This window comes from Blennius ocellaris (genome assembly GCF_963422515.1).
Source record: "Blennius ocellaris genome assembly, chromosome: 3".
NCBI classification, from domain to species: domain Eukaryota; kingdom Metazoa; phylum Chordata; class Actinopteri; order Blenniiformes; family Blenniidae; genus Blennius; species Blennius ocellaris.
In genome coordinates, this window is record NC_137652.1 from 29,891,310 (window position 1) to 29,963,398 (window position 72,089).

The window sequence follows — 72,089 nt, forward strand, 5'->3', positions numbered from 1 at the left end:
GTGAAGTGTAGTGGAAGTGGAGGTTTGGACCCAAAGTTTTCTTTGGTTTGTTTTGTTTTGTTGTTGTTTTGTTTTGTTTTGTTTTGACCAAAGAGTGACAGTTAGTATAAGAGTAAGTGGAAAGGTAAGAAAACAGTCAAGTTGAGGATTAAATATCATTGTGGGATTAATCTAATGAGACGAGGCTGCTTCTGATCCTTCAGTTCTTGTCTCGATATAACCGGCGTATGTGTGAGCTGTTAGCAGACCTTCATGGGAAACTGTTGCTGGGGGGCCGCAGGTCGACGAGTCCCCTACTACACAATGGTCACAATGGTACCAATCTTTCAGCTTCTCATCCGAGATCTCCATCCGTGTGCGTCGATTCAGCTTCAGGACTTGAATTTGTGTGTGTTTGGCCGTCTTTCTTCTCTCCCCTTCCTTTACATTGGCAACAGCAAACAGCAGTGATCGCTTATCAAGACTAATGACTTTTTAACGCTGAGTTTTCTCTTCTCTTGACTCTCCCTCCTCTGTGAACAGATAAAATACCCCCCCCCCCATAGACAGAGGTGTGGACAGAGATATCAAAGCCCCGGCAGACATGTCCTGCCATGCTGACACTGACACACTTAACACTCACATACCATACATATATGCATGTTTCCACGTGCCCCCCCCCCCCCCGCATGTACACACACACACACACACACACACACACACACACACACACACACACACACACACATGAATCACTGTGTAATTGGCCTGGGAAGCCGCAGTGGACAAAACATGTATGACAGCTACGTTGTGCAGTTTCCGAGGCTAGCGGTTTGATTCCCGACGACCATCTGTGGTCGGACTGGAGAAACAAAACACCATCAGTTCACTTCAAGCATGAAATGTGGTTTTAGCTGAATATAGATGTTTTGTAATCCTTAGAGGACTTTAATGTAAAAAAAACAACAAAAAAAACCAGAGTGATTGAATTCCAATTGCTGCAAGTCCCATAATGAAGCAAAATCAGCTAAAATGTGTTTCTCTGAAGGGGTTTCAGTGTCAAAACAGCCACTTCCTCTTCAGTCTACAGGGTTAATCCCACCTCAGACTGTAATCTAAAGATATCCCAGTGCTTTAAAATCTGTGTAAAACATAAAACATCAACATAAAATATGTTGTAAAACATCACAGTGACCAGAACCTCACTTCTTTCACCATTTTAATGCCAAATATTATCAAAACTTTCAAGGTTTCATCCTGGATTTCAATAAAAGATTGGCTATGTGCGAATGAGTAGATTGCAGGTTCGATTTCCATCTCTGACAGACACTGAACCTCAAACTGCTCCCACTTGGCTTCCATGGCTGCAGCCTGCAATAGTGTGTGAATGGATGAATGTGATGAACCATGTAAAGCGCTTTGGGGCTGCTCTCAGCGGAAAGTGAAGTGAAGTGAAGCCAACTGAACCTACTGTGTGTCCATCCATCTAGTCTAAAGCTATAATGTTCTTCAAAAATATAGTTTCATTAGATTCCTGATTATTAGAGTCCTGAGTCCTGGGCCCCTGGCCCCTGGACTCTGTGAAGGAGGTGAGCGACAGGAGGGTGGTAGCTAAGGCCACCTCCATCATGGACAACACCACCCACCCACTGCACGGGACTGTAGAGGAGCTGAGGAGCTCTCAGTGGCAGACTGAGACACCCTCAGTGCAGGACGGAGCAAGTCCTTCATCCCCACTGCTGTCAGACTGGACAACAGGACTGTGTAGAAACAGCGACAGCAGGTGAAACAATCCCTGCACCTAGGACACTTTATCTAAGTCACTTAATTTTGTAAAATTGTATATAAGATACCTCTATTCTATTAACTGTGTGCACTGTCCTTGCCTATTCTACTAGCAGTTAGCACATTCCTCTCCTTTCCTCATGTGTCCTCAAGAGCTGTATGCAACAAGTTCATTTCTCCACTGTGAGATTAATAAAGGCGATCTTATCTTATCTTATTCATCTGATTTGTTCCCTTTATAATACCAACTACCTGCTGACCTACAAATCACACTTCCTTGGACTCCATGTCCAAGCCACGACCTCCTCCTACATGGCTCACGACAGCTCAAAACGATACAGCACAACAAAGGTATGCATGATATCATTTTACTTTATGATTCTTATAAAAGAGAACAATTTATGACCACAGTGAAGTGAGCAGAGAATACCACAGCAAAAAAACAGAACTTCTGTTTCGATTCAAGTCAGAAAATTGCATTTGATGCATCTGTTAATATTATAACACAGATTTTCTTCAGCACTGTTTTCATTAATGGCAGCAGGGTCCCTTAATTCTCATTTCTCATTTAGGTTCACATCACCATTCATTTCAGCCCAATATAGTTATTCCACACATTCATCCAAATGGTTTGTGTATTTCTGCTCCTGCCTGGCTTGTGATTGGAGTGATGATCTACCAGCTGTGTAGAAGTAACTATTAGGCCATGTACTGAAGCACCGGGTGGTTTGGGAAATCACCAGCACTCTTTATTTTGGTTTAGTGGCCTCCTGAAATCCCCTTTAGACCAATCGTTCCACGCTTGTACTACCCCCCCCGCCCCGCCCCCCCCCGCCCCACCCACGTCTATTCAATACCTGATTTCTGATAATTGTTCTGTTTATGTCCTGTGTTCTATATAAAGACTTTGTTGTGAGCCTGTATTGTTAAAAGCAATTTATATTTATTTCTCAGTTTGTGTTACACACACACACACACACACACACACACACACACACACACACAGATATTTGGTTGGCCATATATATATATATATATATATATATATATATATATATATATATATATATATATATATATATATATCCACCATCCAATTTCAATGCAGATCTCCACTTTCACTCCTTGTTTATATGCATTACTCAGTCAACAGAGATCCAGGTGATGTATGTTTAAAAACGGATGTTTCAATAATATCATTTTACCATATCAAAATCATATTAGCTTTTTTCCAACAAAGTTATCTATTTGAACAAAATAGTCATATTTAGACTGTTCTTGCAGAACATAGAAGTTAGTACTTTCAATTCTAAACATCATGACACATTGAGATTATTGTGTCAAAACAACTGCTTTCTTTTCACAGGCATCACAAGGGTTCCCCACACAGTGAACACATTTATTAATAACAAAATAGAACCAAATAGTGTCAAACTTATTCAGTGTATTTTTGTGGGTTACTAACAGAATGAGGATCTCTAAAGGCAGCAGCATCCCACTCCTTCATAGTTTGACGTATTTAAAGTCACAGTCACATCAAATGCAATGTAATCTGTGTAAAGCATCACTTTTTTTTCCCATCCAGCTTTCTTTTATGGAGTTTTGTGGAGATCCAAGGTCCTGGAGCCACGATATCAACCTGGACACGTTTCATCATAGGACAAACACACAGAGACTCACAACCACACACACACACACTCACACTGACAATGAACCGTGGGAAGAAAGTGTAGGAAACCTACACTCAGAGGGAGAAAGTGCCAACCTCACAGGTTTCCACCCATGACCTCCTCAGCTCAGCGCTACACCACATGGGGCCTTTTGTCTTCAGATCTGCTCAATATAATTCATCTCAGAGTTTTAATAAGCGTCATCGCTCTGCATCAGTTCCTCAGTGTTTGTTCTGGTCATTCATATTTTATTGTTTTCTATAAACTGAAGACAAGGTTCGACGTTCCTTTTATTTAAACTTAAAACATTCTTACTTTTAATTGCTATTTAATTATTTATTTTTTATTTTTATGAAGGGACATCCAATGGGCCACATGTTGCCACACAATACCAATACATCTTTAAAAATATCTGCAGACGTCTTGGCATCTCATACTACTACATCTAATCCAGGCACATTTTCAGAGGACACCTCATAAATTGTGGTACCTATAAATGGGAACTATATAATTAATACATTAGAGAGTTGTAACTTGGAAAAACACGAATCATCAGAATACAGAGGTGTCTTTCAATTCAAAAGTCAAATAGTTGATTTCCACAGATGGCCTGAAACAATATTAGTTGATGTAAAACTGTCATTTTGATTCCCCTCCAGAGAATCGTCCTTTAAAACTTCTGAAAAATCCAAACTATAGGCAGACGTGGCAGCCAGGTTTGAAAAGGGATGAATGTAATGTTGAATTATTGAAATTAAATACAAACTGTCATCAACACCTGAATTCCCCCAGTTAGAATTGCAGATAATTAACAGCTCCAATACATAATTTAAGAGAAAGCTATGATTTAAAATGTTACTAAAGCAGCAAGTTTAAGTTGATGATATAAATCTATATGGATCAGTTAATAGTGAATTGATTCCTGAACACCTGAAAACCTGCTGATGAAACATTTTTCTTCTGTTTATCAGCACCAACATATTAAAAGCTGTAGAGTTAATAGCAGACCACAATAATGACAAATTCCAAGCATCTGTCCACTTTACTCCAACTTGCAGTGGTTTTATTCTTTAGAGCCGCAATCAGATCTGAAGCAGAGAGGTCCGATGTGGAGGACAAGCTCCATGGAGTTTTTAACTGGAGTCAAACCGGCACCAACATGAAGTCTCCCAGGACAACGAATGTGGGAGAAAACCTATCGTCTGTCGTTCGCCCCACTTCCATGCACTCGCTCTAATCTCCCAACAGTTCTTTCCCAGCGATGGCCAACGGGGGAGCGGTGCAGAGATTAGGACCAGTGTGTGTTTGTCCATGTTCACATCTATTCTAAGGCTCTGAATGGCTTCCCGAGGGAGGATTAAGCCAGGAAAGGCCAAACTATGCCACCCAAAGCAGTTCCACAACCTCTGACCTCTGTGACATCCCTCTGCCGCTCGTCAAATGGTGTGACCTGGCCACCGCAGGAGGGAGTCACAGCTCAGTTCATTTCCAGTAGGGCCGACTCCCTCTCTGTGGCCACTTCGGCTGTATTTGTCTGCTTGCTGCAAATTGATCAACTCTACCCACCGCAGTGCCTCTTTTCTGTTAGCATGTACTCTGTACACTGGTGTCTGTACTGCTGTGAGTACACTTCCAAACTGCCGTATCGTCAATTGAGCTGCATCAGCAGTATTTCACTTGTTGTCGTCGTCCGTAAAGCCGTCAAGACATCAGTCTTGGGAAATGTTCTCATGACTGATGGCTGGAGGGGGGAAAAGCTCCTTTCTTATTTATAGCTAACATTTCTTGGATGCCTTGTAAGGACGTGGCTCCATATTGTTGCTGCAGAGTCAACATTGTTGGTATTTAGACAAAGTTAGAAATGTGAAGAGCTGAAAGGCCACTGGCCTGCTCGGCATCAACACTCACTGACTCCATCCTCGGAGAGGAAATGTAGTTCTATATGAAATACTCTCACATGAAAGCACATCTTTGTTGAATTGTCAGCTGTGGAGAAACTGCATATTTAACAAGCATAAGTTCATATTGTTTGGCCTAATATGGACGCTAATCTCTAAACTCTGTCAACATGCAGCTAGACTCCACATCGACCAGTTTGGCCAAAATACCGAGATTCACGGATAAAATTTATATTCCTTTCCGAGAGAATAAAGCCGTTTCACCATCAGCAGAATCACTGCACGTACAGTCTCACTATGAATGATCTCAGATCTTGTATAAGGTGCACTGCAATGCATACAAACAGATTGTTCGTTCAGTTTGAGTGTGTTTGCTGTTGATGGACTGAAAAGGACACCGTGAGTGACGTCACGTACAAACAGAGTGTGAAATGAGGATTTTGTGGAAATTTGGCCTGTTTACATGAGATCCAATAGAGTGAAGTGTGTTGGTGAATTATATTGATGGAGTCACAGCAAATTAAACAGAATTAGGCCGAATAAATGAGAAAAATGTGTCAAAGGTTTCAGCTACAACAACAAAGAGCAAGTGAAAACATTTAGAAAGTATTAAAGGAATCAGAGGGCCAAACACACTGGAAAAGTGGATTTGTTCCTCCTTCATAAATCCCTTCAAATCTGAGACAACCATAAACAATGCAAACATTTGAACTACATTGTGAGTTGCACATTAACTTAACAGTGTCAGCTAATTTTGTGCGAAGTGGAACACACTCTCTGGTTTAGAAACAGTTTTGTTTGATCATTTTCATTAATTCAGCTATGTCCCTTCCTCCCTCACATTTCTCTAAACCTTTCTCTATTCTTTTATCATTTAGATTTGTGAGAAATTTTTCTTGTGACAAGACAGGACGTCTAGGTCCTGTCATCACTTGTTGATTTGATTTGTGATAGTTGGTGTTTTCAACCAGGGAACGTAACAGAATCCACCATATATATCTATAAAACATGCTTGTTAATTTAATAACTGTGGAGTCGACTAAACCTCCTGTGATCTCTGATGCCCTTATCTATACCTTTACCAAGCAGATGAGGGGGAAACACAGCATCGTTGATGAGGACAGAAGTAAGTTCAGTGAGTTGCTTGTTGACATTTTCCAGCCAATTCTTGGGATTTCCCCCCGCCCTCGTCCTGTTCAGCAGCATGGGCAGACAATATGATGTGATTGAAAGCCTTCTGATGTCAGAACAGTTTTTGCTCTTGCAGCACGAAGAGATGCAGGAAGTTGGCATGGCGGCCGTACACGACCGGGTGGAAAGCTCAAAGAGAGAGAAGATTGAGAGGAGAGAGAGAGAGAGAGAGAGAGAGAGAGAGAGAGAGAGGGTGGGGTGGGGGACAACATACAATACCCTTGCTAGTGCTACATATATTATTTACAGTTATCACACTGATCCAAATATTTTCCAACTGTTATGAGATCAAACCAGCCTGAGCAGCTCTATCTAGACATTCTTGGGATTTGCTCCGGTGATCATAAGCCTGCCTCTCTGAACTCGATGCCTAACGGATGAGCAGCAACATCAGAAGAAGCGACTGACTAAGTGCAAAAAGGAAAAAAAAACCTGTAAAGATAACATGGAATTGTTGGTGAAGGCAGCGCCTGGCCTCACCCCTCGTTTGAAATGTCAGGAAGTGTCAGGAGTCACACACCTCGCTCCAGCACCGGATCCTCTCTGGCACTCCTGCAGGCAATCAGCTAATTGATTGTCAAGCAGTCTTAAGCCCTGCAGGGAGGGGGGTCCGGGGCCAGAGGATTGCTAGTCTTCACTCCGTGTGGAGGTGAGTCAGTGTTGTCCTCCCCGGGGAGTGAGTGTGGTTCCCGTTCCTGTTCCAAGAAGCCCCCCAGAGATTCCCCGGGTCCCGTCCCGGCTCCAAGAAGTCCCCCCAGGTCCCGTCCCGGTTCCAAGAGGCCCCCCCTGAGATTCCCCCGGGTCCCGTCCCGGTTCCAAGAGGCCCCCCCTGAGATTCCCCCGGGTCCCGTCCCGGTTCCAAGAGGCCCCCCTGAGATTCCCCCGGGTCCCGTCCCGGTTCCAAGAGGCCCCCCCTGAGATTCCCCCGGGTCCCGTCCCGGTTCCAAGAGGCCCCCCCTGAGATTCCCCCGGGTCCCGTCCCGGTTCCAAGAGGCCCCCCCTGAGATTCCCCCGGGTCCCGTCCCGGTTCCAAGAGGCCCCCCCTGAGATTCCCCCGGGTCCCGTCCCGGTTCCAAGAGGCACCCCCTGAGATTCCCCCGGGTCCCGTCCCGGTTCCAAGAGGCACCCCCTGAGATTCCCCCGGGTCCCGTCCCGGTTCCAAGAGGCTCCCCGGAGTTCCCCGGGTCCCGTCACCGTTCCAGCTCCCCTTTCCCTGTTTCCTCAATAAACCTTACTGTTTGCAAACAACTTCCTGCTTGAGGTCTGCTTTTGGGTTCTAGCTCCACGCGCCGGCTCCCAGCCGTGACAGGAAGTTCTGTAACTAAAACGTATTCAACTGGAAAATTGGTGCTGAACTCTGATTAAACGATTGCTACATGTGAGTTCCCTGTTGTTGATCTCCACTGGGACTTTTAGTTCACCATGTTTACATCTGGTCACGTCCTCTGGTGTCCGTGACCTGCCCAGCAGTCCGCGGACAGTATATACATCACACCTACAAAATGAAGCCATATGAGACAGAAACTTATGAAACACGTGTGAGGATTTGACGTTGCCCTTTTCCCAACAGTTCACAGTGTCGGGCTCCCAAACTGGGTATGAGAAAAAGCTAACCTCTGGAGGGTCAGCCATGGAAGTCCAGTCCAATATAATCTGATGTCTCACTCGAATTATCACACAGAAAAGTAAATATCGGGGACTTATTTGTGTTCCGCTTCGCAAACTCTGCAGGAGAAATCAAGCCTGTCGTCACGTTTCTCAGAGAGCCACTTCCATTTCACTGGAATTGACGTGTTTAGCATTCAGTCAGATGCAGAAAGGACACAGAAAGGAAAGGTAAACAAGAAGCAAGTGAAGAAAGCAGCTTCCTCTCGACTGGTTTTGTTTCAGACCTGGGAAGCAAATCTCTCTGTGCTTCAGAGAAAAGTTGGCTGAACTCTGCATGCAGCGGTTGGTCAGACTTCAGAGACCAGTTGCCTTCAGAAGAACGGCTCCAAAATGCCTTTGAGAAGAAAAAACAGAGGCGGGTTTGATAGATTAAATCTGTTTCTGCAGTGAAATATTTAGCGGATAAAAATCTGAAAAGTGCTGAAAATACAAACCAAGTGATGGAAAATAATGTGATGCGCTGCTGCTCTGATTAACAAATTGTTAAGAAATAACATTTCTGTGTTTTCAACGTGAAATCCTCCCACATGGAAAGAACCTATATGAGGATATATGCACATATATGAAACCTATATGCAGCATATATGCACATATATGACAATATATGCTGCATATATGCACATATATGACAATATACATGCTGCATATATGCACATAAATGCTGCATATATGCACATATATGACAATATATGGGCTGCATATATGCACATATATGACCATATATATGCTGCATATGTGCACATATATGCTGCATATATGCACATATATGACAATATATATGACAATATATATGCTGCATATATGGAAGGTCCCACATGGACAGAACCTATATAAACATATATGTTTTAATATAGGTTTTGCTATAGGTTTTGAATATATGTGACATATATAAAATTGGCCATTTTCCTATATTTTATGCACATATATGGACCTATATGCACAGATAGGTACATATTTTTTCTATATGTATATATATATATATATATATATATATATATATATATATATACATATAGAAAAAAAATATATATATATATACATATAGAAAAAAAAATATATATATATATACATAGTGGCTCGATAGCTCAGGTGGCAAGGCAACGGACTGGTCCACAGGAAACCCTGGTTCGATTCCCGCTAGGGGCACTGAGCAAATAACAGTATCCAGTGTGGGCCCACATGGAAAGAACCTATATAAAGGTTAAGATATATGTGGCATATATAAAATTGGCCATTTCCCTATATTTTATGCGCATATAGGTGTGCATATATGGGAACATATAGGTGTGCGTATATGCGCATATAGGTTTGGAATATATGTGCCATATATAAAATTGGCCGTTTTCCTATATGTTATGTACATATATGTGTGCATACATGCGCATATAGGTTTGGCATATATGTGACATATATAAAATTGGCCGTTTTCCTATATGTTATGTACATATTTGTACATATATGTGTGCATACATGCGCGCACATGTCACACATATACATGTCACATATATGCCAAACCTATATCAAAACCTATATTAAAACATATATGTTTATATAGGTTCTTTCATGTGGGCTGAACCTGTAGCTGATGGACATCAGTACATTTGACTGCTCAAATTCAGAGCTGTCTTTCTCTTGTTTCATTTCTTCTTCTATTCACATACTGTCACTGTTTCCTAGAACCACACAGCAGGAAGGCAGAAGTGGATTCCAGCAGAGAAATTTACGAGTCTGTTCATGTAAACAGCTCTGACCTCAATAAAACACCAGACAATCAATATTGTTCATATCTTGTTGAGTGATTCTCTGAAGATTCTGTTTGTGTGTGCGGACTTCACTGTGTATGTTTATTAGACTGATCTTTATGTCAAATTGAGACAGGTGTTTTCTTTATTTTTACATTTCTTTTTGTTCTCGTGGCCTTCGGTTCCATGTTTATTCTACTAAACGACATCAATACTAACTGGATTTCACTTTGAGTCTTTCCACACGGATATTCAAAAGTTTTCCATATACACAAAACCGCATTCACAAACTTCTGAAGTAGTTAGAGCCGGCATGCAGTGGTGCAATAAACCAGTATCATAATCCCTAATCGTAGTCCATTTTCCCAACGACAACATGAACGACTTCACATTCAAGCAACATTTCCAGCGTCTTTCTTTCTTTCTTTCCTTCTTTATTTAAAAGGGGACAGTTCCATTTCATGAAACTCATGGTTACACATGGTAAAAAAAAAACAAGAATTAGCCAGAAGGCTAGTTTTCTTCTATAGTCCCTTGGCCATGATGTAAAAAGACACATCTACAATTTAAATAGGCAAACAGTAAAATACCTATGCAAACACTTTCTATACAATTAAGAAAATACAATATCACAATATAACATTTGATCACATCATCAAAACATCACAGCAGGCTTATCTTTTAGTGTTGGCAACTGTATGTGTTGATAAGCCACATTTTCATTTTTTTTTGTGAAGGCCTTGTATGTCGTAACCAGTTTAACCTCCTCAGGTACTGAGTTCCATGCACTGGCGCTCCTTACTGACCAGGCTTCGTTACTGAAAGTGCTCCTGCGCAGAGGAAGGTAACAGTCACCTATGACAGAGCCTCCAGTGACACGTTCAAGGTTGTTTCTTTGGCTGATGCCAGAAGATCAGAAGCCAATTTATGCAGTACTTTATAAATCAATTTGAAGTCTGCAAATGTGTGACAACTGTCCCAATTTAAAATAATGTATTTTTTTTTTTTATTGCACAGTGACTATAGTGCCTAAGTTTTTTTTAATCCATATCTTTAATTGCTTGTTTGTACAGGACTTCCAATGGTTTTCATGCACTCTGACTAGCCTGGGACCAACTGGTTAGGCAATAGTTGAAGTGACTGAGAATCAGTGAATGCAAGTACATTTTTGCGGCTTCAGATGACATTTAATTTTAAATTGCACGAACGTTTGCGAGATTTAACTTGATGTTTTTTACACAGTTTTTTACACAGCCCATATTGATGGGCTTTAAAGGAAAGCCGTGAATCTATTATCAACCCAAGATATTTACCCACATGGAAAGAACCTATATGAGGATATATGCACATATATGAAACCTATATGCAGCATATATGCACATATATGACAATATATGGGCTGCATATATGCACATATATGACAATATATGCTGCATATATGCTGCATATATCCACATATATGACAATATATATGCTGCATATATGCACATATATGACAATATACATGCTGCATATATGCACATAAATGCTGCATATATGCACATATATGACAATATATGCTGCATATATCCACATATATGACAATATATATGCTGCATATATGCACATAAATGCTGCATATATGCACATATATGACAATATATATGCTGCATATATGCACATAAATGCTGCATATATGCACATATATGCTGCATATATCCACATATATGACTATATATGCACATAAATGCTGCATATATGCACATATATGACAATATATATGCTGCATATATGCACATAATGCTGCATATAAGTTTAGCATATATGTGACATTACATATATGCGCGCATGTATGCACACATATATGTACATATATGTACATAACATATAGGAAAACGGCCAATTTTATATATGTCACATATATGCCAAACCTATATCAAAACCTATATTAAAACATATATGTTTATATAGGTTCTTTCCATGTGGGTATATTGGCTGACAATTTATATTTTTTCTCCATTAACATGTATGTCGGGGTCAGGTGATAGGTTTTAGTGAAATACATGCCTACAGTTTTAGCTGCAGACAGCACTCCTGCAACCAAGTGGTGACACAGGACATTGTTTTAGTGAGTTTAACGGCAGCAGTGTCTTTGGTACGAACACAAACAAAGAAAACCGTGTCATCTGCATACATTAAGCATTCAGCTTCAGGACAAAAAGTGGGCAAATCATTTGATTTTCTCAATAAAGAGGCATGTAGTCATTTCAGTGGAATGCCTGGCTCTGAAACCAAACTGCATAGCATGGACAGAGGGGGAGTTGCTGTTTAAGTGATGGACAATCTGCTGTGCCACCCATTTTTCTGCGATTTTGGAAATGGCCGGAAGAATGCTTACTGGGTGGTAGTTCTGCAGAGAAGTTGAGTCAGAGGATTTATAGACAGGGGTGCCAATAGCAGATTTCCAGGCCTTTGGAAAGTGACCTGATGAAATTGAAAGATTAATGATTGAGGCAATGGGAGTGATGAGAGCTGAACCTAAATCTTTGAGCATGTCCGTATCCTCTTCCTGCATGCCTGGGGGCCCTGCTCCGGCCGGTCCTGGCTTGGCGGCTTGGGTCAGGGCCTGGGGCTTTGCGCACACACACATGCACACACACACTTCCACTCCTCATCGATGAGATTTGCTGCTAATTTTTCTTGTTTTTTGCTATTGTTCTTTCAATGATCAAAATCATGTTTTTGTTTTTTGTTTTGTGTTGTTTTGTTTTTGCTTTTGTTATCATTGTAGTTGTTGTTTTTGCTTCTTTTTTTTTTTTGCCTATCTGCTAATTTATACTTTTACTCAGGCCCGCCCCTCCCTACACGCAGAACACGCGCTGTGCGTAGGGCCCCGCGATCCATGGGGGGCCCCATTTTGCGCAAGTGAATTGAATTTCCCTCGGGATCAATAAAGTATCATCATTCTCTGCAAATGCGCAAAGGATGCGCGTGCATTTTGCCGAGAGGCGCGTAGAACACCGCCACCAAGTCAGCCTGAGGCCGGAGAGAGAGAGAGAGAGAGAGAGAGAGAGAGAGAGAGAGAGAGAGAGAGAGAGAGAGAAAAGAGACGAAAGCGCGAAGCGTCACCATCTGACCAATCAGCGGTCAGATGGGCCGGCAGGCAGTTGTTTACAGGTGGAGAGTGGAGAGAGAGAGAGAGATGGCTTCCAAACGTCAATACAATAATAATAGTAATAATAATAATAATTATTATTATTATTATGGTATTGGAAGGGGGCCCCCAAAATAAAATCCTGCTTAGGGCCCCCACTTGGCCAGGGGCGGCCCTGCTTTTACTAGAAAATCATGTAAACTGTCTAGATAGAGCTGCTCAGGCTGGTTTAATCTAGAAAATCATGTTGCTGTCTAGATAGAACTGCTCAGGCTGGTTTAATCTATAAAATCATGTTGCTGTCTAGATAGAACTGCTCAGGCTGGTTTAATCTCATAACAGTTGGACTATAAATAATATATGTAGCACTAACAAGGGTATTGTATGTTGCCCCCCCTCTCTCTCTCTTTTCTTAATCTTCTCTCTCTTTGAGCGTTCCCCCCGGTCATGTACGGCAGCCAGGAAAGAAAAAAAAAATGTGCTTACATTTTTTGTTTTGTTTTTTTTGGGAATCACCCAATAATTTTAAATAAATAATAAAATATAATTCCAGGTTATTTTAGAATTCCTCCTTGCACTATTCAAAGCAGTAATGAAAGAAATAGCTTAAAATGTTCTTATTTCTTTCACTACCCTATTTCTCAACGAAGTAAACTGGTGTATCTGTTGTGTCCTAATTTGATTGACAACGTCAAAGAGTGATCTCGTTCTTTCATGAGTTTCACAATAAATTCGTTTAACCAGGGAAGACCATTCTTTCTAGCTTTTAGTTTAATTATCCGGGTAACTTGTATAATAATTTGTTGTATTTTGTTGGGCATCTTAGAACAATCCATGTCAAAATCTTTGCCAGCGAGCAATTCATCCCAGTTTATTTCTTTGATTGAATCTTGGAAGTTTTGCTGTTCATATTTTGGTATCCTATAGAATTCAGTGGCGGCCAAGGGTTTGAAGAGCTTTTTATTAAATTTTCTTGTAACCGTTATAACATTGTGATCAGACATTCTTGTGAGCATATTGTATGACTTCAAGATCGTTTCTGGCCTATTACTAAAAGCTAGATCAATCTGGGTGCTGGTGGAGTTTGTAATTCTCGTAGGGCCATTAATTACCCGAGTCATACTCATATCATGCATAACCTTTTTCATTTTTTCCCTAACTTTGTTAACTTCCAAATTTACATTCAAGTCACCCATTATTATCACCTCTTTTGCAAGATTGAGTTGTTTGAATAAAATTTCCAGCTTTTCAAAAAAAAAAAAAATCCACATTAGATGAAGGAGGCCTAGAAGAATAAAAGACATTTGCTGTGACAAAGAAACAGTTAGTCCAAGAAATTTGAATCCATTCACATCTGTAACATGTATCTCATTACAATTAAAAGTGTCTTTGGCATAAATCACAACACCTCCTCCCTTGGAACCCTGTCTGTCTTTTATGAACGTTTAATAAGCAGGTCCAGAGAGTCCTGCTGAAGGCGAAGATTCACGGAGCCATGTCTCAGAGAGGCAAAGGAAGTCAATATTTGAGTCAGTGAGAAGGTGATGGACCTGATCACTGTTTGTTAGAATACTTCATACATTTAAGTGTGCACAAAGAATGCCTTTTAGTTGATGTGTTTAATCCCATATTAGTTTAGAGTTATTAACGGTTTGAAACACCCTGAATTTCCGCTGTTTTAATATTGCAGGATTTGGCAGCCTCCTGTTTCTTTTATTGGCAATGTTTGCATGTGGATTTACACTGCCGGCATTGTAGCTGGGGTGCATTACACTGCTCCATGGTGCCTAAAATAAACATTATTTACCTTTATAAGGGCTGCCAGTTGCTGTCTGCAGGCTGTTAGTTTAATTCAGAAGATTTGTTGCTTCTCTCTCTTTTTTGGTGATCTGTTCATAAATCTGTTCGACATGAAGCAAATAAAGCATCTTTCTATAATAAACTTCAGATGTATTGAAGATGGAGTAATAAACACTAATAAATAATAATGAATAATGTGTGTTGAATAAATGATAATTAATCTTCACAACTGGTTTAACGAAGGAACGAGTTACTGATTTTGTGTCACTTGTGCCACATTCAATAAGAAAGAAACGAAACATGTTTGTTTTGTCTTGTGCTCCAAAGACACTTTGTTCGGTTGAGGCCTGAAAAAAACTGCTTTGAGGTGCAACGTGTTCTTCTGTTTGTCTGCTGGATAATGCTGGAGGTGTTGTATGCTTTATTTTGAACGGTACACACTTTTCTTTATTTCTAGTAATATATAGCATATAGTATATTTACTTAAGTAATATAGTATTATTATTAGTATTTTTATTGTATTAATATATAATATATTTTTACTTTATATGATTATTTCCTGTGGAACAATGTTGCAAAGAATCAACTATTCTATTCTATTCTATTGTATTCTCTCATTCACCACCCTGAAACTTGAACTTGTCTTTTATTAAACATCCTCTCTATAATATTTCCATCTGTCCCATTTATCTCAACAACCCTCTGATCACACATCTCCTGCACTGTAATATTTACACATAGAGTTCAAAATATTAGTACACGTGGATTACATTTTCTTTTGTCATATTTCAACTATTTGGTCTTTTTCTTTTCCACACAACAGCAGCGTCATGTATGAGTTTATGTGTAGAAGTTGAGTGAGTTGTGGTTTTCAAAATGATGCAGCCAGAAAGAAAGTTTTGCTCCTTTGAATTCATCACCAACTGCCATAAAACTGAGCATACTCAAACGACAGTATCGCATCAAAATAGTACAAATCTTCATGAATGCTGTGCCTGTTTTCAGTGGAATGAGAGTGGCTGCTCAGTATTTTGCTGCCGGGCACAGCTGGCCTCACAAAGGGAAATAGTTTTGGAGTCGGCGCTGCGGCGAGTTAATGGCGAGTTAATGGCGAGAGTCTGCTGAACGCCGGCGGAGGATTCTGATAACCAGGCAACACAGACGCAGGTCGCCTGCTCACGCATCACATTGGGACAACTCATTCATCGGGGATCATTGCATGCGCCTCCAAAATGAGCCGTGAATGATGACGTTAACTCTCAGAAAATCCTAAACAAAGATGCTTCTTTTGTTCCTGCTCTGGACCGAATGTGAGTCACTGCTGACTAATCGTCACCACTCGCTCCTGCCCTGCTTTGCTTCGCCGCCTAATTCACAAGGGGACGCCACCACACGGACAAAGCCATCAACCTGTTTCCACTTGGCGGTGGCTGTGACCTTTCTCCTCGGCTGTAAGGTTAGAGAAACACCAAGACCCACGGCCATGATGGATTTGAGGACATTCCAAAAGCCCCTCGGAGCTGTTTACGCTCCCGCCTGCAGATTGGCTGGAGTAGACGTGTCCTGAGGGATGTGTGGTTTCTGGGTCGGCAAGATTGGTGAACTCTTTCATCCTTATTTCTCTCGCTCTACAATGACACTGTCAGTAGCTCAAACATTTGTCAGCCTTTCTGAGCCCGTGTTTGTTGTTTTTTGTGTGTCGAGGCCTGGAGTTCATTGTCTGCAGGGGGTAATCGAGGCCTGGAGGAGCCTGGAGGGGTCATGGCCCTCCAGGCTCATAGACCCTTCATCAAACACGTCACTTAACCTGTGAAGAAAATGTAGCTTCTCTATATTTATTCAATGTGAACTTGTTACTGAACTTCCATGAAGCAATTCCAAAACAACACTTTTGAGGTCCGGTTTAGATGATAATATCCAGTGAAACTGGGAAACCTTCAATCTTTTGGGAGCCCTCAAAGATATTTTGAGCCTCTGAAAATATATATTTTTTGAAAACAACTCAACTCAACTCAACTCAACTCAACTCAACTCAACTCAACTCAACTCAACTCAACTCAACTCAACTCAACTCTATTTATATGGAGCCAAATACAACAGTCCCTTCCAGGTGCTTTTTGCAGAGCGAAACCCAACAACACGACTTCCAATGTGGAATGCTCTCACTCCGTTTCCATAGAAACTTGGGGCAAATGCCAGTTTTTGAAAATGCTCTTAGTCCACGTGACAAAATATAACTTTGCCAAAATGCAGCTGCAGCCCATCTGCACCACAGCCATGGTAAATAGTTCTTCTATACATGCAAGAGCAGACAATAACAACAACGTTTTCTCCATGGTGTCATGACTCCCAATCCAGATTCTCCTGGACTTGGCACTTTTATTTTGATAGTCACCGTAATAACAATCCAACTTTGTTGTTTGTCCACTAGAATGTTCATGTTCTCCTTTTCTTAATATTCATAGTGTATTGTTCTCCGGTTCTCTAGCTTTTATAATGACTTGCCATGCTAAACTACATTGTTTTCGGTGTTTTCGTTGTTTTCAAAACATTGCAGTGTGAATGCAAAATCTTTCTAAAATGAAAATGCAAAAATTATGTGTTTTACTTAAAATGCTTTTGTGTAAATTGGGCTTTAAGCTCACAGGAGTCTCTGGTGTTTTGCTGTTAACAAGAAGGTGATGGAGAGATGCCATGAAGTTACCAGATGGTGCATGACCTGATCCAGCTTATGAAGCTGTTAAAAATCTTTCTATCTTCTTTACTGTTTTACCCAACATGGAGCTTGATTTAGTATGTTTCTGGACATAAAATGTGAAATTATCCAATAAATAGATTGTGCAGAATCAGCAAAAATCAAGCTTTTTAGGAAAAAAATGCAGCAGAGAAATTAACACAGCAGAAACACAGTAAGACCTAAGAGGTTCAATCCTAAAAATATGTTATAATAACATCTGCAAAAGTCTCACAACAGTAAAAGCAAATTAGGAGACAGCATTCCATATTCATGAGGGCAAACACACAATATCAACTGTATGTTACTTTGTCTGTCAGACTCAGTTAGTAGATCAGCTTCTACGTGTTTCTATATGTAAACTTGTAGTAGTTCAGACCTTTAGGATCCCTGGATGCTGGAGCAGATCCCAGCTGGTAAAACCTGGACACACACAGGTAGTGGAGAGCCAGTGATCTCCCGGTGTGAGGTGAGAGTGTTCACCACTGCGCCTCTGACCCGCCTGATGAAGATCACAAGTTTATCATCAAACTGAATATGAGCCAATTCAGCCAGATATGAGCCATATAAGCCAGAACCCTACTGGGGGGCTTTATGCTTTATGGACTACTACTACTATGCCAGTACCATAGTTTTCATGTCAGTCATTTCGATTGCTACCTCATTATACACCATAAAGAAGCAATATGTCATGCTCCATGGCATGGTGGCAGCTCACAGCGTGGTCCGTGCCACAGTGTGCAGAGGGAGCACAGATGTTCAAGAGGCCATGTCGACAGAGCTTGTGCCCGGTGATGTCATCACCATCCCGGCCAATGGGATGATAATGCCCTGCGACGCCATACTTGTCCAGGGGACCTGCATTGTAAACTAGAGCTTGGACTCTTTATGCCCCCCAGTAGGGTCTCCCAAGGCAAACAGGTCCTAGGTGACGGGTCTGACCAAAAGCAGTTCAAAACACCCCTATGAACATACACTAGAGGAGAGAAGTGACGTCGCCCAGTTTGGCGCAGCCGGGGCCCCACCCTGGAGCCAGGCCTGGGGTTGAGGCTCGTCTGCGAGCGCCTGGTGGCCGGGCTCTTGCCCGCGGGACCCTGCTGGGCTTAGCCCAAACGATGCGGGCCCCTCCTCCTCCTCGTCCTCCTGTGTGCCCTCCACCCACAGAGGCTGCCGTAGGGGTCGGGTGCAGTGTGGATTGGGTGGCAGGGGCCTCGATGACCCGATCCCCGGACACAGAATCTGGTTTTCGGTGACCTTGCTGGGGGGGGGGGGGGGGGGGGGTGGCGAGCTTGTGCGGGAGGTTGAGAGATACCGTCTAGATATAGTCGGGCTCACCTCCACTCACAGCTTGGACTCTGGAACCCAGCTCCTCCACAGGGGCTGGATACTCCACTTCTCTGGAGTTGCCCGCGGTGTAAGGCGGCGGGCTGGAGTGGGCTTGCTTATTGCCCCACAGCTCAGCCGCCATGTGTTGGAGTTCACCCCGGTGAACGAGAGGGTTGCGTCCCTACGCCTTCGAGTAGGCAACAGGTCTCTGACTGTTGTCTCGGCCTATGCACCGAACAGCAGTTCAGAGAACCCAACCTTCTTGGAGTTACTGGGAGAGGTGGAAACCGGAAGTAAGGGATGCCGTCAAGCTGAAGAAGGAGTCCTACTGGGCACTGTTAGCTCATAGGACTCCCGAGGCAGTCGACAGGTACCGGCAGGCCAAGCGAGCTGCAGCCCGGGCTGTGGTGGAGGCAAAAACTCTGGTCTGGGAGGAATTAGAGACACCATGGAGGAGGACTTTCGGTCGGCCCTGAGGAAATTCTGGCAAACCATCCGGCGCCTCAGGCGGGAGAAGCAGTTCTCCACCAACACTGTTTACAGTGGAAGTGGGGAGCTGTTGACCTCAACTGGGGATGTCGTCGGGCGGTGGAAGGAATACTTCGTGGACCTCCTCAATCCCACCATGACGTCTTCCATTGAGGAAGCAGAGGCTGGGCTGGATTTGCCCAGAGTTCCTTAAGTCTCTGGATGAGCAGGGACTGTCGTGGCTGACTCGTCTCTGCAACAGACGCCCCAGCCGCCAAGTCCCAGACCAGTCCCCCCCCCCCCCCCAGACCAGGTATCTGGGGCCAGAGGACAGCCACCCTGCAACCTCTAGGAGCCCCAATACCACCACCTCCACCGCCCCATCCCCTAATCCTAACCCACACATACACCCACACCTAAGCATACGCATACACACACAGACACATACACACATATACACATACACACACACACATACATTTATTTGGTGGGGAGGGCGATGCCCCCCACTCCCCAGGCCGCCAGCCAGGCCCCCACCAGGCCACTACGAGATCTCATCCTCCACCAATCCAACCGTGAATAGTGAGGGAGAACCACCACCCAGCCCCACCATGAGCGCCACGCCTGAGCGAGCGTGCCCCCCGTACGCCAGCTGCACTCACCCCGGAACACGGTGGGACCACAGCAGGAGGTGCTGGGGGGAGCCCCCACCCCACCCTTTCCACCCTGGGGGGTGTTGGATGCATGTAGAGATGTGTATTTGGGTTTTGAAGAGGTGAATGCAATGTGTGTGTCTAGGGTGCGGTTTAAAATTGATGGGTAGCGGGGGCCCAGGCGTTCTACCACTGCCCAGCAGCAGAACCCCGAAAGCCAGCTTATCCCCTCAAGACCCTGCGTGACTAAGTGTGGTTAAAATTGTGGGCGGTGCAAAGTCGGGGGAGGGGCCAGACCACAGTTAAGTAGCCTGGACCCCCCCAACCTAGGCCCCCGTCCACTGGGAGGGTGTGTTCCAACTACAGAGGGATCACACTCCTCTGCCTCCCCAGGAAAGTCTATTCCAGGGTACTGGAGAGGAGGGTCCGGCCGTTAGTCCAACCTTGGATCCAAGAGGAACAATGCGGTTTTCGTCCTGGTCGTGGAACACTGGACCAGCTCTATACCCTCCACCAGGTGCTCCTGATGGTGGAACACTGGACCAGCTCTATACCCTCCACCAGGTTCTCCTGATGGTGGAACACTGGACCAGCTCTATACCCTCCACCAGGTTCTCCTGATGGTGGAACACTGGACCAGCTCTATACCCTCCCAGACTCCCAGTCACAGATTCTGTTCATTACATACATGGACAGAATTTCTAGGCACAGCCAGGGGCCGGAGGGGGTCCGGTTTTGGGGTCCGGTTTTTTCCTCCGTAGGGTGGCTGGGCGTACCCTTAGAGATAGGGTGAGGAGCTCAGTCACCCTTAGAGATAGGGTGAGGAGCTCAGTCACCCTTAGAGATAGGGGGAGGAGCTCATTCACCCTTAGAGATAGGGTGAGGAGCTCAGTCACTCTTAGAGATAGGGTGAGGAGCTCAGTCACCCTTAGAGATAGGGTGAGGAGCTCAGTCACCCTTAGAGATAGGGTGAGGAGCTCAGTCACCCTTAGAGATAGGGGGAGGAGCTCAGTCACCCTTAGAGATAGGGTGAGGAGCTCAGTCACCCTTAGAGATAGGGTGAGGAGCTCAGTCACCCTGAGAGATAGGGGGAGGAGCTCAGTCACCCTTAGAGATAGGTTGAGGAGCTCAGTCACCCTTAGAGATAGGGTGAGGAGCTCAGTCACCAGGGAGGAGCTCGGAGTAGAGCCGCTGCTCCTCCACATCCAGAGGAGCCAGCTGAGGTGGCTCGGGCATCTATTTCGGATGCCCCCCAGACGCCTCCCTAGGGAGGTGTTCCGGGCATGTCCCTCCGGTAGGAGGCCTCGGGGCAGACCCAGGACACGCTGGAGGGACTATGTCTCTCGGCTGGCCTGGGAACGCCTTGGGGTGCCACCGGAGGAGCTGGAGGAAGAGTCTGGGGCGAGGGAAGTCTGGGCAACTCTACTGGGACTGCTGCCTCGGCCCCGGATATGCGGCAGAAAATGGATGGATGGATGGACATCAGTACCCCAACCATTGTTTTGATCAAGCCTTTGGTTTGAAAATTAATACAATTAAAAAGATATTTCTGTGTTTATTCAAATTGGACTGATTTTGTTCATTCCCAGATTTTCATCAGAAAGCTTTTCAAGATTTGAAGATAACGAAATTATTCACTGGATCTGGATGCAGTTCAGAGCCCTACTGAAAAATAAAGTCCACTTTCTTCTGATTGCTTAACTTTTAGAAAATCTCTTTTCAAGGCTGACCCTGTTGACGAGGCTTTGTAATTTGACACCAGCCTCACCAGTAACCTTGCAGATACTCCCACCGTTCTCATTCGCAACATCTCCAATATTTAATACTTTCACTGTGTTCATAATAAAAACCCAACAATTGTAACAATGTGTGAACAGTAACAAGAATCAGAGAGAAGCATGTTTACTGTAATGAATAAGTGTCACAACAAGGAACTTCATAAATTGTGTGTGTGTGTGTGTGTGTGTGTGTGTGTGTGTGTGTGTGTGTGTGTGTGTGTGTGTGTGTGTGTGTGTGTGTGTTCATGCATATCTGGGTTTATAATTTCCTCCTGAAAACACATTGGTACATGTTCACTTGATCTACACCAGCAGGTCTTGATCTCATCACACACACACACACACACACACACACACACACACACACACACACACACACACACACACACACACACACACACACACACACACACACACACACACACACACACACACACACAGCCGACCTGTTTCCTATTAGCGTCCATGGGGCGACTGTGTACTAGGTTGTTCAGAGACATTCAGCTGGAGCTTCGCGTTGCTCTGGATTACTCACAACCTCCAACTCCGAATCAGGAGGGCAATTTGTTGTCCAGTTTGGTTTATTTCGCCGTCTCAGGTAATTTGAGTTGAAGTGTGAGTGACAAACTGCATGAAGATGAAAGAAATTAGCGTTTTATCAACAACAAGGAAACAGGGAAACTCGACTATCACAAAAACAAAGAGTGAAGCTTGGGATGGATTGATTGTTGTCAAATAATTAAAAAATAAATACTCAGAATTTTAACTTTTTGTTGTCAGAATTCTAACTATTCTTTGAAGTCAAACTTCCTGACACTTCCTTAATGTGATCCCACTTAGGACAAAAAAGAAATCAGAAGGTTTTGTTTTTTTTTAGGTTGTCCTTCATTCTTCTTCTATATTTTGTTGATGGTATAATTTTAAGATGGCAAATTAACTTGAATGATTATTATGTTGTGAAAGATAAAAGATAAAAGCTATACCGACTAGATTAGCTGTACAAATCAATTCATACTAGGAAGATTTTGCCATGAGAACAGAGATCATATATTTACACAGATTTATGTATGTATAAGCAAATCAAAGTACCCGATTCTACAGATCTGACAAACAGAAAACTATGTATGAGAGAAATCCTTCACTGTAAACTCAAATATGTCAGGATGGTTTTCACTCTTGCCTTATGTGTAAAGGCACCAGATTAAAATCCAGATTATGACATTATATATTTGTTGCATGACGTAGGATAACTATTAAAAATACTGCTAAAATACTTCAGCCTCTTGTAATGCTTGTAATGCAGGGCTTCTTTTGAAAGTTGATTTTAAGGTGGTGTGGTGGTTAATGCTGTCACCTCACAACGAGAGGGTCCTGGAATTAAGTCCAGGTTGGTCTATTCTATTCTATTCTATTCTATTCTATTCTATTCTATTCTATTCTATATTCTATAAGGGTCACAGTGAATCAGATGAATTGCTAACAGATTGAGATTGAATCAGTAGAACTGTTGCAGTCCAAACTGAATATGAAAAACATAAAACAAGACTTTTTTCCCCCCTCCAGATGACAGACTTGGTTCAATAAAGGATTTTTTTTTTTAATTCATTTTCAAAATTCCCATCGTCATTTCAAAACATTTGGTTTTGATGAAGGAGGAAATCATGAAATGGACAACTTAACCAGCATATAGACTTAAAAAATATTGTTATTCTGACTGAATGCAAACACTGGCCTGTTAAGGTGTGTAATATTATAGTATAACACGTGTATTGTGTGTAAAAAATCCTTCTCTGTTTCTACAACTGTGTGAGGTCCTCGGTTTCCTGCAGTGTTCATGTCAACATTCATTCTGCTGTTTCAGTCGATGATGTGTCTTTTCATCAATCTGCTTTTATTGATCTCAGTAGGACTAAAAGAGGCACCAATGGACACCTTTTATTGGTCACAACTGGCTTGTATAGTTATTTTTTTATTATCTAGCTTTATTAATATTTTACGCCATGACCATGAGGCCTTTTTGTGTTTGTCTAGACTTGGTTTTCTCTTTTGTTAACAAAAAAAAAAAAGATAACTTCAAAATTCCTGGTTTGAATTGGAGCAATACATCAGTATAAATCCATGTTCATACATAGCCAGCCACCTCCATCCTGCCCAGGGCCTCAGCTGAGTAAGCACAGCGTGGAAATCCCATAATCATTTCTGAATGTGCCCAAAAGGCCCAAACAGGCAACTCTGACCCTCTAAACCGGCTGGTCCAGGTTCAAATGATGTCTCATGTTCCTCATGTGGATCTAACGAGAGGCCGCAGAACAGAGAGCTCTACCATGAAATTAATCTGCTCTACATGGTTCCACTTTATTCGAGCTGACAGCTTCACCAAGCTACTCAGGCTCATTCAACGGAGAATATATGAGAACTGCGGTGTTAAAATATCAGACAGTGATGTTAAGTGGCATTACACAACTTTTTCCTCCTTATCCTTTTGGTGGATCAAAGTTTTTCTGATGAGGTTTCAAGTGATCATCCTGCTGGATTATTCATGAAGCCTTAAAGTCTAAAAGTCCGGGCAATCTGACACTGTGAGTCTGAAGGTTCTGGCTCTGCTTTTTCTGTTTCAACACCTTCATTACAACCCAAAGTCTGATCTTTGCAGTTTTCAGTGGTTCGGCCGATTCAACCTGTCAGAGGTTTGGCTCTGCCGTGTTTCATTACTGTCAAGCTCAGTAGGTAACTCGTGGTGACGGGTCCTGAAAGGATCATGCTGAGAAGTTTCAGTTTTCCAATTTTAAACTACATTGTGATACAAGTGATATTAAAGAAATAGATGAAGCCTTAATGGCAAAAAAAAAAAAATGCAGAGCAAGAACAGAGAAATACAATGGAATGAAAATGCTGCAGACGCCAAAGCAACTTTATGTAAATTAAACCATCTCTGTTGCAATGAATCCACTAGTTGCTGGTGGTCGAGGCACAGTCGTGGTCTCTTGGTGTTGTTGACCCTCTACAGCCAGGTGGACTTAAGTAAAGAAGTTAAAATGGTACGTTCATCTTTTGTAACACAAATACATGTACTTTTACTGAAGTAAATAACATGACAACATGGATATTTTCTGAATACCTATGAAGCTGCAAGTCTGCTAAATGTTTCAGTTAATGTTTGCATGTTAACAGATCAGTTAGTTTCTATGTTTCTATAAATGATTTAGGGATTATTTAATCTCCAGACAACTTGAAGCGCTTGCAATGAGAAGCTCTAGACCAGCATGATGAACATTATTATTAGCAGAGAAAACACAGACATGTGACTGGTGTTTATTTCATATAACTTTATTGTAAAAGGGACACAGATATCAAAGCTAAAATAATGCCTCTTTGTTTACATATACAGTGAAAATACAGAGAGTAATACTCTTATACATATATGAAACAATTTGTGTCAGAAGCTGCCTCAAAAGAAATGAAGTTACTTCACATTGTCTTGGGGTCCAAAGTAAAACACACTTGAATCATTTATTAATATTCTATTAGCAGGTAAAATAGAATCTGAATGAGTATTTGGTCTAAATAATTCACCCTAAAACGTTTCCTGATACATTTCACCCATACAGTAAAATATTTTGTCCGCAGTTTAAAGGAAGTGGCTCTAAGTTCCCAACAGGCGCCACAGGACATAACGTAAGAGCACTTAAAGTCAATTTAATACATTTAATGACATTTTCTACTTCACTTATCTTGTTAACACAACTCATGTCGACTGTTAACAGTTTGGAAAACATCCTTTCTGGTTACTTTAATACAGTTTATGACAGGAAAAGTGATCTATTTTATAATTATTGAGATATTTATTACATTAACTATATGAATTATTTGATTTTACACATTCACAATATTTTCACAAATAAATGATGGAGTGGTTATCAGGTTTTAATGGACTTACACAACAGAAAAAGATCTTTGCATATCAGCTGTGTTTGAAAACAAAAGATGAAACAGTTTCTAACAACTATGATATAAAATTTCAGACTGTTCACTTCTATTAGGTTAATGGAAAAAAAGAAAAATAAGGCTTGCAGGATAATTGAACCATTTGCTGCAAGCTGATAACGGTCAGTCAGTGAATAGAGAAAGAAAACAAAGACCACAGCCACTTGGACTCTCGTCACTATTTCCGGGGGGAAATGGTCAGAAGTTGAGTGGGACTGAGGATCCTGTGGGGTTCTGGGAGTGTCCAGATTGAAAGCACATGGGTTTGTTCTGTTTCGGCTCAGTGGCTCCATCGACACGTCATACATCAACCTAAACCAAGCCGTAAAAAAAATGAAACCAAAGTGTTTGATGGGGACTACTGGGAGGCTGAGCTCAATGATTTCGTGGCAACGGATTTTGTTTTCAATCAGTGGTTGATGGATGGAGCAGATTGAATGTATTCCTTCTCTGTTACACGTGAGGCCAGTTTGTAGGGAAACATAATTGGATGGAGCAACAAACGACGATAAACGTCCTCCATCCTCCCCACATTGTTAAACATGTTTTACTCCTCTGGACACGGAATTTGTTGCATATCATGTCAACATATTTGCCAACAACAGAGAACATACGCCGATCAGCCAATACATAATGGCCACAGACCACAGATGTGAATAACACAGACTCACTGAGGCGTGGGGCTTATTAGCAGGTGTGATATGTCTGATGGAGCCTCAACGTTTTGGACCTGATCGAATATAAAAACAGGGTAAAATGCAATATCACATGAACACGTGCGAACGCTGATTTTCTAACAGGACACGGTGAGATGAACTATCTCGTGAGAAAAATGTATACTGATCGATTGATTTCACACAAATATTGACCTGGAGGCAAATCCATTTACTTTCTGGGCCAAATTCAGATTTATCAGCCGTGACGCTCCATGGTGTTTAAAGACTTCACTTCAGATTGTTTTCCATTCAATCACTCTATGCTGAAGACAGGCAAACAAACAAATGTGACTCAGTTTCCACACACAGACAAAAATCTCAGTTGAAGGGCCAAACTCTCAACTTCCAGGACTCCAAGCCATTTAAAGTGGTACAGAAACGACACGAGGCAGGTCGGTACACCTGGACATGTGTGTCTTATTAGTGTTTGTCTTGTCCACCATGTAGCCTGCCTTCCCTCAGAGTCAGCTGGGATCAGCTCAGTCCATGTTATGGCTGATATATGGTATATGACAAATACTGCATGGATCCATATAAAATACTGCACTCAGTGGGAACAGCAAATTGCATTAAAAGAGGCATTTAGTAAGACTACATAATATATCAAATTAAATCAAAAATCAAAATCAAAATAAAATAAAATCAATCACATAAAAAAGACATCTGATAATAAAGTGGCTCAAATATATATATATATAATATATATATATATATATATATAAGTAGTAATCAACCAAAACTTTCTTATTCACCACAATGAGCCGTCGCTCTGACAGATCATTAGCTTTTCCTTCCTACTGAGGACAGGTGTTGGTCTGAAAATACTGCAGTGAAACTCCTCTTCTGTCACCCAAAACAACCTTTTCCTTCTTTTCCAACTAGTGAAGGAATGTTGAGGCTTTTGTGTTTCATTTAACCGGATAAATATTTGGTCTCTGATTACAAACATGCAGAATCAATGTAAAAGCTGCCTTGACGGATATTTTATTTGTTACTGTGGGGTTTGTTTTTGTACAGTGTGAACTCCAAGTCGCCTAACTTTTGCTGTCATTTCTAACTTGTGACTCCATCTAGTTGCTTGATGAAAATAGAAACATATCCTCTGGATTTTTTCATAAAACAAACACTGAAAGATAATTATGCTCATGGCATTTAATATAAAGCACCGTAATGGCCAGTGCTTGTTCATATTTCATGTTTTCCCTGCTTTAATTCTACAGCAAGTTTAAAGTTTGATACCAGGTGTGTGGTTGTTGTTGTTGTTGTTGCCCTTTTTAGTTCAACAGTTTCTGTCAAAATCACCTCAGATATCAATGAAATATTTCCAAGTTATTTTTTTTATGTTATTCATTAGGAATCAGGCTATTGTTATTATCATAATATAAATGAAGGTGTCAAAACTTGAATTTTCAAGTTTCCTTTGGTGTTCAATGTGAGTTCAACACTTCAAGTGGATCTGATTTGACTTGATGGCAACAAGACTGAAGCGAAAGTTACACACACACACACACACACACACACACACACACACACACACACACACACACACACACACACACACACACACACACACACACATCCCTTTGAGGGTTTGGCGGTGAAGTGCTGCTCCTGCAGGCGGCTGAAAGGGGAAGAGGCGTGTTTTCATCCATCCACGGCAGCGACGGAGGTTCAGAGGTCGGACCTGGGAATCATCAGGCTGCGTCGGCTTTCCTCTGGGTTCAGTTCTTCTTATTACGCCTTCTGGATTTCTTCACCCTATAAAGAAGCGGCAGACAAACGCTGATGAGAAGGAGAACGTCTGTCACTTTGGAGGCGTTTCAGTTTTGCCTTTCAACTGGTTTATGAAATTGCAGGAATGCTTTAAATCAAAGGATTTGTTATTTTTATCTGAAGGGATTTCAGGAGATTTTCTCCGAGATGTTGGACATTTTCAGGAATTTGTCCGGCTGATCAAACGGCCAGCATGTGGTAATCACTCCAAGACGTCACGTTTGGATGGTATAAAGTTAAATATTGTCTAAGTTTCATACTTTGTAGGTTTGCGTGACACGGAACCACATAAATGAAAGAAAGTAATACATTAGACTAAGTGAAATAGGAAGGATGAAATCTCTCTGTGGATGTTGAGATTGTTACCAATTTCATGTGTAATTTTTGTTTATTTGACTTGTTGTTTAAAGGGACTGCACCCCAGCGATGAACTGGTTCTTGTCACCCCAGATGAAAAATGAAATAAAGGTGGAGAGATTTAAAGTGGGTATAAAAAGCTGGCAGTGGGTTTTCACAGATTGTGTTGTTTGGAAACGAGTTTAAAAAGCAGTTTCTGTGACCGGATATAAAAGTATTTATTATCATTCCTGCAAGAACACAAGTTTAACACTGAAGAAATGGTATTGAATGAATTTGTTTGAGCCTTTGTCAGGCGTCTTCCTGTTGCTTTCAAAATAACAGTGGTGAGTCTTTACCCTTTGGATGCCTTTAACTTGAAAGCATGAAAGTTGTGACACGTTGCTCCATTGTGTGTTTTCCACACAGAGTGCCTTCAAGAAATCCAATTGTTTTGGATTTCAGTTGACCTTTTTGCTGTCAGAATGTCTCTAATTGGACGAGACTCTTGGTTCTGACGCGACTGTTGTAATGAGAACTTGAGCAGGAGCAGAGGTTTTTTTTTTTTTTTTTTTTTTGAAGATTCAGAACATCTGTAAAACACTCTGAGCTCCGGCCAAAACACGCAGCCTCCTGCTGAGCTGCGTGCAAAATATCATCTGTCAATTAAACAAGCTGACCACTTCTCAGTTTATTCACTGGAGATGTAACGAGTTCAAATCCTTCTTTCATGTCTTTCATTGAGACTCAAGTGAAACTGAAGCTCCCTGAGGTCCAATACATGATGCATCACCCTGAATATGTACTAAACTATGCAAAAGATGTTGGGGGTAAAAAAAAAAGAGAGTTGTGTTAGTATTTGAATAACCTTCATCGTACTGGACTATTTGTTATTCCTCATGATCAAGACTGAGAGATTGACAGGAACTCACGGGAGACATTATATTTCTAAGTTGGTTTTCTTTCACTGGCTTCCTGGAACAACTGAATCTATTCCTCTTTGATATTCGTGTGTTCATATTTTTGAAGTTCTGAGGTCAACCTGCACTGCCTCAAAACAGCTTTCTCTCCGGATTTCTGTATTAATGGTGATGAGATGGCTGTGGTGTCATTGGCTTTATATAAATATAAATAAAGTGAACAAAAAAAAGGCAAGAAAAGAGAGAGAAGTATATCAGTTAGTCAAACAGCTTCAAATAAATGAATAAAGTCAGAACCCAAAGTCTCTATAATAAATAATAAAACAGTTTGATGATCCACTTACTGAACTTTGCTGGATTCCTCATATGTTTTGTTTTCTTTATTGCCTGATACTATTCTTGTTTTACTTTACTGTTGCTTTCTAATCTGTTGATAATCTTAACTCTGTATTCTCATGTAGCGCTTTCATCTCTTTCTTTGGTCTCGTTGCTTTTCCTGACGACTTACTTTGCTAAATACGTAACTAAATAAATGAAAACTCCTAAGAAGTTCTCTGCTGCACTAATTTCTCAGAGTTGTGTTTAGAGTTTTCAAACAAACTCAAAGTTTGATTAAAAAAAAAAAAAACTCCTGCTGTGTCGGACAGATTCTCATTATTTCTTTCAAATAAAGCAGTTAAATCAAGAATATAACTATCTTGGAGCTGGTCTGACTTGTTGCTGCATTCCTCAGTTTTCTAATGGAATTGTGTCGTTCTCCTCTGTTTGCTGCTGAGCTGCAATGATCTGTGACGTCTCCCCTTTCCAAACTACACTTTCTCCGAAATGTCCACATGCATGCATGTCTTCTGCTGACATAATAAACAATGCCTCATAAATCGCCTAAAAATCCTTTATTGTTTGTTTTCCCGTCGCACTCCTGAAGTGTTTATGGAGTTTTAAGTAGCAGACATGCAGCCGGGTGATAATCACCACCAGACATGCTTTATGAGGAAGGTATGCATTTTTACCACATACGTAGCTCATTAAAAACATTTTTTTTTTTTTTTTACATGTATAGTTTACTCACTCACACACTGCTTATTTAGCCAGGCCAGCCCCTCTGTTAATGTCCAATTAGTGACGATAATTAAAGTGTGGAAACAGGTTTTTTTTTTATGATTAATAAAAGCAGAGGTGAAACTATAACATGAAGTGGGCTGAGGCGGTAAAAATTCTTCATGTCTGTGAATTCTGCAGCCCTGCAGCTCTCATGAGAACCAGACAGATTTAATTCACAGATAGTAATTCAGCCGCTTACATTAACCATGTCACCGATTTCAGAGAGTCATTGTCAGCGGGAAAGTGAGCAATGGCCAATTTCTAGCTGTGATTTATTTCTTCCTCCACCGACTCTAAACTCAGAGGAGAGGGGCGCCATATTTCATCACTGCTTCTGTCACAGATGCTCCAACGCTTCCCAGAGGTTTTCCTTACTTGTTAATGGCGTTCTTTAAGTACTGCTGCAGCCATTTGGTCTCTGGGTTGATGCAGACCTCTCTGTTGTTCTTCAGTTTGGCGCTGTGGAAGGAAAAAAACAATATTGAGACGTCAGTGTTTCTGTAGAACAGTCCACGATTTGCTGATGAAGTGACTTTACCGCATAATTTACATTTAATTCATCATTCCTACTCCTGACTGGTGTCCATGAGAAGCAGCTTAAAAGCAAAGCTGTTGTTCTTCAAGACGTGTCATAAATCAGATTGAAGGGATATTTTCAGCACTGGGCCTCTTTTGTGGCTTCACATCCGGTGAGGATGTACAGGACACAGAGCGGATCACTTCACTGACTTCAACCAAAGTGTGACAGGACCTGTCTGGAACCCCAACAACACTGGCTTGGCATTTTAATTAACGAGGAGCTCATCAGAGTTCCTCTTCCTCTCAGGGAACATTGCTTAAATCAATCCATAAATCAGTCCACGTGTGTTTAAATAACCAGTTCTTTGAAGGTTTATTGAGTGTAGAAACACTAGGTTTTACATCAAATTCAAAGTGCAAAATGACAAGAAAGCAGACGGTGACGGCAACATGTAAATAAAGGAGAAACTCACAAACCCTTCAGAAGACAATCATCAAAGTACAATCAACACCTCTACATGTTATCTGTCTCTAACAGGAAGTGCTTCAAATGAACAAAACCACACACATGAAACCATTTCCAGCAAACAAATTTAACGAAATTTGACAGATTTCCTTTCTAAACTGTCCCTCTATATAATGTATTATTTGCAAAAGAAATGACTTCCTAGAAACATTTTCAGAAACAAATTAATTCCATGTGCACTTTCCCTGCATGAATCTGTTTTCAAGTTTCAAGTTAAAAACATTAATCAGAAGCACTGACTGCCTTGTCTTACCAAATCAGCACATACGATATCTCCATATTTGACATGACTGTTTAATAATCTATTCTGTGACAGTCATCAATTTGTAATGATTAATTTGAAAGAAACAAAACAAATAAAAATGTTGGCAAATATGGTCACTTTCCTGATTAAAAAGAAATATATATCATAACATTTTTTTTAAAATAAAACTCAATTGAAAAATATTTGGAATAAAAGAAATAAACAAACATGAAGAGATTAAAAACAAATAAATATTAAGATGAAAAGGTACATTCTAAATGGTTGTTTCAGTGTGTTTTGTGTTGGACATCCTTGTTACAAATGTTGTTTCCACTCATTTTATCTAATGGATGAAAAATTGCAATATATATGACATTTTTCTTTCAAACTGATTTTTTTTCTCATCTAAATTATTCACCTTTGCTTTATATTCTGTAGTTCTGAATAAATTACATTAAGATGTATTTTTGGTGAAGCGAAGCTAAACAGAAGGAAAACGGATACATTTAAAAACACATCTAAGTAAAAACAAGTAGATTAAGATCTTTGAAAACCTCACAAGTAAAGAAAATCCAACGGAGGTTGTTTAAAGCATCATCAACTAAATGTACTTCTAACTTCAAACTTATCGAGTGAGAAGATTAAAGAACACCAACGCTGAGTGAGTCCACTGCCAGAAGAGAAGTCAGAGGGAATTGGATGTCATTTTTCAGGATAATGTCTGATAATGTTTACGAAAGCTGAGCTCAGAATCACTTCAGCTCAGCAGTGAAGCTCTCAGCTCGTCCTCTTCCAACCCGGCACTGACCAGCCGGAGGAGAACGACCCCCCCCCCCCCCCGTCACTGAGAAATAGCAGCTTTCTGTTTTCACTCAGGGCCAGCAAAGAGGGAGGCGAGCATCTCGCAGTAAAACTGTCTGGACGCCGCACACTTCACATCTTCACACGTCGCCCGACAGGCTCCATCTCACTCTGATTGAAAGGCCACACAACACGGGCATGTGTCTCATTATGGAATACTCAAAACATTCTTCCTCTGATTATTTACATTTCATGAATCAGAAAGAACAAAAAAAAAACCCTCTCCATAAAGTCTCAATAATTCTCATTTGATCACAGTGGCAAGGTTTTTTAATTCAATTAAGCACTAAGAAATATTATAATAACATCTTCTTCTCTTTACCCCAAACCGATTTGTTCCGTTACTTTCAGATTAGACACTATATTACAAACCATAACAATTGGAATACAATTAAAACTACCCCACCAAATGTTGAAACCTACCTGATAAATATAATGAGACACCATCTACCAAACAAAAAACATGTTTCCCTTTTACCGTATTTTCCACACTATAAGGCACCGGATTATATGGCACACCTACATTTATTGACATAATTTACAACTTTGTTAATATATAAGGTGCACCATATTATAAGGCACATGGAATAGACCAGTGGTCAACAACCTTTATAGCTCAAAGCCATTATGTTACATTTTCCACTGATTCTAACACCCAGAGAGGTGCACACACTTTATTTTGATAGTCCAACCTGCAGCCTATGCCAGGAGGACACTACACACAAAACCTTCTTCACTACTGGTTGACAACTTACAACTACCGGTAATAAACTAAACTACATGAACTAAGCAACAAAAACACAACACAACACAATTATTACCGACACCACAAACCAAATATAACCCCCAATAATTGCATTTAAAACACCACAAACAGAAACTCCCATAATGCATTGCATGCACCGCGCGCTTCTTCTTCTACGGGGAAAATGAAGTCGGCGGCTGCTTACAGTCCAGAGGTGGTCGCTTGCAAGGCATGATGGGAATTCATGTTTTGTGTTGTTGGAGGTTATTGTGGGTTGTTGTTGGGCTTGGTGTTGTGTTGATTGTGTTTATGTGTTTTTGTTCCCCAGTTTAGGGAGTCATTATTTCATCTAGTTTATTTTGGTTTGTTAGAATGTTGGTGTGCAACCATGAATGATGAAGGTGTTGTGCGGAGTGTCGTCCGCTCTGAAGATTTAGAGTTGTCAAAATAAAAGCTTCTGGTTGTTCAGCTGTCAAATAGCATCTCAAGTAGAACAATTCTTCCATATATAAGGTGCACCGGGTTATAAGGGCACTGGAAGCTTTTGAGAAAATTAGAGGTATTTAGGTGCCTTATAGTGCGGAAAATACGGTATATAGAAACCTGCTACTGGACACATCCGACAATACTCACTACGTTAAAAATAAATGGGAGCTGGAACTGAATATTATAATAGAGGATGGAGAGTGGGAAACAATGTGTAGTGGCTGTCATAAAGGAATCAATAGTAACACGTGGAAAGAGTTTGACTGGAAGACGAAGATAAGGTTCTTTAACACTCCTTTGGTGGTTTCTAAATTTGTTGACCATCCGAATGCAAGAAAGTGTTGGAGGGGATGTGGAATGGCTGGCGATCATTCACATATATTCTGGGATTGCCCAAGTTTGACTCCTTTCTGGAGGGTGTGAAGAGTGAGATAAGGTTCTGGGAGTCGATGTACCGAACACGCCAGGCCACTTTCTTCTTGATTTGACTCCCGAGAACAAGTTTACAAAAAACCAAAAGTACCTGCTACATATACTATTGATGACTGCAAGGAAAATGGTGAGAATAAAGTGGAGGAATTCAGCCACCAGCAGTGGGACAATGGAAACAAAAAGTGAGAGAGGCGTATGGAACGGAGGCTTTAACGGCAAAACTACAGTTGAAGTCTGAGATCTTCATGAAAAAATGGTTCCCTATAGAAAAATACCTGTCCAACGGATTGGCCACCTACACGACACGGTAATGTTTTAACTGCACATCTTTCCATGTATTTGTCTCATGTCGGTTCTGTTGTCATAGTATTATTATTGTTATTTTTCTTACACTGTCATGTACACGCTGTCTTGCTGTCGAGGAAGGTTCTGTAACGTGAGTTCTCATGTTCATGTTTATTATTAAAAAATGAATAAAAATAAAGTTAAAAAAAATAATAACATCTTCTGTGGAAAAACATTCTATACTGTATATCTATAACCTCAATAAGGTTTTGTTATTTTGAATATTGATTATCATAATTTGACTTTTAAATTCTGTTTCAGCCTTTAAAGATTGTCTTTAAAAGATTCTGAATATTGTTTATCCAAGGTTGCATCCTGTGGGAACTGTGAAGACACCAGTTGGGAAAATCCCACTTTCCAGTTTACAGCGTTCACAAGACCATAATAAACAAACAACATGGCGGCTTTGTTGTGTCACTTTACTGCTGAGACAAACTGTCAGGGATACGGACAGGACCCAAGTGCAGGACTCTGGAGGCAGGCTGGGTTCAGTCAAGTCTTTTATTTCACACTGACAGCACTTGACTTCAATCACTGGACAGGACAGACGAGACATGGAAGACTAACAGACCAACAATGACTAAACACAGACAGGACATACATATAGGGCAGGGTGATGACTGGAATTGGCCCCAGGTGTGGAACGGGACCGCCCAGACCTGTGGCCCGCCCAGTCTTAAGGGAGATCCCAGCCGACCTGCTGACACAAACAAGCTCGTCTCAAACTCGATTCCACGCGTCTTGCATGTGTCTTGGCCGTTCAGATTGGGCTGTTGTTGGCATGTTTTGTGAAGCGGTGAGGGAACGCCCTCATTTAGTTAGAAACTAATAAAAATAAAACACCTGATGGATTCCGAGTGTCGGTAGTGACATTTAATAATTTTCCACCAAAGCAGCTGCGGGTTGCATGAAGTCCGAGCTGCTTCTGGGAACTTTCTGGAACGTCCCACTTACTCAGTGGGAAATTCCCAGTTGAAATGCCTTCAGATGTGTGTTACAGTAATTTCTGACTTCCAAGTTACTCATCCTGACCATCTTTTGGTGAACTTGACTTAATATTTAAAAGCAGACACTTGAAGACCTGTTTTCTTCAGGAGAAACCCGATTTCTTTGTGTTTATCCGTTGCGATGCAGCAGAGTGTTCCTGTGATGTCTGGAGCGTGGTCTCAGAGCTCAGCCACATGTTTAGGCCAGGATTTGTTCTGTTGTCAGCATGAAAGGGTGAGTGGCGAGGTCCTGGCCTCACCCAAACATGTTGGATGTCACACCTCCGTGGTAAAAGGCCGCACATGAGAGGCAAACATCCCGGAGGTGTGACGCCTCAGTGCTCTTCTGTCTCCTCCCTCCATCGCTCGATCACACGACTCCGCACATTGAAGAGGTTCCTCTGATTGCGTTTGGCCTTGCCACCCCAGCAACATGTCGCCTCCCGGATTCCTCGCCTCCACCGAGATGCACCCGCATGAGCAAATGGTTTAGAGGCATCAGTCCCCAAATCCCTCAAACTAACACGAGTCAGGAGGCCAAGCGGCTCAGTAACTGGATCTGTGTTTGCTTTTCCTCCAGGGATGTCCCGCCTTCCCCCCTCCTCCTGCTCTATTCCGTGAGGGGGTGCCAGCTCTTCCGCTCAGAAGTCCTCCGCGGTTTTGATGTGTCTCCCTTCATCCTGTTTATCTGTCTGCTTGTCTGGATGACCAGCCGAGAGCTTAAACTCTAATTGACTTGGCCGGAGTTCCACAAGCAGCAGGTAGTAATTACTTCACAGCAAGTTAATACCAACAGCATGCTGGGTGGGTGTGGGGTGAGGGACGCACCATGGGCTGGGGGGGGGTGTTACTTGCTTTCTTTCATCTGCTTGAATAGAGATATCAGCTGCGCTCCTTCTTCTCCGGATGAATTGTTTATGTTATGGAGAGTGTGCAGGCCAGTCCTCGCTGACCTTTTGCCATTCAGCCACCCTCTCCGGTGAGCGCTGGGCTCCGCTCACTTATTTTTTGTTTGGAAGGATCCGAGCACCTCGGCCTTTTCGACATTTTTTGGTTTCTGTCACCCACTTTTCTATAGCCAGCAAATGAATGAGGCTTTTTAGTTAATGTGTTCCATGTGACATTGTAGAAATTAAGAAAAAGAAGAAAAAGAACAGCCAACTAGGGGGAAAGGAACACAGGAGGTCAGCGGGAATACAAAGGTAATCACTTTGACCCTTAACTATTGCTTCCTTTGCAAAACAGAAACGGTTCCCTCGAGCTGTAGCTGTTCCTCTCTGGGAGTACACACACACACACACACACACACACATGCACGCACGCACGCACGCACGCACGCACGCACGCACGCACGCACGCACACACACACACACACACACACACACACACACACACACATGCACGCACGCACGCACGCACGCACGCACGCACGCACGCACGCACACACACACACACACACACACACAAATACACAAATACAATTAATGGTTTGTTGCACATTCATTGTGTCTCGCAAGAGTGTTACTGTGATTTGGCAGGAGTTTTGCAGTAGATTTGTAATACTATTACCGGTATAGATAGATAGATAGATAGATAGATAGATAGATAGATAACTTTATTAATCCCCGAAGGGAAATTGTTTTGTTGCAGCATTCTGGTTTATAAATATATGTATATGTATAGTAAATTTGCAGTAGTTTTACAGCAATATTGCAATAGACTTCTGCTTTTCATCTTTTCAGTAGATTGTTAGTATTTTTTATGATCATTTTATGTTAAGTTTCACAGTTGTCTGGCAGCAGTTTTGACGATTGTTTGCAGTTAATTTGCACTAGCTTTACTGCTGTTTTGCTTTTGTATAAATCATATCAGCTTTATATGTCCAGCATTTGTAAAGAAAAACACATTTGTGGGCAATATTTTTTTATCGCAATCCTTAAAAAAAAGAAAGCAGAAAGATCTTAGTTAATCAGATATCTTCTGATTAACTAAATTCCACTTTCACTGTTGCGGAAACTAAATTGTTTGTTATTTCTGAGGTAGAATTACAGTCAAGGGTTTACATCACTGCCTCTCTTGATGGATTGATAAAAACAGATCTTTCCTCTGAGAATGCTGAGGTCCTGTGAGCGGTTAGTATTTTACACCATGGAGGTAAACGCTGATGAAAGAACATCTTAAAAAGTCTCTGTCAGTGAAGCAACCAGCTATTTGCTTGTTGACGCATTTGTTCTTGTGGCTCAGATCAAACCAGCCAGTAAATCTCACAAGAACACACTGAAATCTAAAGGATCTGACTTTCAACAAGCCACAGGAGTGACAGAACCATTCAAACCACCGTCAGACAATCCAGGAAAAGCTTCCTAACCACCCCTGTGATTTCCAACCTGTTTACTCACATGACTTGGAAGGGGCAGTTGGGCGTGTGCAGGAACTTGAGCTCTTTGATGGAGCGCTGAGGAACGGTGTTGAGGGTGGAGCGACACCAGCACCGCTCCACCAGACTGATGGGCTTCGCTGCAAACACAGGAGGATGAGAATTAGCAGGTTCCAGGATGACGATGAAGAACAGGATGCAAATTACGTTTTTTTTTAAAGAGAATTTGTTGAATGACGACCCATTTTTTGGTTCACGTTATGACTCTGAGACACAAACTTCATGGATACTTCAGTTTACATTAGTGAAGCAGGTATCTTCTCCATTTCAGTCACAATCAAACCGCTATTCACTATATCACTTACATATATGTAGTATTTCATGTGCAAATTGATACAGATCTTGACGTCACGCTCATGAAAAAGGATTTCCCCGACCTCGTCAGCTGGAGATTCAAAATTCAAATAACTTTGTTACGCGACAACAGTGGTGGGGCAGAGTCAGAGAAACCTTAGAAGTCGAACCCAAACTATCGTTTTTTTGCAAAGTAGTGTTTTACATTTCACTCGGCCTTTAAATGTAGATGTGCTGAGTGTGAGCTGTAAATATGAACCAAGAAAAAAAAACCTACAAAAACATTAGGGCATGAGAGCATAAAGCAGTCGGTAAAATCATACTGCAGCATTAAATGATTGACTGTTTTAATAAAAGCAAAATTAGATCAAAAGAAAAACTCATCAAACACATCAGTGAAATATGTCTTGAACAGTTTGATTTCTTGATAACACACATCTCTCACTTGACAAAGGAAACCGATGCGGATTCAAATGAAGCCAAGAAGAGGTCATTCTGGTTCAAATGACCATGTGAAGTTTTCACATTCATCGAGAAATACAACTCATAGTAGCTTCTGCTTCACTGACAGTGTAATTAAAAGCATCTTTTTGCTCAGTGGACAAATTAAAAGCACGTTTAATCGACTGTAACAAATCTATACAAACCATGGGAACGTGTGAGTCCACCTATTTCTCTGAACAACATATTCATTAAAAAGAGATTAGCTCTTTTTGACCACACACACACACACACACACACACTCAGCCGGGCCACTCGAGAGAAGGGTCCTTGACATTCAGTTTGCGATATTCGCCCCTTTATGAATGGAGCCTCAGTAACTCAGACGTCTCAGTGGAAACACCTCCAGTACATTTTCTCAAAATGATTAGTAATCACCCCTGTGCCTCCGTGGGGGCCGGAGATGCACAAAAATACTTTTCAAGTGATTCAAGCTAGCAGAGTTTCGAAAGAAACGAGGACGGTTGTAAAAACATCAGTGAAGTGATGAAGGAAAACAGCCGGCAGTAAAAGTTAGAACGGACTCAAACTGCCTAATTGCCTCAAAGCCTGAAATACAGTGGTTGGCTTTTCTTTTAACGGTGCGCTGAAAGTGCAGCTTTTTAAAAAAAAAATTTTTAATCACACAAAACTAAGATTCTGCAGGAAAAAATCTTAGGAAATCTCTACAGCTTTTACTTTCTAAAAGCCATTTCTTTCCCAAACAAACAACAACGTGCAACCAGCAGACCTTTGCGCTCAGGTTCAGCGTTTTGCATTTCATATGCATGTTCATTCAGAAAAACCAAATGTCCTGCCACAAATGGCCAAATCCCCAATAATATCAGCCTCATGAGTCACACTCTTCCAGGGTCTTTTCTCATGCTAAAGAGGGGATCCTCATGCAGCATCATGTTCAGAAGAGATCATCCAGCGCTATTGCCCTTGCGCATTGTTTATCCCTAATTAGAAACTAATTATAAGAAAGCAAAGAGAAAAGGCAAATGCACACGTTGAGTCCCCAACTCTTTAATATGCAATCAGGGCTTGACTGGGGCTGAAACAACACGCTTAGCATAACACAGGCCCAGCGGCTCAGCGCTATTTGGGCGAACATGTGTGAAATCAATGTGGGTCAGCATTGTGGCATCACTCCACGTCTAACTGGGAATTCTGCCCCAAGATGCTCAAATGTTTTCAATAATTACAGCAAAATGTGTTTCATTTTCAGTAAGTTCTCTACATGCAAAGTCTAAAAACTTTTTAGCTGAACACGGAATTTTGTGCTAATCGCTTCAAATTCACAAGTGAAGAAGGTAAAAAAAAAAAACACCAAGATTTTCATTTAAAAATGGACCCAAATGAGGGAAATATGAGTTGGTTGAAATGTCTTGCTTTTGTTTTGGAAATAGGTGCACAAGACAGTTCTTAGCAGTGCTCACAAGTTGAATAATCATTTTGTGAAAAGATTAATTAATGCTTTAATAATAATTCAAATACATGGTAAAAAAATTAAATAGTTGGAAATAGTTCCGTTTAATTGAATAGTTTCAATAGGTGACATTGAAATCAATCAAGTTCTTCGAATTTAAATTAATAAATTAGATTAACATTGAAGAAAAAGCAATTCAATTAAGTTGATCCAAATATTTCCAATTATTTTCTTTTTGCAGTGCAGAGAATAATTCAAAACACTAAAACTAACTCTAAAACAAGGACCAAAGAATAAATAACAGATGAAAGATTATGAACAACTTTTGCTTAAAGCTTGACTATTTAACTGATTTTCAAAGTCCAGGAAATTGCGAAATCATAGGGTAAAAAAAAAAAGCCTGCTGTCAGAAACTCCAGCATCTAAACCTCACCCCTGCAGCCCGGCGGGAAGCGTTAAGATGCCCAGACGGGCTCATCCTGCCCCACACTCACCGTTGGCGGGGGGCACATGAGTGGCCACGGCCAGCAGAGCCATCAGGACCATCAGGGCCAGCAGCTTGACGTCCATGGAGGCTGACCGGCTGCAGGAGGGTGGCTCCGCTTCTCTGCTACAATCCAGAGCTCCACTGTGGCTGCCAGCTCTGCTCTGCTCTGTGTTAAAGCTCCAGAGGGGGGAGAGAGAGAGAGAGAGAGAGAGAGAGAGAGAGAGAGAGAGAGACCCATTTTCTCATGAGGAAGAGTGTATCCAGCATGAGAGGAGCCGAGCTGAGAGAAGGAGGGGGAGGAGAGGGGGGTGGGATAGGGGGGGGGGGGGGTCAGTAGAGACCTCCTCAATTGTTAATGTGAGTTGGCTGCGAGTCAAAGAGAAAGTCTCTCCCTCCTTATTGTTTTCTCTTGTCTTTTATCTCATTCTCTCTTTCAGAATCACTCCATCTTGTCCACTTTCTGCCCTTTTTGTCGGTCTTCTGCCATTTCTCAGTGTACTTTCTTTGACTGTACAACACACACACACACACACACACACACACACACACACACACACACACACACACACACACACACACACACACACACACACACACACACACACACACACAGCATCCCACCAGCCATTGAGGGAGCTCCCTACTGTTGAATAGATATTATTGCATCATTCAAAGGAGTATTGTTTTCCTCCTCTCTGTACACCTCTTTACCCACATCGCTCTCGCTTGTTGATTCTCTGTCATCTGGCTTGACTCCCACCCTCCACGCCCGGCTCACGTCTTTGCCCGTCTCCGCGGGATGAAACCATCAAAGACCTGTTTGGACTTGACATTAGCACCTTCAACATGAGAAAAGAGAAAGCTGCGCAGAATAATAATGAGAACGATCCATTAATTCTGAGTGACTTGTGTGACTCTGCGGGCTTTGTGCAGGGATGAGGTTTGGAAGTGAAGCCTTCTGGAATGCAGCTCATGAACAGTAGAACTAAATGAGTCCTCCACAGAACGGAGCTACCGGTGGAAATGGAAATCTTTGTGTCTCACAGCATTCGGTTGGATGGTTCCAGAAAGTTCAAAGGTCAAACATTGCTTTCTGTCAAACTGTCCGACAAGATGAAATCAAAAATGTTGTTGAAGTACATCCAATGTACCTCCATGGAGAGAGGAAATGAGAATATTAATGGGAATAAATATGAAATCTTTCATTTTATACTTTATACCAGTTTGTTCTCTTTCCTGATCTTTCAAACGCATCTTAAATCAGATACATGGTGATTAGAAAGTATAAAACTAATACCTATATTTATGTTAACATGTTTTCGAACTGCACGTCTAAGTAAATGTCACGACATGTATTAGGACTCATCTTAACAGGAAAATAGTCTTTTATTTGATTATGTTTTATTGTTCTTCATGGGACAATTCAGACGTTGCCCAACAAGGAGATGATAAAGATTATGACGACACATAAACGTATTTAAAAGGAAATTCAGCTGCTTAATGTCTGCTCCCTCAATGTTCAGCACCAGAACTATTACCTGGCTAGTGTTTTATCTGTAACCCACCATGCCCCTATTCACCACTAGTTGGAGCTATATGCCATCATACAGCAGTCCAGCTGCGCATTTATAATTGAGTAGATCGCAACTGAATGGACATCAAAAAATGATGTTGTTGCTGAAGACTGGGATAAAATGATTCTTAATGTGCACAACATATTAGTGGGACAGTGTTTCAAATACTCTGTGTTAAATGTTCAATGTTTTCTGGGGATTTTCCTTCTTTTTGTTCTAGAAGACTAGACTTTTGCTCCATCGACAGAGAAGGAACATTTCACCCAAGTATTGTGAAGGAATCGTCCTGCCTTTGCTGAAGCAGCAAACCGTGTTGACTCTAACTGGTCATACTCAGGTAAAGAGTACAGCTGAAGGTGTTGAGAATAAAATGCTCTCCTTTGTTGTCCTTGTGTGTTTTTCGTATCTTCTTGTAATTTGACTGTTTTCGCTGCTGTTGCTTTTACGTTCATATCTCAGTATTCAAAGTGTTTATCATGACTATTTGGTGTCCCTTTTTTCAGCACAACTTCACCGACATGATTCTACAATTATTTCTTCATTTTGGCCCGAAAAGCACAAAAAAATAATAATAAAATAAACGAAGACATTTTTCTGCATTTCTTTCAAATTTGGTGCCAAGAGGATGTTTATCGAAATGATTTCACAACTGTCAGGTCATCCCACTAGATCATTACACAAATCAATGTGAAATGTATGAACATCTTCAACAAATTGAATATAATATATATATAGACCATTGTATAAAGTCACCATTTTGACAATTCTATTGATTTTACCTCATATTTCACTATTAGAAGTTGCTAAATCATTAAGTGAAAGTCGATAGATAAGGAGAAAAGAGGGACATTCTGGACATACGGTCAGACTGTGAACTTTTGTTTATTTCCTGGATTGACTGCCATTTTCCCTTTTCGTGAGGGAGAGGGGAGCATAGAGATGTAGAGTAGACAGAGGTATGTTGGTAGAATGAATTGAAACTATGATTGATCATCGATCGTACTCAAATTAATAATAATTAAAAAAAAAAGTTTCGAATGGCCCTGGGGGTCACCTCCAGGGCCATTCAAAACTTTTTTTCAGTTAATATGGGAGAAGGTCCAGGGGTGTGTGTGTCTGTGGGTGTGTGTGGATGTGTGTGTGTATATGTGTGTGTATATGGGGGGGGGGTGGGGGGGTGGTCATGAGTGTGGATGGGTGTGTGCGTGTGTGTGTGTGTGTGTGTGTGTGTGTGTGTGTGTGTGTGTGTGTGTGTGGAGGGGGTGTTCTATATATAAGTATGGGTGTCGTCTTGCGTGAGTATGTGAGGGTGCAGGGGGGGAATGTGTTCCCTAGCCGCTGGCCTCCAGCCGGACTCGTGCTGGGCCATGCGAGTCATAAAAATTAGACTCTGCTCTTCGGCCGTGGGGTGGGGTGGGGAGGACTTCCTGCCCGGGTCCTCTTGCGGTGCCTTGTCGGGGTGGGTGTTAGTCCCCGTGTTCCAGGCCGGCCACTCGGGCGTGGGTCCTACCGACGGGGCGACCTTCTCCCTCTCAGCCCCCCCTACCTTACCTCACCTTACCTCATTCAACAATAGGGACCAGTGGGCGGGGCCGAGGGTGGGGGGTCCAGGCCACTTAACTGTGGTCTGGCCCCTCCCCGGACTTTGCACCACCCACAATTTTAACCACACTTAGTCACGCAGGGTCTTGAGGGGATCAGCTGGCTTTCGGGGTTCTGCTGCTGGGCAGTAGTAGAACGCCTGAGCCCCCCCCCCGCTACCCCTCAATTTTAAACCGTACCTTTGACACACACATTGCACCACCTCTTCAAAACACAAATACACATCTCTACATGCATCCAACACCCCACAGGGTGGAGGGGGGGTGGGGTGGGGGGAATTGGGGCACCTCCCCAGCACCTCCTGCTGTGGTCCCACCGTGTTCCGGGGTGAGTGCAGCTGGAGTACCGGGGGCACGCTCGCTCAGGGCTGGGGAGTGGTCCTCCCTCCCTATTCACGGTTGGATTGGTGGAGGATGAGACCTTGTAGTGGCCTGGTGGGGGCCTGGGGAGTGGGGCGGGGGTGCGGCGGGCTCCGCTGCCTGGATCGGGGAAGCTCCCTGCCCGCGTGGCCTGGGGCCCCGGCTCCAGCTGGTCCCGGCTTGGCGGCTCGGGTCGGGGCCTGGGCCTTGCGCCCTTAATCCTTCTCTTGTGGGCCCCTCTTTCCTGGGGGGGGATCCTCTCTGCACTCTCCGTCTGGTGCCTTCCGGGTTGGGACGTGGCGCTCCGGGGTGGTTTTGTTGGGGGGCTGCCGGGTGCCGGAGTGGCGGCGTCAGGCACTGGTGGCCTCGGGCCTCGGGCCTCGGGGTGGTACTGTGGGCCCCCCACAACAGTTCCATTCACACCCAGTGGACAAACCACACACACACACACACACACACACACACACACACACACACACACACACTTCCACTCATCATTGATGAGATTTGCTGCTGATTTTTCTCATTTTCTGCTATTGTTCTTTCAATTATCAAAATCATGTTATTTTGTTCTTTGTTTTGTGTCATTTTGTTTTTGCTTTTGTTATCATTGTTGTTGTTGTTTTGCTTTTTGTTGTGTTGTTGTTTAGTTCACATCAAGTCATTCTAGAAATGGTCCTTTAGCAGAGACACACAGGAAGCAGACGCTAAAGACTAGCTTCATGTTCCATTGTTCTCCAGCACATGGTGGAGACCCAGGACAGACTTCCTGCTCTCTGATAACCTCCATTGGAATGTAGTTTCTTGTGATCCGCCATCTTGTTTTGTAGTTCATCACACGCCTCACACACACACACACACACACACACACACACACACACACACACACACACACACACACACACACACACACACACACACACACACACACACACACACACACACACACACACACACACACACACACACACACACACACACACACACACACACACACACACACACACACACACACACACCCAGCTGTATATAGGTAGTTAGAATCTGTGTTTATTTGTTTTCATTGTAAATAAATATATTTTTGGGAATCATTCTTGTTGTGTTATTAATGAGCACAAAGGTGAATGAAATGTCGACCTCTTCTGTGTCAAGAACTCCAAAATTCTTCAAGCTTTACGGTTAATTCTGGTAATTAATTTAACTATTAATTAATTAATTAAACTGTTTAATAAATCTTATGAGACTGATATACCTGAACTGGCTATCATTTCCTGTGCTCCGAGATAATCTGCTACAGATCAGATTACATTTTCAATAACATAATTAATAACTATCTTCAATAATTATTCATCGTTATCGACAGCCAAACACAACATAAATGGTTCCCTGTGTGAGGAGAGACCGCACCAACTAAATGATACCTAGTGATCCTTATGAGGTATTAAATCCCTATATCCATAAGTCCCACATGATGATATTTTTAAAACTAGAAATGTATTTTCCATATATTCTCCAATTATATTAAAATAAACAAAAGGAACAGTTACAGCTTGAATAGACATGTGAATCCTCTTAACATCATCTGGAGATCCAACTGATAACTTCCAGCTTGATCTGGAACAAATCGATCTTGGTTTTGCTCCACTGGAAATGAGCTTTCTGCCAGAACGATGTCGATTCTCAGCAGGGTTGATTCAACACCTCCAATCACCCTCATGCAACCATCTACCACCATCAACTACCTCCATCTACCACCATCATCTACCTCCACCTCCACAAGCAGCAGCATCTATAAAAGCCTGTCTGTCAATCCGTCCACTCTGTCTACCACCATCTACCTCAATCTACCACCATCTACCTCCATCTACCGCCATCTACCACATTATCTCCATCTACCTCAATCTACCTCCATCTACCACCATCTACCTCAATCTACCTCCATCTACCACCATCTACCTCTTCTACCACCATCTACCTCAATCTACCTCCATCTACCACCATCTACCTCAATCTACCTTCATCTACCACCATCTACCTCTTCTACCACCATCTTCCTCAATCTACCTCCATCTACCACCATCTACCTCTTCTACCACCATCTTCCTCAATCTACCTCCATCTACCACCATCTACCTCTTCTACCACCATCTTCCTCAATCTACCTCCATCTACCACCATCTACCTCTTCTACCACCATCTACCTCCATCTACCACCATCTACCACATCTATCTCCATCTACCACCATCTACCTCTTCTACCACCATCTACCTCCATCCACCACCATCATCTACCTCCACCTCCACAAGCAGCAGCATCTATAAAAGCCCGTCAGTCAATCCGTCCACTCCGTCTACCTCCATCTACCATCATCCACCTCCATCTACCACCATCATGGAGGTGGAGGTAAATGATGGTGGATGGAGGTAGATGATGGTAATCATCTACCTCCATCCACCATCATTTACCTCCATCTACCACCATCTACCATCATCTACCACCTCCATCTACCATCATCCACCTCCATCTACCACCATCATGGAGGTGGAGGTAAATTATGGTGGATGGAGGTAGATGATTACCATCATCTACCTCCATCCACCACCATCGACCTCCATCTACCATCATCTACCACCAGCTACCACCATCATCTACCACCATCTACCTCCATTCTACCACCATCTTCTACCACCATCTACCATCATCTACCATCATCTACCATCATCTACCACCAGCTACCACCATCATCTACCACCATCGACCTCCATTCTACCACCATCTTCTACCACCATCTACCTCCATTCTACCACCATCTTCTACCATCATCTACCACCAGCTACCACCATCTTCTACCACCATCTACCTCCATTCTACCACCATCTTCTACCACCATCTACCATCATCTACCATCATCTACCACCAGCTACCACCATCATCTACCACCATCGACCTCCATTCTACCACCATCTACCTCCATTCTACCACCATCTACCTCCATCTACCACCATCTACCACATCTATCTCCATCTTCCACCATCTACCTCTTCTACCACCATCTACCTCCATCCACCACCATCATCTACCTCCACCTCCACAAGCAGCAGCATCTATAAAAGCCCGTCAGTCAATCCGTCCACTCCGTCTACCTCCATCTACCATCATCCACCTCCATCTACCACCATCATGGAGGTGGAGGTAAATGATGGTGGATGTGTGAGGATCCACACCTCGCTCCAGCACCGGATCCGCCTTCATTGACGCTCCTGCAGGTAATCAACTGGTTGATTGCTCCCACATCTTAAACCCTGCAGGTAGGAGGTCCGGTGCCAGAAGATTATGTCTCTTGGAGGAGTAACAGGAGTGAAGACATTCCACGACTCCCTCTCCAAGCGTCCTCGGCCAGCCTCCTCGCCGTGCAGCACCTCCCTGCTGTCGTCCTTCCGCCTGCGTACTCTGCATCCTGGAGTCTCCACTTCCTCTTCTCCCCGGTCCTGGTTCACAATAAATCCACTGCTAATTGCACCTGCTCTGCTTCCTGGTCTGCTTCTGGGTTCAAGCCCCACGCACCGGCTCTCGGCCGGAACAGGATGGAGGTAAATGATGGTGGATGGAGGTAGATGATGGTAATCATCTACCTCCATCCACCATCATTTACCTCCATCTACCACCATCTACCATCATCTACCACCTCCATCTACCATCATCCACCTCCATCTACCACCATCATGGAGGTGGAGGTAAATTATGGTGGATGGAGGTAGATGATTACCATCATCTACCTCCATCCACCACCATCGACCTCCATCTACCATCATCTACCACCAGCTACCACCATCTTCTACCACCATCTACCTCCATTCTATCACCATCTTCTACCACCATCTACCATCATCTACCATCATCTACCACCAGCTACCACCATCATCTACCACCATCGACCTCCATTCTACCACCATCTTCTACCACCATCTACCTCCATTCTACCACCATCTTCTACCACCATCTACCATCATCTACCATCATCTACCACCAGCTACCACCATCTTCTACCACCATCTACCTCCATTCTACCACCATCTTCTACCACCATCTACCATCATCTACCATCATCTACCACCAGCTACCACCATCATCTACCACCATCGACCTCCATTCTACCACCATCTTCTACCACCATCTACCTCCATTCTATCACCATCTTCTACCACCATCTACCATCATCTACCACCAGCTACCACCATCATCTACCACCATCGACCTCCATTCTACCACCATCTTCTACCACCATCTACCTCCATTCTACCACCATCATCTACCATCATCTACCACCAGCTACCACCATCATCTACCACCATCGACCTCCATTCTACCACCATCATCTACCACCATCTACCTCCATTCTACCACCATCTTCTACCACCATCTACCATCATCTACCACCAGCTACCACCATCATCTACCACCATCGACCTCCATTCTACCACCATCTTCTACCACCATCTACCATCATCTACCTTCATATACCTCCATCCACCACCATCGACCTCCATCTACCATCATCTACCTCCATCTACCATCATCTACCTCCATCTACCACCATCTACCTCCATTCTACCATCATCTTCTACCACCATCTACCATCATCTACCACCATCATCTACCTTCATCTACCTCCATCTACCACCATCTACCTCCACCTCCACAAGCAGCAGCATCTATAAAAGCCTGTCTGTCAATCTGTCCACTGAACCAGCTCCCTGCAGTTTACAGGCCGGAGCAGTGGCGGCATGCTGAGAGAGTCTGAGGCCTCTTCTCTAAAATAGAGAATGTGTTTACTGTCAGCCAGAGTCCCGCACCAGGGCCAATAACGTTGAGGAGAAAAAGCTGAGGTATGACGACATCAACGTAAATAAATGAGTCCAGAGAAAATTCCATTTTATTTATTCAAACAAGGAGTTGGGTATCCTGTTGGTATTATAAAGACCGTACTCTGCTTCTTTTTGCATTTTCCCAATAGCGATCACCGTACTATAAAACCTGATGACACTTGAGGACACTCACAATTTTAATAAGTTACACATTATAAACATCTCTTCTGATTTGATTTGAGTATAGGTAACTTGAGAATAGTATGGATTCAGTAAATCATGTTTTAACTGAGTAGAAATACGAACAATCATATCTGTACAATATCCAGGCTTGTTAAGATGAATAATTATAGGTTAGTAAAGTTTATAAACTAAACAGAACAATAAAAAAAAAAAAAATTCCTGCATTTAAACTTATAACTGACTAAATGAAACTTAAAATAATGAGTTGATGAAAGTTTGGCCAATGTTTAAAATGATCTGCAAATGTACTCAGTTCAGTTATCATCAAAAAAAATGTTTTTATGTTAATTTACATTAATACAAATGAGTAACATTAAAGAAAAGGAAGGTTGTAGAAGAACTTGTTTTTTTCTTTAAAAAAATAATCTTTTTATTGGTGTTTTCACTTTTTTTTTTTTTCTTTTTTTTTTTTTACAACAGAAGGGAAACAAAAAGAGGGTGTGTGCGGACAGACTTGAGAATTAAAAGGGTAATTTGATCTAATACAAGTTGGTATCAGGAAAAAGAAAATTATGATAATATCCAATGAGCCCCGTTTGCTTTTACGTCCTTCTTAAACGTCCATGATTGTCCATTATTCCCTTCTTGTCTGGTAGAGACAACTTGTTTTGTTTTTTTCCATCAAAGTGTGCTCAGCATGTTGAACCAAAATCATCACTGGTGTTTCGTTTCATTTAATAATGTGACTTTACTTTGTGAGCCAAATGATTTTTGCTGCCCATCTTTAATCATCTGAAGATAAATATGTGTGTTCCTGAGACATTTATATTGCAACCACTAAAATATTAATTTAGTTATTAAAGGTTTTTTGTTTGTTTAAATTTATTTCAGATTTTTAATCCAAAGTAAAGAACAAAAATCACGTTTATTTGATAACATATTGCTGATGATGGTATGATTTAAAAAAAAAAGTTATCTAATCCTGTTTTAATGTCATATAATGTCTAAAGTTGAATCCAACAACATATTGTCTTAACATTAAAAGAAAAAAATTATAATAAAGTTTGGTTCTTTGACACAATGACTTTAAGTTTAAAAAACAGACACATAGTGAATTGCACTAAATTGATTTTCAGTGCATTTAAAAACATTTTTATTTTGATGTACATTTTATTGCTCAGCTTCACTTGTGATCTCAGTGGTGAAAGGAGCTTTGTTAAAGTGAAAACTACAAAGAAAAACTTATTTAAATCTGCTGATAGTCTGATAGTCTTTCATTGATCGTTAATGTGGAAACACAGGAAATTACCACCTTCAGCCATTTGTCATACAAATGCTTAATTGTGGGATTATTTATTTCATTTTTTTTATTAATCTGTTGGGTTTTAACCCAGATTGAGACTCTGCTCCTGTTTGACTTGCTTGCATTTTATTTGTTTGTTTGATTGCATGTTGTTGTTTATTGTGTTTTACTGCTAGCACATTTACGTATAGCACATTGGTTCAGCTGTTGTTGTTTTTTTAAGTGCTTCATGAATAAAGTTGAGTTGAGATTGTTAAGAAATGTGCTTCACTTTAAAGTGCAGCTCCACTTCATGTTTGCTTTAATCACAGATATACAGAATATAGTATTTAATATACAGGATTGACAGAATCGAATTCAGCGGGTGTGAAAAGCAGTGTCTCAGCGTCTGGAGTGTTTCAGCATCTGGAGTGTTTCAGCGCCAAGAGTGTGAGCAGCAGAGCCTGGGAATGCGCTTGGTACGTTTACTTCTGACCTGCAGGACAACAGTGTCACTTGTATCACAGGTGGGGTCAAAGGTCAACGTTTCATGCTTGTGTATAGGGTTACAGGCTGCGACGCTGCCGGCTCTTTGTTCTGAGCCGGTCCTGATGGACGAGCTCACACAAACTGCCACCATGACGAGGGACATGATGAGGAGCAGGAGGCGTTTGGTCTGAACATCAGGCCCACACATGCCCTTCCGTACTCAGATTAAGTACCAAATAAAGATTATTGGCTGTAATAAAGGTTTTGTTTTGCATTGTAAATGCTATTAATCTTTGTAAAGCACAGTCTTGATAACAACAGGATGTGAGGATGTGGTTATTGAGCAACGAATGAGGTTTTGAGTGAGAGAACAAAAACATCCAAATGTTTTGTTGCTGACTTGCAGAAGAAAAAGAAAAGCTGTTTTCCTGCTCATGTTCATAGTTTATAATGAATCTGAATAAACAAACGTGAATGTCGACGTGCTCTTAAATGTATTTGAACATACAAAAACAACAAACACATAATCATTTATTGTAAGTAAACTAAACTGTTTACTTTTGATATGTGGTCATTAATTATCTTTCGTCAGCAGGTGTAAACACACCTCAAAATTAAACATTATTCACGTGTTTGATGTAAAAATGAGCCCAAACAAACAGACTGATCTCAATGCTGATCTCTGATGTGACGGCGGGACCCCAACCTTCCTGCTGTGATCTACGTTAGGAGATTGCTCTGCAGTTTATTGTGTTTGTCCTGCAGTTTGACTCTGACGCTGGGTTTTATTTTATGGCGGCAGAGTGGATGAAAGGCTCTCCTCCGCTAGATAAACAGTAGTCCACAATCACAGCCGGGGCTGCATGAGGCCTGAAATGTGGCGTGTAAACACACATTTATCAACACGTGGAAAAGATCCTTCAGAGCAGCAAATGTCCCAATGGCAGGACCGTAGAAAGCGAAAGTGTTGAGTAAAGACTATTCCTCTGTGGAGAGGTCGGGTTTACTGTAGATGCAAGATTTACAATCTAATGACTGAGCTGGGATGGGAGTGGGAGGGAAAAAAACAACCCAAATAATGGAAATGTGCATTGATATGTTTTATTGGTGTGTAGCAGAGGGTGGAAATGGGAAAAGAATGAGGGTTTGAGGTGTGATGGGGGTGGTGTGGGGGGGTGGGGGGGGGGGGGGGGGGGGGGGGGGGGGGCAGGACAGGAGAAGCGGGGAAGGGGCAGGTGTTGTGTTCTTCTGGGGGGGGGGGTTTCTGTTATCACGTAACACATTTTCCACACTGATCCTCAACAGCTGGCCTACACACACACACACACACACACACACACACACACACACACACACACACACACACACACACACACACACACACACACACCTGGTTGGGGGTTGATTAAGCATGAGCAGATTTCCCTTCATTAGCAGTAAATCAATTATTCCCTCCGGTTGTTCAACAATCATCCAGTTCATTCATCAGAACAGACTTTAGAGCAATGGGATGTGGAAAGCTTCGTATTTTAGCACCAACTTATCGACCAGATCAAAACTGAAAGTATGAACCCTCCTGCTACCCTTGTGCTGCTGAAATCAAGTTTTTCTCAAAACAAACGTCTGAAAAGAAGAAAGAAAAACACGTCATCACTGAGAACTACCTATTGGAATGATGATAATTATAGGCATTTTGATAAACGTAATTCTGGTCGTACAAATGGCATGCATTAAATATCCTTCAAATAGTACGAATAAATTAGTCAGAAATGTCATAATTAGATTAATTAGCTTGATGGAGCTGCAAACAGGCAACATCTTTGTCACCAGGTCTACTCATGGGAACGCTCACACGTTGCTCTTAATGCCTTTTGTAGACATTTGTATTGTGCAGACTTATGTTAGGACTCAGCTATAACGACTGATGCTTCATCTTAACTTTAACCTTAACTTAAACCTGGTCCAAGTCTAAAGTCATGCACTCATTATCTTTAGTAACCATTTCATATATCAAAACAGCTGCATTCTGCAATCGTGGATGTCCAAGATGAAAACCTGTGGCTCTGTTGAAGGTGCTGCACTGAAACAAGGAAGTAAAACACTGAGCCATGTCCACTTTTCCATGTACTTCCATTAAAACCCTTTTTCCTACACAAATGCTGTTAGCAGAGTCGACACTTAAACACAGCGTTAAACATGACATAGACACAGCACACGTCTTTTTCTTTTTTTGTGATCGCCCGGACCTCGGGCACACCATCTTTATTTTCACACGTGTGTCAAATCAGCAATCAATCAGTCACATGATCAATGAGCGTTGCCATGACATCATATGTAAACAATAACAAATCCAAACACATGAGAGCATATTTCAACAAATGCTAATAGCTTAATTCTGATAACTTTGTTTAGTTGTTTACTGAAGGCCCGGTACTCAGGATAATACCGGACATAAAGTCCATTCTTCTAATGGACTGTATGTTTTAGCAGCTTCCACCTCTGGTTCACTGGAGAATGAAACTTAACTTCATGTTGGACCTGCTTTTATGAAATCTACACGTCGCACTGCTGATAAACCTGACGACTGCTAAAGTACAAGACTTTAACTGTGATGATTTTTCTTACGTGGACTTTTTTTTTGTCTCTATAAATACATCCAATTCTCAGTACACACACACACACACTGTCACGATCCTTCTCTCACTCAGCCCTCCCTTCCTGAGAGTTTTCACTCCTCCCCTCCTGTGTTCCCCTTAGCTCCGCCCCCTGTGTTCTCCTGCTTCCTCCTCCTGGTCACAGCTGTTGGTAATTGTCATTAGTGTTTGTATTTAGTTCCTCTCTCTTGTAGCTCTGGTTGCCAGTTCGTCTGCGTTCTCACACCAGTCGTACCCGTCCTCATGTTGCTTTTGTGTTTTGTGTTCTCCTGCCTGCCCGACTTCTCCTGGATTTCCTTCTCAATCACCTGTGCTGGTTTTCACCTTGGACTGCCTGACTTCGCTTCTGCCGATGTTTTCATTTTAAACAGTTTTGAACTGAGCTTCTTGTCTGCCGTGCAATTGAGTCCCACTAACCCTGACACACACACACACACAATACGGCATTGGACACCAGTGTAGGAACAATTAGACATTGAGGCAGTTTGGTCTCAAAGTAACAAAAATTCCGGACATAAGAGAAGATTGAATCCATTGAATGTGTTTCCCCTCCATGTACAGCACATGAGAGTCATGATGAAGGCATTTCCACCTGGATAAAAGTCTCGTTTGGAAGTAGTAACGTCCTGAATGTGTTTGAACTTTCCAGCTCTGCTAAGCTGACATTTATGAGGAAAAACAAGAACTTACCCAAACCTCGCAATGACTAATCCAGTTTGTCTGCTCGAGGAGAGAATCTGGCAACACACCAAATGACACTGAATAGATGCTGTTCTGATACAACAAACAGCCCCCCCCCCGCTCCTCCTCCTCCTCCTCAACAACCACATTGAACCTGCCTCGTCCTTCATATATTTGTCAGGAACAGGGTTTGTATGTGACCCTGTTGCCATAGTTTCAGCCCCTGTGTGGGGCAGGACATGTATTTGCTGTTTATACTATAGGATGCTGAGAAAAGAGAGGGCGGACTGGAGAGCTTGTGCCCTTTGGTTTCCACATTGAAGTGTGTTTTTAACGTGGACTGGTTGTCCTCTTGGAGACATGCTGAGAGCAGGAGCCTCATAAAGGAGGGGCCTCACCAGTCTAATTGGACGGGACATACCGTGAATTCACAGTGACTGCAGACATGCAGGTAGGATGGCATGCAAATAAGTCTAAATACGTCGACTATATGTGGCAAGAATTCTTACAAAGCATAGAGAAAAATTCTTCCAATAACATTAGAGTGCATCCTGTTCATATTTTCTTCATCATATTTATATGTCAGTGTAATTAAGCTGTCACTGCGGTGATAAATGATCAGGGACATTTTTCTCAACCATCAAACGGCACGAAGCTGAAGAACATTTTGGCCAAAAGCATCAGCCTGACCGCTATCAAATGATAGCAAAGAAAAATAACACAATCAACCATGTGAATAAAGTAAAAAAAAACAATTGAAGTGGGTAATTGCTGCATAATTGAAGACAGAAAAAACAAGCAAAATAAAAAAAAGCCAGTCAGTTTTTGCCATTTGCTTATTTCCCCTTCTCGTTGCCATGGGCCTGTTTTATGTCTGTAAGTTCTCAACATAGTTGCTGAATATTACAGTTTCCTCAAATCATTGAATAAATCATTAGGCAAGCACTTTGACTGAAAGTACAAAACACATGCTGTAACTCTGACTTTTGAAGGTGTTCGTCATGTAGATTGTTAACTTTCTTTCATTTAAAAGAAACCAATCAGATCTGAGTCTTTGAGGCAAAGACTCATTCATTCATTTGCAGAGATACTGTTCAAACCACTAAAAAAGCAGACACATTTCTACTATAAAGTAACCAGATGTCAAAATGATCATTCTTCCTCATTCTGAGATTTAATAAACACAGTTAAGACAGATTTTTCCTGCATCACATAACTTCATACGAGCAAAACATTTTGTGTTACAGAGTTAAAGTTGGGCTAATCCCGTGGTATTTCAGACTTATTCTCTCACAATACTGTGGCTGTTGATTTAAAAGTTGAATATTCATGTTAGAAAATATCACTTTTTTTCTCAAAAGTGTTTAAAATATGTTGCGAGTTGATTGCAAGGGTTGGACCTCATTAGCCTGTTGTGATGGCAACGTGGTGTCATAACACTGTCTCCCATATATGTAACAAAATATATTTTGTTTTTACGTTTTAACTGCAAAAAAATGAATAACTTTAATTCTATCTGGACGACTGCTCCTCCCTCTACATTGGTCTTGATCAGACGTCTCTTCATCGACAAACATGAGCACATCATTCCAGTTTAAGCTTCACTTCCTGTAAAATGTTATTACTTGTTTTTAAGGTGTTAAGTAAGTCGGCACCTCGTTATTTATGTGAGCTTTTACATGTTTATGCTCCAATTGTATCGCTGAGGTCGGCTCATCAGGTGGTCCATAGCATTCTCAGATCCAGACTAAAACACAAAAGTCACTGTTTGATATTTTCTCTCAGGATTCACACAGTGGATGCTCCACTTCCTGTGAACTGCCTCCTGTGCTCCACTTCCTGTGCTCCACTTCCTGTGGTCCACTTCCTGTGCTCCAATGTGGGCCAATCACAGTGAACGATTCTAGACCTGCAGTTATCCCCTTTTCCTCAAGGGGGACTCTCGAGGCATAGACATACATTTCTCCAGCTGGAGTCACATGGTCCTTGTTTAAGGCCTCGACATGCTACCAATGTCCATGAGTGTACTTTGAAATCTTTCAAATCAATCAGGCTCATGTATGAGTCGTCCATGGTTGTAGTTTTGTGGATGAGTCGTCCGTACACCGATGACATGTGGGCGATCGAAGGCTCCATTTCTGACTCACCAGTAGAGTTTCTCTCAGTCTCAGGCTGAAGCTGAGCGAGCCAGTGGACCTTTTTCCCGACAACCGGAAATAGCGCTTCGTGGGGATAAGTCACTTCCTGTTTGTGCCGCTCTCATTGAAAATGGACCGTGTTTTTTTCATCAGCGCTCTTTGACTTGCCAGCTTTTTCATTCGCCGATGCGGAGGCAATCGCAGCGGCGAATTCACAAACAAACAAACTTGAAAAGGGGTATAAGTTCTTCCATGAAGAATATATCCATCGCTATCAAGGTAAGAAAAGACGTAGCTGAGCGAGCTAACCGCTAGCTACAACATATGATGTACATAACATCGTGATTAAGAAGTCTTAATTTAGTGTGCCAAATTATTTGATGTATTTAATAGAGGCATGATATAGACTTTGAAATGATATGTTAACATTCTGATGTGTTTGCTATTAATATGTGAACGAGAATGTGCTAGATATTAGTTATGATGATGATGATGATGCCAGATGTTCACCTTAACCCTGCTTTGCTTCTGCATGCTTCTAGTATCAAGTATTGTGGAGGGAGGGACAGGTAGCGGTCAGAGCTGGATGCTTCAGGTCCATGAGGAACAATGAGGAACCTCACAGACTGCAGGTTTGAAACGGTCAGAGAGTCTTTTGGCTCATGTTCATTAGTTTGAGTTCCTGTTGATGCCAGCTGAAGAACCTTCATGTACAATGGACAACTCCTGTATGACTGAGAGCTTCTATTTCTCTTCTGCTGTGGTTGCAGTACAGACTGTCTTCTCTTCTGCTACAGTTACAGTTCATCTTCAAACATGATTATATTACTTAATTAAAGCTAATTATGCTTCAACAAGTATCAATTTCTATATGTGCTAAAAACACGTATCTGTTTTAGATGTGACTGGGTGTTGATAAGGCTGAGTTGTTGGCCTTTTCCTGTAGTTGTGCAGCTGCTAAAGGCTTTTGCAACCATGTAGTTCCCTCCTTTATCAGACAGCACACTCCTCGCAGCTCCAACTGTTCCTCCTGCACTGGCCTGCACAAGTGAGCTGCAAAGATGGCACAGACCAAGAACACAGGTGAAACAAAAAGTTGAACCTTTTTTTTTCCCCTTTTGTAATACCATTTAGCATATGACAATCTCCTTTGTAGTTTTAGTAATTTAAGTACAAATCTTAACTCTCACAAATCTATCCATCCATGTCCTACCAAATTGCTCACCTGTCCCTTTTATTTATTTGACATATGTATTTGTTTATTTCTTGTAAGGGGATCCATCGGAAAATGATGTCTTCAGTCCAGCTGTACAGAGCTCACACAGGTAGAATTTATTGGTTGGTAATATTTTTATGCTTGTAATGTTTATTTTATCATAACTTACTGTGATGATGTCCCTCGTGTGTTTGTAGGACCACTTCCTGATCCCGACATCTTGGCATCAGGAGGAAAAACTACTCCAACTGCAGTCCCAACCACTCATGGCTCTTGTTTTACATGTCCTCTCAACTCTGGAGTTGGTCCCATCCAGATGTGGCCCGGTGCCACGGGGCTCACCGATGTCCTACCAGTGCCCACCTGATAAGTCCTGCGGTGGCATCATGCTGCACCACCTGGCTCCACACTTTCCTGCTCCTCCTATGACGGAGCTCAGTCTTCCCAACATGTGCTTTGTGCCCACACTTGGTCAACTTATGCATCTTCAGTCTCTGCATGTGTCACTGGAAATGTAACGTGTTTTAAAAATGCTTTTTTGTCAAGGTTACCACTATCGGGTGAGCAGGTAATATACATTAAAACCTGGTGGATGTGTCCATTACAAAACATGTATTATCTAAATATTTAGCAAACATTCATGTTTTGATTTGGTGGATATTCATTTCCACTTTGAATTTAGGTTATAAATTGTTAACTTAAATAACAGTCCGTAGGAAAGGCGTGGTAAGAGAGGTAAGGTTGTTTTCTTGCAGCACAAGAGCAACTAGGAATACAACAACAAGTGCGTGGAGAATTAGCCATGAGTGTCACTGTCCAATGCTAAACCGATAGCCACCGGATGCTGGTTATCCCCACATCCGGTTTTAGACGTGGAAGTGTGAAAAAGGTCTATGGCAGGGGATGGAGCAACAAAGTATATGATTCAAAAAGCATATTACATTTTTGTTTTAGAAGTAAAAATTTTGCAAACAGCAACACTTTGTTTGGATCCCCCTTTTATTTCTTTCAATTCTCCACGTTTTAATACATTTCTTTATTTCAATGAAACAATTTGGTGTGAAACCTTTACAGCCAAATGAGAAGGACGTTGTCTTTGTGATGTAAATTGCTTATGTGTTCTGAAGCCTTAATGGGATGTATGCCTGGCACATCAGGGGTGAGTCTGTTAGATTTGGCACACACACAACTTGAACACAACACAACACACACACACACGCACACACACACACACACGCACACACGCACACACGCACACAATGTTTTCCCCAGAGCAGGAATTCACAGCACGTCTTGATGGACACACACAATCAGACCACTGCGGTGCAATGAGGCCAGATCTCCACTCTGTCGTGACCTTGGCAGATTGGACGGCCGGTGTCGGTGTGAGTCCCCCCCCCCCCCCCCCCCCCCACTCCCCTGCCGCCCGCTGGACCCCCCACCCAGACAGGTGGGCACGGCTTTCTCTCTCCACGGCGCAAAAAGCCACAATGGCAGCCTGAGTGTTTGTGCTGCAGCCAGCAGTCTGGTGTTCAATGGACCAAGCTTGTTTTTAGAAATGGTATTTTATTTCCAACTGCTCGCCAAACAAGTGGTTGGTATGTTTACGTTGCTATGGTAACACAAGACCGGTGCCTGGTTAAATATTACAATCAGCCAAGAAGATGCTTCTTTATACACTTTATGTGACCTTTTTAAACATAACTGATGAAGCTGTTTATAATTTTCAGTCTCAACACTATTGACTATTTTCGTGACTTGCCTTTTCAAAGGTACATTAAAGAAAATACTAAACTGGAAAAAATAGTTATCACCTATACTGATTATCAGTATAGGTGATGTTCTTGTATTTCTAATACTAACAGTGATGTCAGTATTTTGTCTCTTTTTAAATTAACTTACATATTGTTCTCTTTTCGCTTGTCAAAACTTGTGACATATGACCGTAACACATGGAACTATACTCATTAGTTTACTTATTTTGTTGTATAAAACAAATCTAAAAGATAATTTGTTGTTAAACCAAATAATCAAAATCCTCATTTTAACAAATGTCGTGAAAATGGAAATAGAAATGAAAATCTGTGTAAAAACACAGAAATAATTGTGACGTATTTTTGATTATTGATGAGAATTATATTTACTCTAAATGCCCACGTGGCATATGTGGAACATGACAGATTTTTAACATTTATGGGAAATATTAAAACAAAAACATCAGAAATGTGTTGAATGTTGTCCGTTTGCTCTGTTGTTCCTTTAAAGAGAAATGGGTTAAATGTAAGTATTATAAGAATCACAACTTATATGAAACGTTTAGCTGTAAGTCTAACAGATATTACAAAAACAGATTCCCAACAAACTATCTTTTCTTATTGCAACTTATTTCTCTCTTTGGATTTTCCTTTCCCACAATTTGTGCATTTAATCTGTTTTTATTTCTCTTCCTGTGTTTTGTATTACTTTTTTTTTGCCTCTTCTAAAATTACCAGTCATTTTATTCTGTTTGTCTGTCACTTGGCTTGTTTTCACAGCTTCTGCTCAGCAGCCGCTCCGTCCACATATTGAGAATATTTAGGAAGAAAACTGTGTGTAGAGTCATGCCAGCCAGACTCTGAGGAATACAGAAGCCAGAACCCACACACATGTATGAACACACAGAGAACCACATATGATAGTATTTATTGGAAAACCGCGGTTGCAGCTTTTTAGTTTCAAACATACATTACGCTGGTTTAGATGTATTACATCAGACACTGTGGCCAAAAACACTCAATAAACAGGGATGGCCCTGGACATACACGCGTGAATGCATCCTGTTTTTCTTTGTTGATATTTGATTGGGGTGTTTCAACTTGGTAAAGACCAAAACGTTGTCCTGGTTGTACTTACTGTACTTGACATAAATGAAAGCAGACTGAGCAAACATGTCTGTGACAGGTGGAGAAACACATTTCTGTTTCAATTGCTTTAATCGTGTCTCATTTCAAAGAAACTTGGTTTCTCGTCTGTTCGCTCCTTTGTGATTCACTGCAGGAGAAACACTGACATAGAGTAGAATTTAGCATCAGTGAAATGAGAGCCATTAATCAGTGAGAGTTCTGAGTTGGAGGCCATGTTTATCTAGACTGGAGAAACAAGGAAGAATAATGCGGTGAAGCTGCTTCCATTACTGCAAAAAGGTTATGAACTTCAAAACAATGATCATAAATATAAAACTATATCTTTATGTGTCAGCTACAATCTTTATTCATACGGGTGATTTAAAGTCATCATCCAGGGCAGTAACTTTGACTACGTTCAGTGACACATTTATTCATAAACTTTGCTGTCACTCAGATCACGTTTGGTTTTTTTACTGCTGAGCCTTTAAATCATTTAAATCACAAGACGAGTCTCCTCCTCCTTGTGTCACCAATTTATGACCTGTCTGTGAAAACATGGCAGGACTCCTCCTCCTCCTCCTCCTCCTCCTCCTCCTCCTCATCGGTCAAAGGAGGAATGAGAGCAACACTTTCCTCGCTCACTGGACTCCTGCTAAGATGGTTGCCAGATGGGAGCTATAAATCCTCTCACTAAATGTGACGTGACACATCAAAGTCCACGTCACTTTGCTCCCAAATGGACCCTCAGGTTGGTTTTCCTCTTCATCTCCGAGCTCTTATAAAAGGACGTAGCAAAAACCGTGTGTTTTTTTATGTTTACTTATAAATCACTTATAAATCAATCGGATTTTCTACATGAATTCATTTTGGAACAATGTGATTTCGGCAGAATTTTCATGCAAGTGACATGATGTAGGGTTGGAAGATTAACAAGTGAGATGTGAAATGTTACTTTAGTTTTCAGTGTTTTTTGCTTCCACTTAATCCAAGCTCCACAGGTGAAAATACCTCTGTGCTTTGCAAGCCTCTGCTTTGCAGAAAGTCACTGAAAACTAAACATTTGTAAAATGGCTCAGAAGGTCCAACTTTCAAAAAACACTCTGACTTTGTGGAAACGATGAAAAATGCAGAATTTTGAGTTAAAGTTCGGGTTCGAGGGGGTCCAACTTTTCGAAAACAACTAGATTCCCTCAGTGAACACAGGGAAAAATGCAACTTTTCAAAAACGCACGTTTCTGAAATGTTGCATTTTCTCACTGAGTTGGAGTGTTTTTAAAAAGACATTTTCAGTACCTCTGATCACATCGTCATTATACAGTAACTTACTGGTGAGAGTTGGTGAGGAGAAGCGGAGAAGTATTGAAGAGCAACTTTTTGATCCTTCGATCCTCTTCCTCTCATTGTGAAGCTGAATTTACCAGCGTTGGATTGTTCAACCACTCATAGGGAACATGAGCTGGGATTAGTTTTACCCTACTGCTGATGTGTTGTTACAATGCAAATCTTGTTTCCTTAAACATCTGGGAGCTGTAATCATTAAAAAGATTTATACTGGACTATTTTCACTATGAATATGAAGACACTAGCTTGAAACGTGATTTTAACACATTTCCTTGCAGTTTTTAACCATCAATGGTTCCTCATGGTATTGTAACAAAATCATCCTTTGTTACCTGAAACCATGTTTCTCATAAAACGACTATGAATAAAAAACATCTGTACAAGCATTGACACTTTTAGCTGCCAGCCGGAGTTCTTTGACGCTTTTCTAATCGGAAAACCTTAAAAGTTCTGTAATACACTGAAGCGTTATAAAGTCATCACACCAGGTGGGAAAGTACTGCATGATGCCTAAAATACAGCTTGGGATAATATTTAGTTAGACTTCTGCTTTCAAAAACTTTGCAGGGTGTATTTAAGATCAACTGACAACAACAGGAAGAGAACAGAGAGTGTATTGGAGTTACTGCATGTTTTGCAAGCTTCTACCTCCTGTTGGAGTTGAAATACAATGGAGCAAGCCATGAGACACACACACACGCACGCACGCACGCACACACACACACACACACACACACACACAAGAGAAAATCCAGCCACCCACACTGATCCTTCCTTTCAGAAATCAATGAGAGTGAGAACCAGAATCACTCCTTGGAGACAAACAGACATTAACAAAGTTTTTAGGCTTGAGACTGTGGTTGATCAGAACCTCGAGTGTATTAAAAAAAAAAAAAAAGAATTGATCAATATCAATACAAGTTTAAAATCACGAATTCCAACTCCTCCTCTTTCACCCCCCAATGCCCCTTCAACCATTCTGGAAAGATGCCGCTGCTCTGGTGGAGGTGTAAGGTCTCAAGGGGTTGTTTGAAGTTGTGTTTAGTGTCCAGCTGGATCATTGTGTACTGATTGAACACACAACACCACACACACACACACACACACACACACACAACACACACACACACACACACACACACACACACACACACACACACACACACTGACCTTTGCTGCGAGGCTCGGGGCCGAAGGCTTGGATGAATAAAAGGAGCAGATGGTGTAGAGGTGGCTTCTATTGGAAACTGAAAATGTGTGTGTGTGTGAGCAGCGTGGGGTGGGGGTGGGGTTGAAACCAGCCGCTGGGGTGAAGTGCACACAGCCACATGACGGCGTGTCGCTGGTAACAAGAAAATGTAACTTTATCAGAAGTTCATATTTCTATATCTGAAACACTTCTCTTCATCTCTCAGTCACTAAACCTGTTCACAGCATATCTTGCTCTCACGGTTCAGATTCATCAGAATCCTCATGAGACAAGCGGACAACACCAAGTCACCCCTCTGTGTTGTGACCTGGAAATATTATAGGAAATATCATCATTTGTTTTGTATGAGCAGACATCTTGGTTTCATTTGTAAATACTGTATCTTTAATAACCTAACTTTAAAAATATTGTGACAGCATGACACTAATCTGTTTTGAATATCGTGATTATGATGAATGTAACTTGTGTTGCCGGCTGCTGTGAAGAGGAAATCGAAAAAATATTGGAAAAAAATAAAGTTGCCAAATGAAGAAAAAGGAGTCGTGCCTTTTAGGAGTGCATGATAACTTACCTTAACATGAGATGTAAAAGTTCCCTTGAGATTCGTCATCTTAAAAACACTCATTCTCCTGCAATACACAATATATTAGCGGATTAACAGAAAAAAATGTAAGCAGCCAAAAACATGTATTTTCACACAATATTTCACATAGAGAAGACGACACAGGGACCATTTAGGCTCCCGCTCCATCTCTGCTCAGCCGTTTCTATAAACAGACCTCCAAACCATGTTTCCATGAGATCTGTGACGGTGAAGCCCCAGAGTGCAGCGCTGCGCCTCAGACCATCAAATGAGCCTAAAATAGTGGCCATGCTGACCTCGTCTCGGCGAAGGCTCTGGAGAAATGCGGGTTCCGTTTTTATTCAGTTTGGAAGCCTGCAGCAGATTGATGAACTCATATTAATACTGGGGCTGCAACGATTAGTCAATGTCTGCAAACATTCAATGATTAAAAGAGCTAATCACTGACATCTGGCATCTTCCTTCATTCACGCTATGTGCAGGAGTACACAACCGCTTCATGTCGTTACACTAGATTTGGATTGGTTCTATTTGTTTTCAATATGGGGTTATATTTGTGCCAAAATTCTGAGCGAGCGATGGGAAAATTTGAGCGCAAAAAAATTAATTGTGCAAGCGCACTAATAACATTTTGAGGAAATATTTAAATTGCGCAAAGACAAACTTGAGATTGCTCAAAAATCATTTCTGCGCTCAGATTCTTCCTCTGCGCGCTCAACCTCTCTCTCTCGCGCTCAACCTCTCTCTCTCGCGCTCAACCTCTCTCTCTCGCGCTCAACCTCTCTCTCTCTCGCTCAACCTCTCTCTCTCTCGCTCAACCTCTCTCTCTCTCGCTCGCTCAAATCTCTCCACGTCCGCGCTCAAGTCCTGCTGTGCGCTCGCTCAAAATGTGCAAAGCCCAAATGTGACAGACACGGTTGTCCACCAATCACAGAAATTTGGGGCGGGCGTTGAATTCTGATTGGTTACTTTGGTTTCTGGAAGTGCCTCATAACCGACGAAGAAGAAGAGGGAAAAACAAACTGCGAAGGAAAACAGAAATAAGGAAAACTAAAGATAATGATCCTGGATTACAACATGTTTTCCCCCGCAGTTTGTTTTTCCCTCTTCTTCTTCTTTTTCTTCTTTGTTGGTTATGAGGCACTTCCAGAATCCGAAGTAACCAATCAGAGTTCAACACCCGCCCCGAATGTCTGTGATTGGTGGACAACCGTGTCTGTCACATTTGGGCTTTGCACATTTTGAGCGAGCGCACAGCAGGACTTGAGCGGACCTGGAGAGATTTGAGCGAGCGAGAGAGAGAGAGAGGTTGAGCGAGAGAGAGAGAGAGAGGTTGAGCACAGAGGAAGAATCTGAGCGCAGAAATGATTTTTGAGCGTGCAATCTCAAGTTTGTCTTTGCGCAATTTAAATATTTCCTCAAAATGTTATTAGTGTGCTTGCACAATTAATTTTTTTGCGCTCAAATTTTCCCATCGCTCGCTTAGAATTTTGGCACAAATATAACCCCATATTTTCAATGAAAAAAATGTTTGTGGAACTTCCGGTGATGCAGTCCTGCCATGACTGGAGTCCCCGGTTGAGATGAGGCTGGAGGAGCTGTAGAAAACTACCTCAGAGGTCGGAGGCATGACAAAACAGTCACGGAGTTTCAGTCAGTTCTACATCAGCGCTGCTGGGAAATGTCTTGTTTCCTGGTTTGTTTGTTGTGACCTTGTTGCGCGGCTCATGAATCACAACAACGCTTGTGCTTATTGCGAGTTTGTAAAAACATGCAGAATGCAACAGCTAGAGGAGAAGTTTTTTTGACTTTTCATTGTATGTGGCTTTAAGTTGAGAACGAAGAGATTTTCAAGAGTAATTCATTGCTTTTGTAGAAATATAGACATTTTCACCACATATGGAACTCTGCGCCTCAATCAAGAAAAACTTTAAAGTTTTAATTTAAGGTCATCATGGTACTAGTTTGCCAGTTCTGTTTGTGGCCCCTGAACTAAAATGAGTTTTACACCCCTGATATAGCCCGCAACATCTGGGATTTCAAAAAGATTTCAAAAAGCCCATTATGTTCCATCTACAAAGTGAAATACCTGAAAGAAAACACGTTTTCCTGCCAACAAACAGCCCTTCAGAGGCTTTCGGGACAAGCCAGGCTTCTTTTTCTGTAATCAACAGAAAGTTAGAGAAACTGGAGTCGAGAACAGAGGGCCGAAGATAAGAGGAAGGTTTGAGTGGGGAACCTGGTTTGTTTTCACTTCTTTGACAAAAATCGTCACTCACCATGTGGCGGTCGGCCATCTGTTGAGAGCTTGTGTCGCCATAGAGGAGAGAAAGGTCATGGAGGTGAGCGGAGGAAGGACCCGAGTGGGAAAACGTGTGAAGCTACGTTACACGTTGAAGAATTTCTGTTGCATTCATACCAAAAATAATTCTCTATTGTTGAAAAAAATAAATAAACTAAACAAAGTTTCATGCTTGACGTGGCGAGGACACTCAGTCGAAGTGAAGATGCAGGTCGAACCATTTCCTCAGTGTCAGCCTCCAACATAAACACACCAGAAAACACTTGACATGTTTCATCAGTGACGCCGTTTCCACGGAACATCAGGAAACTGTCAGCAAGCATCAGCGAATCGCTAAAATGTTTACGGTGCAGACAGAAGGCAAACTCTGTGTGTGTGTGTGTGTGTGTGTGTGTGTGTGTGTGTGTGTGTGTGTGTGTTAAGCGGGTGACAGCAGGAGAATCTGGGAGACATTATCGACACTCGGCTCCACCCACAATCAGGAGGCACTTAACAGCGCGAAACAATCAGCGTGGGTTCACAGGGTCGGCCCATCAACCGTGCGGCGGCAAACAAAAAGGAGAAGCAAGCCGGAGGTGAACGCCGGGAGCCTTGGAGACTGCACTTAGAATGGGAAAGAAAAATAGCTGGCTGGATTACACAGTCCAGCTGAGGCTGACGCTGGGCGTCACACTGCTTGCTGACATGAGATTCTTAAGATGCTTTGCTGTTCATCTTTTATTTATACTGAATGTCAATGCAAACAAAAAGAACTCGGGTACAATACAAATAAATGGAGATGATGGCACATGTCGTGTGTAACTATGAACTGAATCAAGTGCCAACAGTGACAATTGTAGCTTGTGAGTATACATAGAACTGCTTCTCAAGCTTGCTACGGAATAAATACATAATTAAATATGCCATTAAATAATTAATTTAATGAGTCATTAATTCATTAAAATTGGAATTAAATATATAAATGTGTCATTAATTCATTAAAATATGAAATAATTTTATGTAAAAACATATATAATTATTTCCTGATGTATTTAATTATGTCATGGTCCGGTGTTGCACGGCTTCATGAATTAATTTTATCTGTCAAACTCACCCATCAAACTCAGTGGGCGGGGCTAACGCTGATCAAGTCAAACCATTGCTTTGGTCTGCAGAGTTTCTGAACATGAAGCTCTGCTACCGGAGGATGTGCATGAACTTTTCCTGAGAGGAGCTCCCACAACAACAACCTATGACCAAGATTCAAACGTCACCAAGTGAACCACTGGAATGGATTCTACAGTTTCAAAACATGGTAGTTACATTCAGACGTTGCATCCTGGGGTCCGTTTCACGAAGCAGGTTTAAAAAGCCTGAGCTTAACCCCGAGCTCTGAGTTGAGTTACCCTGAGACAGAAAACGCGGAGTTTTCGGTTTCACGACGCCGGATTTTGAACAGTTTGATGAACTCAGAGTAGTTTCACCTGGGGTTAAGCACCACGACTCTAACAAGACCGCATCAATGGAGCCCCGATTCAACCAGTCACCATGACAACTGAGACGCGGAGGGCGGAGTTTTTGACGCCAGTGGAGCAGGAAGTATTGATCCATCATATGGCGAATATGAACATATTTAAATAAAAGAAATGCAACGTTGCAGCGGCTGCTACAGAGAGGGAGGCGGCGTGGAAGAAGATTGCTGCTCAAGTGAATGCGTAAGTTCTAACGTCTTTGTCATCACAACATTATTGCAAGGGAATACTGCTTGATGGTAGCTTATTAATTTATTTCTTTTAGGTGCAATTCCTCGGGGGAGAAGCCTCTTGGCAGCAGCTGAAAGTGAAATATAAAAACATTGTCCAATCGGGTAAGACCGCTGCCAATTTAATTGTTAATCAATACATTTCTTAACGTAATGTCGATCATGTGTGACATTGTACAGTAAATATCAAGTGGCCATTTGACTGTGAGGTGTTTTATTCCCAACATAATGCTGTTTTCAAACACATAACTGTCTTCTCACCCATATCATGTGCTGTCAAATAACTCAGGCTCAACTAACGCAGACTTTACTCAGCCAACAGAAAGAAGGCAGATGTAAAACGGGTGGTGGCCCAGCACCTCCACCTTTAACAGAGGCAGAGGAGCCCTAAGCCAGAATGTTGGGAGGCCAGTGGCTGAGGGAATCCCTGGAGGAGCTCCTCTTCAGACCTCACCCCTCAAGATACCACTTCTTTCATAATATATAATATGCCGAGGCCTATATATCTCTTTAAGCCTATTTCTCTTCATCTTTATTTCCCCATCATGTCTTTGTTTTTGTCACCCAACAGATTGTGATGGTGCTCTCTGCCTGCTGGACCCCCTCATGCCACAACAGACCTTGTAAGTAGGCAACACTCCAAAGATCTTGCTAGTTGGTAGTTTAAATATACTGAAACATATTCATCTAGGATGAAGAGTACGAGGAATGTTGATGTTGCTAATGTACAGAGTGATTAAACTGTGGATGTACATAATGGTCTCTGCAGTAAAACGGAACCGCTCAAAAAGGAAGGTGTCTGCAAATGCCAGTACATCTATGGTCTGATGATGCGAATATTATCTGCGAATATTAAATTCTCGGCGAAGTAACGCTGCGCCTTCATCAATCGGATCATTATCAAAAGCACATTCCATATTGAGGGAATAAAGTTGACGTCTAATTTGCCTCGGGAATAAGGCAGTGCAGAACTGTTTCACCAAAACTCCCCCACTGAATGAGGAAATGAAATCCCGTGTCCGTCTGAAAGGGGGCGGAGCCAGAGCAAAACTCCAGGTTCACTGACAAAAACCTGCTCCCGACCAGGTTAGTTCTAGAGCGTCTGTTGCCATGGTAACTGACCGGAAGTTGACGTTCCACCGCTTTGTGAAACAGGCTGGAGTTACCCCGCTTCCTCCGGTTTGAGTTACCTCCCTTTGTGAAACGGAAAATCCCGCATTTCCCTCAACTCGGTGTTCAATAACCTGGGGTAATCCTTAAACCTGCTTCGTGAAACGGACCTCTGGTCGCTGCTCCACTCAGTGTGATTGTTTGACAGGAGCGATGAAGTGTCAGAGCAGGCCTGCCCCTCCCTATACGCAGAACACGCGCTGTGCGTAGGGCCCCGCGATCCATGGGGGGCCCCATTTTGCGCAAGTGAATTGAATTTCCCTCGGGATCAATAAAGTATCATCGTTCTCTGCAAATGTGCAAAGGATGCGCTGCATTTTGCCGAGAGGCGCGTAGAACACCGCCACCAAGTCAGGAGAGGCAGGAGAGAGAGAGAGAGAGAGAGAGAGAGAGAGAGTGAGAGAGAGAGAGAGAGAGAAAAGAGACGCAATGATTGAAAGCGCGAAGCGTCACCATCTGACCAATCAGCGGTCAGATGGGCCGGCAGGCAGTTGTTTACAGGTGGAGAGTAGAGAGAGAGAGAGAGAGAGAGAGTAGAGAGAGAGAGAGAGAGTAGAGAGAGAGAGAGAGAGGAGAGAGAGAGAGAGAGAGAGAGAGAGAGAGAGAGAGAGAGAGAGCGAGAGAGAGAGAGAGAGAGAGAGATGGCTTCCAAACATCAATAGGATTCAGGAGCTAGCAAAAGAAAGAAAAAGTCCAAACAGTCAGAGTCTCGTGCTTCACTTGAAGGTGGGATGTTGTTGAAATAGAAAAGAAAAAACTTTGTGGCATAAACTGTTTATGCCACAAAGTTTTTTTCCAGACGTGTGCATCTGTAAAGTTCTTGTTCCACTGTTGATAGAGGCTGTTCATTTGATTCGCTAGTAATTGTAATTTATGATGATGATGATGATGATGATGATGATTATTGTTATTATTATTATTATTATTGTTATTATTATTGTTATTATTATTATTATTATTATTATTATTATTATTATTATTATTATTATTATTATTATTATTATTATTATTATTATTATCATGTTATTGGAAGGGGGGCCCCAAAATAAAATCCTGCTTGGGGCCCCCACTTGGCCATTAAAGTCATTAAAGTCTCTGTGTCAGAGACTTTAATGAATCACAACTCGCTGAATACTAAACTGATCTTCACCCGCTTTTCTTTCCTACAAATAATATACATGTAGGTCTGATACTGAAAACATGGTTTGGCTTATTTTTATGTAAAAAATATTGACTAAACAATAATAGGTCAAACAATGCACACATGCACATGATGAAGCAGAAGTAGATTGTGCACTACACAGATTTTTTAATAAGTTGAAAAATGATAGTAATACATTATAAACCTATGTGTAACATACAAGACAATAGACAATCAGAACAAAATCTAGATTTTGAAAAAAATTATATTCACTCATTTCAGGCATATGGCACTCTACATGATAGAATCCCCTACTTAATGAATATCCATATAGTCAGGAAATACGTCTGACCAGGGCGGCGGCTGTGTTTCCTGCTCTGCGGCAGCCTAAGAGGGCCCATTCTTTAGAACGTCTACGGTGGAAACAAGACGAGTCTGAAGTTTCACAGTGAGTCAGGAGCAGACTTTAGCATCCAGAGCCAGCCAGTCTATCAGAATATATTCACTTGCTCTGCAGCGATCCTTCATCTGAGATCGATGTGTTCTGACCTGATGTGCAGGGTAATCGATCAGATGTCAGGACCCGCCCACTGAGTTTGATGGGTGAGTTTGACAGATACAATTAATTCATGAAGCCGTGCAACACCAGACCGTGAAATAATTAAATACATCGTGAAATATATATATATATATGTTTTTACATAAAATTATTTCATATTTTAATTAATGACACATTTAATGACACATTTATACATTTAATTCCAATGTTAATGAATTAATGACACATTTAAATAACTATTATAGTTGTATTTAATTATTTAATTTGGACACAGCCCTTCATAGCTTGCAAGATAGAAGCTTGTTGGAAATCACAGGAGGCAACTTTCAGTCTTGATTCAGTGAAAAAGGGGAAATGCTTTTCAAATCAACTGCAGCTGAAATCATGAACTACCTGAAAGAAATCACCGCTGACCAGAAGTTCAAGAGGACAAACATCGTTTCACAGTGTGCAACAGAATCTATCTATGTGTACTATATAGCAGAGTGTATTGTTCTGAGTAATAGACAACTATCAACAGTAGTAGTTCCTGGACAGGATAAGTAACTGGCATCTATCAGTATATATCATTATTATATTAGCAGCTATTAGAACATGACCTTCTGTAGGAATAGAATGAGACCAAAGTAATAACTTTTGATGCAACAGGATCTGGGTTAACGCAGTTTGGTTCAGAAACTCCAGCAGGAAGCGCCTTCACCTGATCACATCCTATGAAGATAAACAAGGTTTGGTTTCAGCCTTGTAAGTAACTGAACCACGTTTTATTAGAAGTATATATATTTGAAAGGAACCAAGGGCTTTCTACTCTTGCAACATTTAGCCAACTAGTGATGTAATTGGACGGTTTCACGCTTTAGGGGACATTTGGTTTCCGGGAATCTGTAATCTGTAATGAAAAAGTAATCTTCCTAAAGGGATAAATAAAATAAGACCAGAGCAGGAGAGGCGTTGACACGAGATGGAAATAACAGAAAGAAATGATGGCTTTATGCTACTTGACTGCAGCTTTTTGATTCTTTTATTTTCATGACTACAGCTGGGTTTGTTCCAATAGAAATTATTTTAACAAATACCAACCACAAATGTCAAGAGACAGTAGAAAAAAAATGCATAGAAGCATTTTTGTCGGGCACGATGATGGATGTGTATCGATATCCCATATTTGTAATTTGTCAGCATTA

General features: G+C 41.8%; 1 protein-coding gene across 1 annotated transcript; it reads right to left on the bottom strand.

Moving 5' to 3' along the window:
* Positions 1 to 25,131: 25,131 nt before the first annotated feature.
* On the bottom strand, positions 25,132 to 41,060 carry cxcl12b (chemokine (C-X-C motif) ligand 12b (stromal cell-derived factor 1)). Its single transcript, XM_080520477.1, has 4 exons — positions 40,937 to 41,060; positions 38,199 to 38,316; positions 31,031 to 31,114; positions 25,132 to 28,283 (listed from the first exon to the last, which is right to left on the bottom strand). Exons 1-4 carry the CDS (start codon positions 41,010 to 41,012, stop codon positions 28,247 to 28,249), a joined length of 315 nt encoding a protein of 104 aa, XP_080376603.1. The 5' UTR covers positions 41,013 to 41,060; the 3' UTR covers positions 25,132 to 28,246.
* Between the last annotated feature and the right edge of the window lie 31,029 nt (positions 41,061 to 72,089).

What these genes read in the sequence shown, in the direction of transcription:
- cxcl12b (XM_080520477.1), bottom strand. Translation starts at nt 41,012, where the DNA reads ATGGACGTCAAGCTGCTGGCCCTGATGGTCCTGATGGCTCTGCTGGCC. An exon ending in AACTGCCCCTTCCAAGTCAT is followed by an intron (nt 31,115 to 38,198) that starts GTGAGTAAACAG and finishes TTCCTTCCACAG; the next exon opens with CGCCAAACTGAAGAACAACA. An exon ending in TTAAAGAACGCCATTAACAA is followed by an intron (nt 28,284 to 31,030) that starts GTAAGGAAAACC and finishes GCTTCTTTATAG; the next exon opens with GGTGAAGAAATCCAGAAGGC.